The sequence below is a fragment of the Brachypodium distachyon genome, chromosome 3 (assembly GCF_000005505.3).
Source record: "Brachypodium distachyon strain Bd21 chromosome 3, Brachypodium_distachyon_v3.0, whole genome shotgun sequence".
NCBI lineage: Eukaryota > Viridiplantae > Streptophyta > Magnoliopsida > Poales > Poaceae > Brachypodium > Brachypodium distachyon.
The window spans coordinates 27641254-27712725 of record NC_016133.3 but is presented as its reverse complement, the minus strand read 5'-3'; the positions used below and the strand labels follow the sequence as shown (position 1 = coordinate 27712725).

The 71472-nt window shown below is 48.9% G+C and overlaps 3 protein-coding genes and 1 pseudogene across 6 annotated transcripts; 1 reads left to right on the top strand and 3 right to left on the bottom strand.

Annotated features, from left to right (window-relative positions):
• The first annotated feature begins 39033 nt into the window (after nt 1-39033).
• LOC100831265 (tRNA pseudouridine synthase A 1) lies at nt 39034-45640 on the top strand. Of its 4 annotated transcripts, none has more exons than XM_014901633.2 (6): nt 39034-39195; nt 39291-39411; nt 43355-43494; nt 43637-43999; nt 44113-44175; nt 44821-45143. In XM_014901633.2, the coding sequence occupies exons 1-6, from the start codon at nt 39118-39120 to the stop codon at nt 44917-44919; spliced, it is 864 nt and encodes a 287-aa protein (XP_014757119.1). In that variant the 5' UTR covers nt 39034-39117; the 3' UTR covers nt 44920-45143. The 4 variants fall into 4 exon arrangements, with proteins under 4 accessions (XP_014757119.1, XP_010234745.2, XP_024317579.1 ...); XM_010236443.3 differs by lacking the exon at nt 44821-45143 and adding an exon at nt 45203-45640 and having other exon boundaries at nt 39035-39195; XM_024461810.1 differs by lacking the exons at nt 39034-39195; nt 44821-45143 and adding exons at nt 40690-40810; nt 45203-45575 and having other exon boundaries at nt 39285-39411; nt 43355-43489.
• Nucleotides 45641-47292: 1652 nt separating this feature from the next.
• LOC100830959 lies at nt 47293-48354 on the bottom strand (annotated as a pseudogene).
• Nucleotides 48355-49189: 835 nt separating this feature from the next.
• On the bottom strand, nt 49190-50170 carry LOC100841853 (BTB/POZ and MATH domain-containing protein 2). Its single transcript, XM_014900744.1, has one exon. The coding sequence runs from the start codon at nt 50168-50170 to the stop codon at nt 49190-49192; it is 981 nt and encodes a 326-aa protein (XP_014756230.1).
• Nucleotides 50171-68190: 18020 nt separating this feature from the next.
• LOC100841545 (BTB/POZ and MATH domain-containing protein 1) lies at nt 68191-71261 on the bottom strand. Its single transcript, XM_014900502.2, has one exon. It carries the CDS (start codon nt 69259-69261, stop codon nt 68191-68193), a length of 1071 nt encoding a protein of 356 aa, XP_014755988.1. The 5' UTR covers nt 69262-71261.
• Nucleotides 71262-71472: the final 211 nt, after the last annotated feature.

The window sequence follows — 71472 nt, the reverse complement described above, 5'->3', positions numbered from 1 at the left end:
GTGCCGCCTCCGTCTCAAATCAAACCAATTTATTTTTTAAAAACCCTAGCAGCTACCGTTGAATATTCGATGAAGATTGTCGGTTCCCCTCGCCTCCGATCGCCATCTTGGCGCTACGAGGTGGGATAACCTTGATTCCTCAAAAGAGTATCCAGAAGTGTCTGACTTTTTCAATTGTTTGGTTTCTCATCGGCAGCGCGGTGGTGGAGGTTGCGATGCCGTCTCAAATAAAGGTACTCTAGTTCTTCTTCTGCCGTGGGGATGCTTCCACGGACGTTGCCGCGAAACCAGAGAGTTTTAGTCATCGTAGGTTCATTTTACCCGATTTTACAAAATTTGGGTTTGTGTACTCGCAGAACCGTTTTGTGAAACTCCAGGTTTCTAAAACTCAAATTACATATTTCTAACACCATATATCACAAAAATAATACAAAGTCTTTATTACAAACAAGTATTTCGAAAATTTCAAAGAAGTCATTTTCAATTTTACATTTCGGCCCTTGGACAATTTCTTAGCAACCAAGAAATCCTTTTGTGGGCCCAAGTGCATGGATGCCATTTGTCACTTTGTGCTTGCCATTTGGCACATTCCAGCACCACACGTGTGCGCCATGCATCCATTTTCTCCAACACCTGTCATCATGGTACAAAGTACAATGCGCTCTATAAATAGGGAGTACTTTTTTTTCTACTGTGACCTTTTCACCACCTTTCCACCAAACACTTTCCTTCACCTGGCTCCATTGCTGCTGCTTGCTGTTGTGTGCTGCTGCTTCTTCCTGTTGTGTGCTACTGCTGTGTATCGAAGGTAAAATATAATGTCACTTTAATTTGCCTTTGCATGCTCTTGAATGAAATTGCTGGCACATTACTGTGGATTAAAATGCATGTCTGGGTAGTACATTAAGTGATTAGGAGTAAAACATAATGCTTAAGAGAAAGTAATACCCTTGCCCTTCTACTGTTTAGAACTAGATCACATAATCACTTTGCTAGATTAATCACTATTTTGTTTGCTCTTGTGTGCATCTACTTGTTCACTAGAATTTAGCACTTAGATACATGGCAGTACATTGTTAGGATATATTTCACCCTAGTTTATCAGCATCTTTTTGTTCTCATGCACATGGTGTTGAGTTACTAAATCAAATCATCTGCATGTTAACAAGTATTATCTTTTTCAAAAACGAACAGAACATAGTCAGCTCAAGTAAATCAAGCAACACTCACATATTAATTTTCCTTAATTGACCACCTAATACTACAAGCAACCACGAAGAGTAGAACTTGCTGTCAAGGAGAGAGAGGGACTTAACTTGTCTGTTAGGAGAACTTAGCAGTAGGCCGCGCATGCCGGACCGCCGGTCCCAACTCCATCGAGCTGGGGAGGAGGAAGAGTAGCTCTAGCTTCACCGTCGCCGGTGACGGCGCCTTGACGCCATCGCACCTCCTTGTTGGTATTGTAGCTCAGCGTGTAGACGACCAGTAGGTGGAGAAGCACCGTGGTAGCAGGGAGACGACGGGGTGGACCTCGCCGGAGCCGAGGTAGACGGTGTCGGCCATGGCATCCCAAGAACTAGGTTTACAAATTTGGGACGAGTAGATGTCGATTGGTAGAAATTAAGTTGGGGATCTAGTAGAGGAAGGAGAGAGGAACCCAGAGCTGGCCTCGCAGTCGCCAGACATGGCCGGAGCAGGGAGATCGAGCTGGTGGCGGCGTACTGCGCTCGCTCGGGAGAGAACGGGGAAAGAGAGGCAGGGAACGAGAGAAAAAAAGGAGGAGGAGGAGAATAGATGCGGTCGGTGAAGTTTGTCCGCAGTGCTTTATTTTTTTTCTTTTTTTTTCTTTTGCCTTCCCAAATCGATGACACGCTGGGTGGATTAGTACTACTTGCTGCTGGTTTCTACTCACACACACACATACACACACATGTTTATTCCTCTCATCTGTTTGGCTTAGATATAGAATAGGAAAACTAGTATAAGTTGTTGCACGTATGCTTTTTATTTTTATTTTCCCTTATTACTTTGTTGGTTAGAAACTTTTGTTAAACATGTGTATGAATTAAATATTAGGAGTTGACTCCGGACAAGTAGGATACCCAGACGGTATTTCTGAGTTGACCGGAGCGGTACCAGGCAAGTCGCATCCCTTGAACATGTCTTCGAAAATGATTTTTGAAACTCGGCTTATTTCGAAATTCTTGCATGCCACCCAAAAATAAGATTTATAAATAAATATGTAAGTGGATCCGGTGGATCCACTAGTATGGTCAGTACTAGGTGGGCTGACCCGGACAGGGTTATGGCTTGAGTGTAATTCGGTGGGTAGGGAGCTCAGGGTTCGGAGTAACCCGGATAGGGTTGGCCGAAAGTCAAAGCTCTTCTACATAGGAAAACCATATAAGGACAAACCAACTGGCGCTTACTTCAAAAGCAGCGCAGACCGTACTGATCATAGACCTAGAATGAGACAGGCTGAGCCGAACCACGCCAAGTAGCTGCCTCTGCCCGGGTGAGAAGGTGACTGTATCGGGTAGGTGCAGACACCCTAGGGCGGGACCTACCAATCAGGGGTCTTGACCCGCGGGCCTACGTAAGGCAAGGTGGCGAAGCAGAGGTAGTGTAAGGGCTGGTTCTGGTTCTGGTTCCTTGGTCTAGTCGTGTGCATATGATTAGTGCGCCGACGAGGATTGACCAAGTGATGCTATGGGAAAAGCAGTACACCTCTTATCAGAGTTAGATGTGATATCACTCCTAGCTTCCGGGTTTGGAAGTGCGTCGTGTGGGTTTTCCTCTAACACAGGATGTAAGATCCCACACCGATTTGCCGCCAGTAGATTTTTCAAATAAAATATGGTTTTCAACAAAACACTAAAAGAAATAACTTATTTTCGAATATAATTATTTTTGGTCTGACGGCTTGATGGTCGTCAAGGTTAGCTCATGCATAATGATTTCCGGCGACTTGCGGAGTACGTATTTTCATACGTACTCAGCCTTGCTTCATATGTTGTTTTCAGAACCAATGATCATGGTGAGCCCCGACGAGGTAGAGGCCGGTACTTATGATGAGTCCGGTCCTTACTATGAATATGCTGAAGTGGAGTATGAGTATGAGGATGCCACTGGCGAAGATGATGTTGCGTAGACCACCAGGAGAGTAGTTCAAGATGGCCTAATAATGTCTAGATTAGAGGCATCTCTTGCCGTAGTGAGACTTGGAGACACTTTGAGTGTCCTTGTAATAAGACACCGTCTGCGAACGGTGAAGATTTTTATTGTACATGCTACTATTTTCCTCAAGTTGATCTTGGCGCAACTCTGTACGTGGCGATTCTTCCGTTACGCTGACGTTGTCAGAGGTAACGGGGCGTCACACGTTTATACGTATTTGTTGAGTTTTTGTCAGTGTTTCATAGTGTCTTTTTGGTTTTCTCTTTTGTAATTTTGGAATCTTTCTCTGGTGTTCTGGTGAAAATCTTGCGGTTCGACGACCTGTACTCTTAGGGGGTCATCCTGGCCAAGTAGGTTCAACGCTCACGGCTTCTCATCTTTTTGGATGAGCGACTCAAAGGGCTTTTTGAAACCTTTAAAGGTAGTTAAGTTCGCGTAGGGATACGAGTGGCTACGTTGCTACTCCAGTCTGATTGCAGTGTTTATGTTGAAGCCATGACATTGTTTTATGTTGCAAAAAATGATACCACGAACAAGATGTTTTTAAAAGGTTTCATTGTAGGTCTTAATCATACGAGTTACCTTGTAATTTTTATGATCTGTGATCATTGTACTCTGTAATGGTTATCGAGTTTGAATAAAATTATAGGTTATTCTAAAAAAAAAGTTAGCTGGCCTTACCGGTCAAAAAGGACGAACCAGACCTTGAGGCAAAATTATTTCACACAATGAACTCGTTGCGAAATTATTTCGTAGGTCTAACTCTTCTGGTGGTGCGTCCGGCGGCTTCTAATTTTCAACGAGCTTTTTGGCCACCAACAGATGGAATCCGTTTGTTCTTCCTAATAATGTCCCTTTTGGAATCTGTGAGTCGATTTTTCTTTAACGAAATGCAGGATTTACGGTGTACTATAAAATGCAAGCCCATATGATGCCGTGCAAAACGTTATTGGGTCACATTCTTGAAGACTCACGTTTCTCTTCGGCATGCATGATACCAGGCAATCCAAAAACCTCTTCTGCAGCATATGTTGGGGTCCTCACGTTATTTCTACACTTCATTGCATCAAGACTTCAAGAGGGTGCAGCTACATTGTTATTATATCCGATTCATATTAATATGGAACGAAGGGAGTGCAATTTAGACCTTTATCTTTTCCCCTTTCTTCTTGGATGTTTCATACAAATTCTAAATCTTTTATAGATTTAGTTATCCAACCTTCTCCATACATTCGAAATTTATCCAACCTTCTCCTTTTCCTTTTATTGAAAACGGTAGGAGAGGCTTCTATTGCGGTATATATTACTTATATCATAATTACAAATTTACAACCGGTGCATCCCCATGATTCTACACCTAATAATAAAGGAGCAATGCTTCCTTCGTGGTTGTCCATCCGTGGTTGGGCCGGATCTTAACACCCTCGAACGGTTGGGCTGAAAAAAAAATCCCAACTACCGCTGCTTTCTCGGTTTCTCCTCTCGAGACGGAGGCTTGCCGCTCTTTCCCTGATCGTCTCTCCAGATGGAGGCTTGCCGCTCTTTCCTTGCTCGTCTGCCCTCAACCCTCAACGCCGCCAGCCACCGCCTGCGCCCGCCATGCGCCCTCAACGCTGCCGGCCGCCGCCGTTGCCCGCCCTCAACGGCTTGCTAAACTGCTCGTAGCCACAAAGCCTTGCACGCCGCCGGCCGCCGCCGCTGCTCGCTAGAGGAAGAAGGACGCCGCTGCTGCTCGCGCCACCTCCAACGAGGAGGAAGGCACATGAGAGAGAGAGAGAGAGAAGATGCCCAGGGAGATGGGAGGGAGAGGCTCAGGCTGCCGCAGAGAGAGAGAGAGAGGTGAAGACCACGAGAGAGCTAGAACAGATAAGAGACGGAACACGACACCGATCCGTGGCGCTGTCACGCGGATCGATGATGTGGCAAACTCTTTTTTGCCAGAGGCTAGCCCTTCGACTAAGATAATTTAGTCTCAAAGACAAAAGAGATTTGTTTTTTTCAGCAACAACCATGAATCGTGATGAGAGATACTGACCAGCTGGGTAATTAGATGCAAGTTAGCACAAAGAGACGAAACTTTATTGAGCCATAGCAAGCCAATAACTTATGGTGTGTCAAATTATGTTGTTACTCCCTCTGATCCATATTACTTGTCTCAAATTTGCCCAAATATAGATGTATTTATGTTTAAAAAACGTAATATTTCGACAAGTAGTATGGATCAGAAGGAGTATCTTTTTATAAACGTGAATTTTTATGTGCATTATGTTGACAGTATGAACATAAGAGTCCGTGGCAACGCACGGACATTTTACTAGTACATTATTAAAGAGAGTCTATAAAACTATTAAGGATGGGGAGTAGAGTTTGAGGCACTCTAGAGCCAATGTCAGACTTAAATCTAATTCTCCAGCCTTGAAAAGAGGGCTGCACCCTTTCAAAAATTAAATCATTTCTTTGCTTCAAGATATTCCAAGCAGCCAAGGCAAATACTTCAAAGAACAATTTTCTACCAAACATCACCTTGACCGAGGGTATCCAACCTTCTCTCGTACAGTAGAAATTTCTCTTACATCCGAAATTTCTGAACATTGCATTATTGCTTTTTGTCACACATGGAATTTTTCACATTCATTGCAATTTTAGTTTTTCTCATTCATACATTTCAAAAATTTAAACAGAGAAAATTTCTCAAGTTCTTTTATCATACATTGCAAATTTCTTGTATGCTTTTTCTCATACATTGGATTTCTTTAAAAGAAAAGGAAAAGAAAAGAACCAAGATCTGTACCATAAACAAGATTTGTACCTTGAACGTTATGAGGACTAGATAAATGCAAGAAAGAAGAAGAACATGTTGCAATACAGGGGGGAAACCATACATGAGAAAAGTGCATGTTCTAGAACACAAATTATGAGCAATTAAACATACTGTATAACATAAATTTCTGAGTTGAAACATATAAGATCTAATTTGCACAAGATCTGAGAACAAAATTCTGTTGAAAAAACGAGATTGCGAACAAAGATATGCACAAAAAAGAACCATGAAGAACCCATCCAGATCCATTAAGCTAGAAGAACCCATCTGGATCCACGGAGGAGCTCATGCTGGATCTACCAACAAGGAATCAGTGAGGCAGCTGGTGCGGCGGCTTCCTCCGGCGTTGCTTAAGGGATGAGGGGAGACAGATAGGATGAGGTGCACAGAGGTAGCTAGAATTTCCTTTTTAAGGGAACTAAATTCGGAGTGGGGCAGAAGATTAGGTGGATACATAGGGAAGAGGGTGAGCACAAAAAATACAAAAAAGTAGATGATGACAATCCATCATGTGGTGTAGATCTACATCCTGCCATAGGATTGACGGTGGATGGTTGAGGATAATATGTGGACTCCCACATATACCGGGAAAAACAAATTCCAAGGCACTCATAACAGCCACACTCCGGCCCTTCCTTATTGTGCTGCGAACATGATTCCAAGTTCACATCCACTATTCCAGAACTGAGCCTGTCGTGAGTGCATGTGGAATGTGGAATGGGGAATGGGAAAATGGAGAGGATGAAAACTTTAGTTGGTCCGCCTTCCTTACTTTTTGAGTAAATTTCACAGAACCACAGTTCTTGGGGCAGACTTCTCAGTGAGCCACAGTTTTCGGCAATTTGCTCGCAAAACCACAGTTCTTGGGGCAAATTGTCTCACTTTACCCAAATCTGGCGGGTAGCGAAGTTTGACAGCGTTGCTGACATGTGGGGCCCGCTGTCAGGTGCCACGACGGATTGAAACCCGACCCGACCCGTTAACCCGTCCCGACCTGAATCAAAAACACCCCACTGACCCTCCCCGCCTCCCCCAAATCGAAAAAATCCCCTTTCTCTCCCCGACGAACCCTAGCTTTCATCGAGTTGCATTAATAGTAGTTAATTAAATTTCAGCGACTAGCGCGGCCCTTTTTTTATTTTAGAATTATGTAATAAAAACTTTATGTTTAATTAATTTCGTCTAGTTAAATTTCACCTACTTCATTTAAATTTCGCCGAATTTAGTTAAATTTCACCCATTTTCAATTTTTGGGGGAGTTGGTATTGGGGGCGCGGCTGGATCACGGCGGAACCCTAAAAAAATATTTCCGCCGGCACCCCCCCCCCCCAAACGGCCTAAAAATCGGCTGCGTCGGACGTCAAATGGGGGGCGCTTCTGGAGATGCTCTTAGTTCATACATGCAAATCTAAAACTATTACACAAAATATTGAAAGTAGTAGTACTACTACACTATACTAGGGATCCTAGCGATCTTACTCGGAGTCAAAGTCGATGACGATGACGGGTGGCGGCAGGGAGTCCAGCACTCCGCCGAAGAGAGGCTGCCATCTCCTCGTCCTCCGGCGGCGCTCCCTCTTGCTGCTGCCGCTGCCACGGCTGGTCCTCCCAGACCCAACCGTCGTCATCCTCCTCCTCCTCCTTGACCTGCGCTGCACTCCTCACGATGCAGGTTCTTCCTCCGCGGCGGCGGGAGCTCCTTGTTGGGCGCTTATGTGCAGCGCCAGGCCGAGCTTGGGCCACATAGCGAGCTCGGCGAGGGTGGACTCCCTCTCCGCTTTGTGGAGCATCTCCATCTCCTCCTCCGTGGTCCGCTGCAGCGGCGCCACGTCCTCCTTTGAGGCGTTGATGGCGGCTTGGAGCGCACCGTCATCGTCGTCGTCGTCGTCGTCCTACTCCTCCTTGAGAAAGGCCTCGGACTGGAACCAATTGTCCCAGTACAAGGACTCTGGCTGGTACATATCCAGTCGGCGCTCCTCCATCGTGAGGGCCTGCCGGTACCGCATGATCTCGGCCAGGCGCGCCTGGCCGGTGAGCGGCACCGGGTCTGGCACCCGCTCCGGGCTCAGACGCCACCCGTGAGGGAGGTGAACGCGGGCTAGGGGATCGGGATGCCCTACTCCCAGAAGCTCTGGGCCGAGGCGACGCCAATGTGGCGCCGACCTGCCCAGGAGCATGACATCGGCGACGCAATGGTGAAGGGCGCCGGCAGCACCCCGCGGGATGCAGGTGGGAGTGAGCCCGCGCCATGCCCTGACCAAGGCGGCGCCATCGGAGCTTGGGACCGGCCGTGAAGTGGGGAATGGGCTAAGGTTTCGGGGACTAGGGACGAGTGGACGGTGAAGTGGGGAATGGGGACGACGCGATCCCCATTTAATATGACAGCGACAGGGAGCGTTGGGCCGCTGGCAGGTGGGGATAGGGAAGGCGAAGGGGTTTGACCGCGCGGACCAACCGGACCATACGGCGCTCCGTTTCGCGTCCGTGGAGACGCAAACCCGTCACCGATTTGGGGCCGGAATGGGTCGACGCGGACCAAAATCCGGACCGCCGGGCAAATGGGTCGGGGCGACGCGTTTTTGTTCGTTTCGGACCAACCGTACCGCGCATGCCCATTTGGGGTATCCCATTCGAGATGCTCTAAGGTTTGATTGATTGACGTTCAAAAGGTAAAGCAGACTCGCTGTGGTTATACTTGTACAGACAACTCGCGTGAAAAAGATTGTGGGAGTGGAATGAAATAGGGGGTTCTCTTTCGCCAAACCTTCCGGTACCGCTAACGCGATCTACACCTACGGTATTGTTCACACACGTGTCCTCTCATGTTCTGTTAATCCTCTGACACCTAGTAATTAGCAGTCGGATGTGTCTGACCATCTCTCTCCTCACATCCCACATCTTCCCCACTCCTCTCTCTCTTTCTCTCTCTAGCGCATTCCTCCTATCCCCCCAGCTTCCCCACTCCTACCTCCCGATCTTCCCCACTCCACAGGATCCTCCTCCGCCGCCGCCAGCCCCGCGCGCCACCGTCTCGGGATCCTCCTCCGCCGCCGCCACGTGGGACGCCGTCTCGTCCTTCGCCCCCGCCCCCGCGCTGCACCGTCTCGGCCTCCTCCACCACCGTAGCTGGCCGTGGACTGGGCCACCGTTTCTCTCCTAGATTTCTTTGGCAGGCCAGTGTGCGGTTTGTGTTTTGATTTTGTTATTTCCATAGTACGTATTGATCCACTTTCATTAATTAGGTACCTATTGAACATGCAAGGTTTTGATCTTGTTATCCCCATCGCGGGCGTGGAAAGAAGCAAAATATGTTGTTTTTTATTTTGGATTCGGCGGTTTTTCTTTGAATCAAGAGTACATTTGATATATGGTTATTTGTTTCTCGGTGCTTTAGATAGCCATTGACCAGGTAATATGGTTGTGAAGGTACTTGGTACGCTTTTTATAACAGCCCGCCAGCTCCGCTCGCACCAGCCCAGCTCGCGTCCCCCACAGCCAAAACTTGAGCCCCACGACATCGACCATTATCGTCCACCCCCAGATCTCGTCTCCCCCATCTTCTTTTTCCTGAAGACATGCACACAACAACGTTGCAGAAGGATAGAGGAGGAGAAGCCACGGGGATCACAACCCCCTAGCACCCAACCCCCCCCCCCCTCCCCCTAGTTTACCAGATTCAACATGTTTCAACATGTTCAAAGAGGTAGGGGTGGGGGGGATAATCTACTAAGTACCCAGAAGTTTTCCATATAAAATCCAGCACAACAAAAGTCATAGTGCATAGGTGTAAAAACATGAACACAATCACGACAACCACAGACATGTATCACACAACGATTTTGTTCCTAATTACATGACAAACTTGGGCTAAAAAAAGCACATCTGAACAAGGACGCATCTGAACAAAGTTTTGTCCATACAAACTACATGCATCAACACACACCAAAGTAGTACTATATCTCCAGCATCAATACTTCAGGCTTCACCTCCATAAAACACCGGCTGTTACTTCCAGCATATTGACCATTAAGACACCAGGCCAGCAATGCCCCCCTCCCAATCCCTGTAAAACAACAACTTAATTACTGTCATGCCATAACAACTTACAAAAACTTCTCATTATGTGCAAATGCAGGGATAGAAAGTCATCAGGGCAGACTATTGGTGCCAAACAACATGGAGAATCAAGGTATTTGTACAGCTAAAATTGCCATCATGTACATCCTAAGTTGCCAGGTTATGGATGCTAAGTTGCCAAGTTCTACCTGCTAAGTTGCCATGTTATAAAACCTAAGTTGCCAGGTTATGCCTGCTAAATTGCCATGTTATAAAACCTGGGTTGCCAGGTCAGTACCAATTTCTAACTAACCAGGTTAGTACTGCCTAAATTGCCATGTTATACCTGCTAAGTTGATAGGATAGTTGTAATGAGTTGCCATTATACATTATCTAACATGATTAGGAATATTGCCATATAAGTAGTGATGGATAGACAGATTAGAATAGTTGAACTAAAAAGGTTAGAACAGAGGACGATGAATTGCCAGAATAGTACTGCTGAATTGCCATGTTATACCTGCTAAGTTGACAGATTAGTACTCACGAGTTACCATGTTAACAAATACATAAACTGCCAAATTAGTGCTAACAAAAACTGAATTTGTCTAAATAAACAGGAACACAACAAAGCGAAGGGAGTAACACAGGAGTGGGTGGAGATTTAGATACAAGAGGGCACAATCTGCTCGCATTTACCGAAGCTACATTGGAAGAATCAAGTGCACACACGCCGCCGGTAGGAACCAGAGATGGGAATGAAAGGATATCAGAAGTTATGTCAACGCCACAACGTCCATACAAGGAAATGGTGTTTGATAGCCTGAAAGTAGCGGAGGACCACTACAAGATGTATGCCAGAAGGTACGGGTTTGGCATCAGATATGACTACAAGAGGAAGTCTGAAGTTGATGGTGAAATCAGTAGGGTTTCCATTGTGTGCCACAAGGCGGGTGTCCAGTCCGCAAAGAAAAAGGACACACGGAATCTCGAGCCTGTTGTCAAATTGAGAAGCATAAACATTACGGAAAGAACTGGTTGTAAGGCTAGGATGATGATCAAGAGGATGCCAGATGGATGGCTGGTCACTGAGTTCACGGATGAACACAACCATCCGTTGATCAGGAAATGATCGCTGGCAAGTTTCTTGCGTTCGCATTGGGACATCCCCGAGGAAGATAATCAGTTCATAAGAATACTCCACTCGGTTAACATTGAAACAAGTAGACAAATGCAAATGATGGCAAGGCTGTATGGATATTTGGATAACTTAGGATACGCAGTGAAGGATGTTGCCAACTACCGCGCCTCAATACGAATGGAGCACAAGTACACTGATATGGAGGACACAATGGATTATTTTCGAAAGCTTCAGTAGCAAGACAAGGACTTCTACTACAAGTACAAGCTTGATGAGGAGTTCCGAGTCCAGAACATCTTTTGGGTAGATGGAGCAGCAAGAAGGGTCTACAAGCACTACAACGATTGTGTCTCTTTCGACATGACGTACATGACCAATATCTACAAGATGCTGTTTGCGCCATTCATAGGGATAAATAACCACGGACAGTCAATCCAATTTGGGTGTGGCTTTCTACGGAATGAACTGTCGGAGAGTTTCGTTTGGTTATTCAGAACATTCCTGGAGGCAATGGACGGTCTCACGCCGATAGACATTATAACTGACCAGGATTTCGCCATGAGGGCCGGAATTGATGAGGTATTCCCTAACACCAGGCACCGGAATTGTAGGTGGCATATCATGAAGAAAGCCACAAAAAAGCTAGGGTCCTACCTTGCTGGAAGAAAGGAACTTCATGTAGGACTCAATGACTCGGTCAACAGCAACATGACGCCGAAGGACTTTGGGGAGAAATGGAACGCTATGGTGCAAAAAATGGCTTGGAGGAGCATGAAGACTTCATTAGCCTATACCACAAGAGAAGCTGCCGGGTGCCCGCATACTTTATGCAAAGCTTCTACCCATTCTTGCAATCCACGGCATGAAGCGAGGGGTTCAACGCCGTGCTAAAAAAATATGTCAACCCGCAAAATTCAATATCTAATTTCGTAGAACAATATGCTGTTGTGCAGGAAAAGATCATGAGGGCTGTCTCTAAGCAAGAGGCTGGCACGGCAATAACAACAGCCCCAACATGGTCTTGGCACCCTATAGAGGTTCATCTGTCTAAGGTCTACACCCGGAATATCTACAATAAGTTCCAAGCAGAAATGCAGTGGGTCATGTCTTACAATTGCAACCAGCTGAACAACAACTCATTTACGCTTGTTTGCATCACAAGGTTTGTGCCGGACCATGGAAATAGATCACATAGTGTAACATCCCAAAATTTCAAACTTTTACATGTGCATTGCATCCATGAGCATCATGCCACAATTGCATGTCTGAATTCAAATTTTGAATCACAAAAGGCTTTAAGAGATTTTGATTACACCCCTGTAACCTTTGGATTTTCAAACCAATAAGGTTGATGTATAAAAAGGGTTTAATGCATATATAAACTATCCCATAATTTTTGGTTAATTATTTGGAGTTGAAAAAAAGTATTTTATTCAAACAGATATATAGCCCTAAAGGCATTTATAGGGCAAATGTATTTTTATATATTTTATTTTGAGGGGAATATACTCCCAAAAGTTGTATCATGGTAGGACATGATTTTACAAATTTTCTGGAATTTATTTGGACCAATTTGGAGTTCAAACTCAAAAGAGATCAAAGAAATGGGAAAAGCAGAAAAAGAAAAGGGATAAAAGAAAAAAAAATAGAAAACCGGACCGGCCCGGCCAAAATGGGCCGAACCGGCCCAGTCCGACCGCGCCCAACCGGCCCCGCCAGCCCGGCCGCCCACGCGCGCGCGGAGACGCTGACAGGTGGGGCCCACCTGTCAGGCTCGTCGTCTCCGTTTGGAAGGCGCCCGAGCCGCCCGCGCCGGACTACCCACGCCGCCGCAATCACCGGAATCCGGAGATTCCGGCCTTCCCGAAACCCACCGGCCGCGTCGCTTTAAAGCCCGAGCACCCCGCTTCTTTTTCCCCCCGTTTGCCCTCGCTATCGCGCCGCCAGGCCGCCGGAATTGCTCGCCGTTGAAGCTTCGGACGCCGTCGCATCTTCGCTCGCCGACACCGTCTCGGTGAGCCATCCTCGTCGCCGCTCGCGCCTTCGTCTTCCTCTCTCTCTCGCGCACCCCATGACACGCGCTCTTTTCGCTTTCGTGCCCTGCAGCTTGCCGACGACCGAGCCCGAAGCTCAGCCGCCGTCCGTCGCCCGCCGCCACGGCCCCGTCGTCCTAGGCAAGCCCTCCGACCGCCCCGCGCTGCGCCGACCGCGCCATCGACCTCCCCGTGCCGCGCCGCGCCTCCCCGTGTCTTCCCCGTCGCGCCCACCTCACCGGAGCGTCCACGCGCCGCCGCGCCCGTGCCCGCGCCGCCGTCTCCTCCAACTCCGGCAGCCGGCGCCGCCCGGTAAGAAACCCTAGCCCCTCGTCCGTCCGATCTAGATCGATGGCTAGGATTATATCACTTATAAGACGAACCGGTACGCACTGTGGAGCGTCCGATCTTTATAAGTTAGATCTAACGGCTCGGATTGATCCACTTAAACCGAACCGGTACGCACCAATGAGAACGCGCCACGTGGCCCTAGTTAATAAAATGAAAATCTAATTTTTAATTTCCCGGATTAATTAAATGGCATTTTGCAGATAGGCCCCTATAACTTCAAATGATCATAACTTTAAATCTGTTCGGCCAAATTTAGTGATCCACACCATTTTGGAATCCTTAGGAAGTGTAGAATCTTTTGGCACTGTCCAATTTCAAATTTGAATATTTGAATCACATTCAAATTACAGATTAGGGTTTTATGCCATTTAAATCATAACTAATTATTTAGAAGTCATTTTTGAATGAAACCAGTGCCCAAAATTTTGTTTTAATGTCCTCTGTCCAATGGGGCAGAGAAATAAATATTTTGAATTAAATTGTTTTGCAGATGCAAATAAAACCTCATTTTAGGATTTAAACCCTAGCTTTTGCTTTTGCTTAAAAACCCTAATTACATGTGTTTAATTCTCAAGGCATTGGATCAGCAGATCACCCAAATAAAATAAACCAAACTCATGTCACATGTTTTGCATTGCATCATGACATACATATTCTTTTGCTTGTATGGTGTGTTTATGTATGTGTATGTTTGCCTGATTGTATAGTTTTCTCGGAGAGCGAACCGTGTGACTGTGAAGAGTGTCTGAATACCAACTACTATCAAGGCAAGTTCACTTTGACCATCATCCTATTACTTTATTATGCACTAGTTTTTATTAGTTGCATTGTTAGGATTATTATTGTATCTATGCTATGCTATGATTCTCCTAGTAGCATAGGACACCCTTGCCATTTCCTAACCACCGATTGCCATCGTAGTAGTAAATTGCTATGCTATGATAATAAACGAGGGCGGTATTATTACAATGTGATACTATTGAATTACAATATGATTTTTCTAGTTTATGGCAAAACAAGTAATTCAATGAATCGTCCTGGGTGGGCTGCTTTGAGTTTTCGGATGTCGTGACGTTAGGTCCATTTCTATGGGGCCCGCTGAGTCGTCTCTCCGTGTGATTCGGGAGCGTCCATGGTCGTCTCCCCGTGCGATTCGGGGAGCGCCTGCGTCACAATGTGGGATGCCACCCGGGGTAACGAGAGACTGGACTAGTTTCCTATTTAGTAGCTTCCAGTACAACCACATGGTATTATGGGCTCTGCCAGGATGGATGTATGAAATATGAACCTGGATCCGAGGTGACATCGGTATGTAGCAGTGTAGGTTGGAACGCGTCCCTCAGGTGGTTTGGGGGAATATGTTCTGAAAATTCCTGTAATCGATGCCGTTGCTACTCCATCTGGAGGACAGCAAGGGATTAACACGTCGATTTCTTGTGGGTAAAGTGTACCACCTCTCGAGAGTGTCAAACTAAGTACTTAGCCGTGTCCCCGGTTACGGACAATTATGAGCAACTAGATATTGGAGCTGTAAGGAAAGTCTCACTCATTCCAATTTCCTAATAAAATGAATGGTTTGAACTGGGTAGGAGCATTGATGTTTCTACTCAATGTGCCTAGGTTAATAGGAGCACGGGTGTTTCTACCCCGTGTCCAATAGAATTCAAAACTATTTGTCTAAAAATGATAGGATTTGAATAATGATGCTTCTATGCAAAATAGCCAAACCCCACCTAGCCAAACTATGTATGTACTTGGTAGGTCCTTTATAACTCTAGTGAGCTTGCCAATACATTCAAATGTATTGACCACGTAGTGGCTGCAATTAATAATGCAGGTGAAACTGACGAAGAGTGAGGTTCGTCGATATTTCTCTGGGTCATGTGCTTACATTCCAACATGCTCTCTCCTCTGGGAGTAGATGAGGCCCTTTTTCTCTACTTTTCCGCTGCAGCTTCGTGATACTTTGTTATCATGATTTTGAACATTATTTGTTTATGCTGGCCTAGGAGGTCATGCAAGTTTGTAAGTACAATTTAAGTTCTGGATGATACGATGTAATAAAATACTTTTCACCTTTGTATCTTGGTATTACATCTTGAACTGTGTGTGCTAGTGAGTCGATCCAGGGACTAGCACAAGTAAGCACAGAGATCGAACCCTTGGTGAAGGGGGATCGCTTCACATAAAGTAACTGCAGATGTCGGCTTGGACATTGCTGTGAAGGAAAAAAGGACATGCAAGTTGTGTAGGTCGGCAGAGCATGATGCACGAAAATGCCCAGAAAGAGGAAAATAGAACCAACAGAGAAAAAAAGTGGAGAACATGTGAAAGCTTCTACAATTTCCCTTTTAATTTTAGTTGATGTAATCCTCGTATTGCTATTGAATTAGCAGGATTACTCTTACTAATCGCAATGACAAAAAACCGTGCAGTGGTCAGTTTTAACAAAATTGCAATGGCAGGTACACATAGTTGCCACTATATATCAACACAGTTGCCGCTTGAAAAACAAAAAATGCCAGGTTAAAAAAAACACAGTATTGGATTTGGGGGGGGGGGGGGTACCTTCACTTGTTGTTGTTTAGATGCCACTCTGTCGGGGGGATGACCCCGGGTAGGGTCATGGCGACACAACTCTAGCCGAGATGACGGAGGCAAAGCCGGCATAGTTATGTATGCTGGCATCGTAAAGCTAAACTAACGCTAAGCCGACATCCCGGGTGTATGCCGGCATTGCTGTTTTGTCTTATGACTTTGCAGGATAAGGACGAGCACCTTGATCTCGGCGATAGCCGAGATCTCCCAACTGTCTTATCCTGACCATGCGGTGCAAAGTAAAGCAGAGTCATCATCATCTCAAAAAAGCAGTCAGCGCCTGCGTACTGACGCCAGACGACTGCAGAGAGGAAGCACCGAAAGAGAATCTCTGAGGAAGCCGGCACAGGATAGCGGTACTTTCTGCAGGGTGACAGGCAAAAGTAAAGTTTTCTTGTCCCCTACGGTGCTACCGAGAGGGAACCAAGCCGCGTGCCCGGTGGGGCCCAAAGAAGATGACGTTAGACTCGGCCCACATGTCAGTGTGACATGGCTGGCCTATAAATAGAACCTCACCCCTCTGAAGAAAGGGGGACTGAGCACTTAGGCATCTAGGGTTTTCGCTTCTTCTTCTTCTTCTTCCTCAAGAATACAGCTCAAGGAGCGCCATTGTAGAGCTTGCCTATCTCGGCTAATACAACAAAGCAGGAGTAGGAATCTTACCTCGGCAAGAGGGCCGAACCTGGGTAAAAATCTGTGTGTGCTTGTGTGACTTATGTGTGTTTCCCTTCACGTCCTCCCTCCTTCGGTTCCTCCTTCGTCCATCGGCACCAAGTTAAGCCATCTTATGGCATCTGCCGTGACACCACCACGATAGTTGGTGCCCATCGTGGGGCCAGTAGCGGCGCTAGCTGGAGTTTTTATCCGGACAGGAAGCTTTCTCGTCACCGGAGAGCACGTGGTCTCCGGTCTGGTCCAGAGATTCGGCTCTCTGGGCTTCATCATCAACAACGCAGGCTGCTTCAACGGCGCACCGCTTCCCTGTGCAGGCCGCTTCATCAACTTCGGCATGCACGAGGTTTATGTTGCAACTGACAGCCCCTGCAGGTACCCAGAGCAGGTGGTGATGGCCGAAGATCCCCCCGCCATCTGCACGGTTCGCGGCTGGCACGCCGACTGCCCCGTGGACCGTGTAAAGGTCATGGTGACGGCTCATGGCGTTGATACGGGAAGGAACGCTACAGGAAGTGGCGCAGTCCCAACCAAGTCTGGCAGAACGGCGAAGCTCCCCTTGGAGAAGCCGGAGAACATCGCCGCTCAAGCCGGCACATCGGCTCTGCCGCCGAAGCCAACTCAGATCCAAGCCTCCATCGAACGGCTGACCGCGCCGATAGCGTCGAACGCTAACTCGGCCCAGCTGCAGGCGGAGTTGGAGTTGGAGAAACAAAAACTGCTAAAGGAAGCAATTGACGTCACCAACGCTCGACATAGCTCGACATCTTGCTTCGTGTATATAACAAAGCTCATGGTCTCAGTTCTACTGCGTTTACTAACCCTAGCAGAGTTGGGGAGGTGCGTAACCGTGGCAAGAACTTAAATGCCGAGATGACAAGAGACGGCAGGGGTGCGCCCGTAGTACCGGCAAGTTTTGCCTCGGCACTGAAGCCAAAATACAATACCCCTGTCAAGAATCTTAGGGCCGCTGAGGCTGCGGCTGAAGAGTTTCCGAATCTTACGGGAGAGGCACTTCTCCAGCAGCAGCTGCGCGTGAAAGAACTGCTCCAAACAGCTAATGAGCAGAATGAGGCATACATGAGAATGCATGGTAAACCCGGTGCATCTCAGGTCATTCACTCGGCTGCAGATGCTGGTGGTCGGGTTGACAAGCAAGTGTCCTCACCTGGTGGCAAACGGGACAAAAGCGTAAACTCTGGCCGGAATAAGCAGCTGGAGCGTTATGACCCGGCTTTGGCAGAGAAGCAGATAGTCAGAAGGGTTGATGATAGCCAAAGTGGCCTGCGTCCCGGCGACAATCGCCGAGACCAGCAAGAACGTTACTCGTTTGATCATGGACACCGACCTCGGGGTCCGGCACCCAAAACTGCTGCAGGACAGCAGGGTGTCGGGCGCAACACCCCCCTATCGAGGTGAGGATCGTCGGTATGATCGTTACGATGATGGATAGTCGGCCATGGCTGACGAGGGTTATATCAGGTGAGAGCGCGACAATCTTGGTCCGCTCGGAGGCCGAATTGGCAACAGACAGGTGTCACCCCTGGATGCCCGACATCGGCTTAATAGAATTTATCTGTCCGAGCTTCTGGAGGAGCAAGGTCCTCCAGGACCGCGTTGCTTTGCGCATCGGATCATGAGGGAGAGACCAGCCCCGGGTTTCCAGTTGCCTAGGGGTACGAGAACGTATGACGACAGTACTAAGCCGGAAGATTGGCTGGAAGATTATGTCATGGTGGTGAGCGTGGCAGGCGGCAACCGTAGATGGGCAGTACGTTATGTACTCCAGATGCTGGTAGGGTCAGCAAGGATATGGCTGAACAACTTGCCGGAGGGCAGCATCAATTGCTGGATAGACTTCGAGGAGGCTTTTGTCAGTAATTTCACTAGCACTTACAAGAGGCCAAATCGTCCTCAACAGTTGTCCATGTGAAAGCAAAGAGACAACGAAACTGACCGGGACTACCTAACAAGGTGGAACAAACTCCGCAATTCCTGTGAAATCGCAGGCCATAGCATGGTTTGCTCAAGGATGTCGGCACGGCAGCATGCTGTGGCAGAAGCTGCAAAGAGAGATGCCGACCACTCTGTCTGAAATGATCAGGATCGCCGACATGTACGCGCTTGGCGATCTGACTCAGCCATCGCTGATGCCGGCAGAACCACAAAGGGAGCAGCCAACATATAATCTTGTCTGGGCATTCCGGAGGAACGATCATCAAGATCATCGCAACAAGAGAAGAGATGACAGGCTGGACTACCGGTATGGGCCAGCCCATGTCGCCGCAATTCAGGATCAACCAGATGCCGGCTCCAGCCAGCGTCAGAAGACAGGAAATCAGCAATGGGTCAAAAAGGGAGAACAAAAGTAGCCCTGGCAGGATAAGACGAAGTATACGTTCAAGGTGATGTTGGATCAGCCTTGTCGTTTTCACACGACCAACGCCAACAAGCCGGAGAACCACACAACTCGGCAATGTAGCTGGATGCAGCGGGCCGAGAAGGGCGAGGCAAGCCGGTTACCCCCTCCTCCACCGCTCACAGGTGCAAACGCACAGATCCAAGGACCCCCGCAGGCAAACAATGCTGTTAACCAGGTGGAAGAACAAGAAATCCCGGGGTATGCCGGAAGAAATGAGTACAAGGAGCATCACCAAAGCTACATGATTTTCATCACTGAGCCGACTGACAAGCAAAGTCAGCGCAGACGAGAGATGGAAGTCAATGCAGTCATGCCGGCCGTTCCAAAGTTCATGTATTGGTCGGAGCAGGAGATCAACTGGAACCAAGCAGACCATCACAAGGTTATGCCCAACCCTGGCGGATATGCCCTTGGTAGTCGACCCGACACTCATCGGGCCCGACATTAATGTCAAGTTCACTCGGGTTCTTATTGATAATGGGAGCAGCATCAATATCCTGTACCGGGACACGATGCTTAAGCTCGGCATTACAGATAACATGTTTGAGCCCAGTCGGACCACCTTTCACGGTATTGTGCCGGGAGTGTCTTGTGCTCCGGTAGGAAAGATCCGAGTGGATGTCTTATTCGGCACCAGGGAGAACTGTCGGATCGAGAACCTAGTATTTGAGGTGGTGGACCTTAGTAGTTCGTACCATGCGCTGCTTGGCAGACCGGCACTTGCCAAGTTCATGGCTACTACTCACATTGGTTATCTGAAGATGAAGATGCCGGGACCAAATGGTACCATAACTATCACTGGCAACTACAAACGCTCCATGGAATGTGCAGCGGCCGGGTCTGCTTTGGCCGAGTCAGTGGTCATCGCTGGCGAGAAGAACAAGTTACAAGAAGCTGTTGTGATGGCTCAGGCGGCACAAATTGGCCTGCCGGCTATGACCAATCCCCATGGAAGTGTGGCCTTTCAGGCAGCCAAGGAGACAAAGAAGATACAGGTCAATAGCGAGTTCCCGGACTGCACCGTCATCATTGGTGCCGGCCTGGGGGAGAAATAGAAAGGCGAGCTCAGCAGCTTCCTTCGTGAGAATCGGGATATCTTCGCATGGTCAACTCAAGACCTGTCAGGTGTGCCGAGGGAGTTAGCTGAGCACTCATTGCATGTCAGACCAGACGCAAGACCGGTGAAGCAGCCCCTTCGATGCTTTGCCGACGACAGAAGGAGAGTCATATCAGAAGAGGTATCCCGGCTTTTAGCTGGCGGCTTTATCATGGAAGTGTTGCATCCCGATTGGCTGGCAAACCCGGTCATGGTCGAGAAGAGGAAAGACGACCTAACTGCTGCCAAGGTGTGGCATGTGTATCAACTACACTAGCCTAAACAAGGCATGTCCCAAAGATCCTTTTCCGTTACCTCGGATCGATCAGGTGATCGACTCCACTACTGGGTGTGAGTTGCTGTCTTTTGTAGATGCGTACTCTTGTTTTCACCAGATACCACTGAACCCTAATGATCAAATAAAGACATCATTTATCACCCCGTTCGGGGCTTATTGCTATCTCACTATGTCATTCGGTTTGAGAAATGCAGGTGCCACTTATCAAAGATGCATGCAGAAATGCTTGCACGATCAACTCGGTAAAAATGTGCAAGTGTATGTCGATGATGTCATCATAAAAACCAAGGAAAGTGCCACGCTCCTGGATGATATCCGGGAAACATTCGCAAATCTGAGGAGATTCGGAATGAAACTGAACCCGGCCAAATTCACATTCAGTGTGCCGGCAGGAAAATTGCTTGGGTTCCTGGTATCAAGCCGAGGTATAGAAACGAACCATGTGAAAATTGCCGCTATAGAAAGAATGAAATTGCCGAAGTGCCTCAAAGATGTGCAGAAATTCACTAGATGCCTAGCATCGCTGAGTCGTTTCGTTAGTCAGCTAAGTGAAAAGGCTATGCCCTTATACCAGATGATGAAAAAAACCGACAAATTTGTGTGGACGCCACAAGCGGACCTAACTTTTCAAGAGCTGAAGAAGATGATTGCTACAACACCAATATTAGCCTCGCCGATGGAAAAGGAGCCAATGTTTATCCATAGCAGCAACGAACCGAGTCATTAGTGTCGTGATCGTAGTGGAAAGAGATGAAAACGGCAAATCGATGCAGAGGCTGGTATGTTACTTGAGCGAGGTGTTATCGTCGTCCAAGCAGAATTATCCCCACTACCAGAAAATGGCATATGGCGTATATATGGCGGCAAAAAAGCTAAAGCATTACTTTGAGGCACATCAGATCTGAGTTATATGTGAGGCGCCCGTCTCGAAAATCATGAGTAACAAAGACGCGAGCGGCCGAGTCGCAAAATGGGCTGTCGAGTTGGCACCCTATGTGCTACAGTACGACAGACGAGATGACGTAAAATCTCAGGCTTTGGCGGATTTCTTGGTGGATTGGGCCGAGATGGAGTATGAACCACCGCCCCCGGAAACTAATTACTGGAAAATGCATTTTGACAGCTCTAAGATGAACAGTGGGCTTGGTGCCAGCATAGTTCTGACCTCGCCAAAGCGCGACCAACTTAGGTACGTCTTGCAAATTCACTTTGCAGCATCCAACAATGTTGCCGAGTATGAGGCACGTGTGCACGGACTGAAAATGGCGAAAGAGATTGGAGTCCGCCGAATTCAATGCTTTGGCGATTCCGATCTGGTCATCCAGCAAGCTTCTGGTAATTGGGACACACTGGACGCCAACATGGCGTTATCTCGGTTCCATGTTCAGAAGATCAGTGGCCACTTCGAAGGATGTGAATTTCACCATATACCTCGGGCAGAAAATGAGGCATCCGACACATTGTCGAAAGTCGGCTCAACACGACAGGCTATTCCGACTGGTGTGGTGTTAGAGCATTTACGCAAACCATCCATCAAGCCATCACCAGAGTTGGAGTCGAAATTTATCCCGGCAAGATCAGAGGCCGACGTCACCCCCATGGACATTGACAGTGGCAATGGTTCCAGTAACCCAGGGACTGTGTGCCTTAATTCGACAGAAACAATGGCGGTTGAGCCAACGGATATAGATGTACCGGATGAGCCGATCTTCATCACTCGTCCTGTGCCGGCTTGGGCGCAACCGATAATGTCTTACCTAAAGGATGGGAGTCTCCCGGAAGAGGAAGTGACGGCAAGACAAATTCAAAGAAGTGCGAAGGCATACACCATCATCAATGGCGAGCTCTACAAGAGGAGCGTCACTAACGTCCTACAGCGATGCGTCGAGCCGGAAGAAGGGCAATAAATACTTTGGGATATTCATCAGGGAGAGTGTGGCCATCATGCGTCTTCAAGAACGCTAGTGGGCAATGCTTTCCGACATGGTTTTTACTGGCCGAGTGCATTGCAGGAAGCAGAGGACCTAGTCAGGAAGTGTAACGGCTGCTAGCGATATGCTAGCAAGATTCATATGCCGGTATCCGAGCTCAAGACCATTCCAATCACTTGGCCATTTGCTGTTTGCTGTTGGATTTGGTAGGACCATTCAAAGGCATGACGCATATCTTGGTTATGGTCGACAAGTTCACCAAATGGATTGAGGTGAAGCCGATAAAAAAGTGTGACGGCAAAACCGCAGTGTCATTTCTGTAAGATATCATCTTGAGATACGGGCACACAGTATCATCACGGATAATGGAACGAACTTCGTGGAGGGCCCTTTTGCGCGATTCTGTGCGGAGAAGAAAATCCGGCTGGATGTCGCTTCCGTAGAACACCCTCAATGTAATGGACAAGTTGAAAGAGCAAACGGCATGGTTTTGGCCGGCATAAAACCTCGACTAATGGAGCCATTGGAACGTACTCCGGGATGCTGGCTGGACGAACTCCCGGCCGTACTATGGAGTTTCAGGACGACTCCCAATCGCTCTACAGGCTACACGCCATTCTTCCTCATATACGGGGCAGAAGCTATCCTACCAGTCGACATTGAACATGACTCTCCACGAGTAACCATGTATACGGAAGCCGAGGTAAAAGAGGCCCGAGAAAATGATGTCGACCTGCTCGAAGAAGCACGAGAATTGGCTCTATCTCGGTCGGCCATCTATCAACAGCACCTAACGCATTATCACAGCCGAAAGGTCAGCCCGCGAGTATTCCGGGAAGGAGATCTTGTCCTTTGACTTGTGCAGCGCACAGCCAGCATGCACAAACTATCACCTCCGTGGGAAGGACCCTTCATTGTAAGCAAAGTGCTCCACAGTGATTCCTACTATCTTATAGATGCACAAGATCCCAAGGCGAACCGGATGGACCAGTCAGGCGAGGAGACCAAGAGGCCATGGAACGTAGCTTTGCTCCGTCCATTCTATACTTAAGAGCTGAGTATTTGTATCGTTTTTTCCTTATGTTGAATGTTTTAAGACAATGAAATTATCCACCGGGTTCTTAAAAGAAACTCGGGGACTTCCATATCATTTAAGTGCTGTGATGCAATTATCTTTCGTATGCCGGCGTGGCTTAGTTGCGTAATCTTATGTTGGTCTAGTAGTGTGTCGGTGTTGAAAATCCCCTCTATAACTTCGCTGATGTCCGCAACCCGGCTTCATGGCAAGCTAGAGACAGGTATAAAATAACTGAACACATGAAAAGCGACTGAGGAAACAAGCAATGAAGCAATCTGAGATGCACGTTATTTTAACTCGGCATTTCTTTCTTAACTCGGTTATTGCCGAGCGAATTCGTCGAGTTATTTTTTTTTGAAAGGGTGGTTTTATTACTTCGCGATTCATATGTCGAACGCCGCCAAGGCAGACAAAAGAACCAAAGTCATAAAATTTCACTAAGAGAAAAAATGAACTCGGGGACTCGGTTTGGGAACTCGATAAGCAAAAGACTTAATTAAAATTAAAAACAAGATGTCTTACAAACAAGAGTATGATATCCCGGCTACATTTGCACCCGGCATTCCGGGGATCTGACAATTCTAAGGTTTTTTCTAAATAAGCTAGGAAGATACGGAAGAATTGTTGGCGCCGGAACTCGACGCATCATTTGCAGTGGAGGCCGACTCCACAGCAGCTTCTTCGTCGACAGCTTCTTCTTCGTCCCCGTCGGTCATCTCGGCTTTGGCGTCGGATGTCGGGCCCTCCACAAACGTATGCACGTCGGCATACTGAATGAAGGAATAGGCCCGCTCCTTGCGCTTCGCCACCAGCTCGGGATTCGTGAGATAGGGGGAGTCGGCATGCATCGACTGCAGCACGTCGAGGTTGATGCCATTGTACCAAGATAGTACGAACAACCGTGCCTCGTCGGCGCCGATGCGTGCGGCCGACTCCCGCCAGTTACTCAGCTGGGACTCCGCTTCCAGCAAGCGCTTCGCCAGATCCGGGATCTCCGTCGGAACTTCTTCGCCAGGCCACAACGCGCGGAAGGTCTGGAGGCCGGCATCCAACATGTCGACGCCGAATGACTTAAGTGGCTTGACCCGGCTCACAATGCTCACCGGGTAGTCCACCAAGTCGTACTCGTACGGCTCCCCCGCCGTGCTGCCGGATCCCTCTTTCGGCGGGCGTTCCTCACGGTCTCTTGGGCATGCTCGAGGGATGAGGGGAAGAACTCTGGTAGAGACAGAAGAATAATAGTGAGTCTCGGCACATTATTGCTACTACTCAAACAAGTGATTGGATGAAGAAATTTGAACCAAGACAACTTACTCGTCAGCATATTGTCAATCTTGATGAGTTCACGCCGGACGACCTTGAACAGCGCGGTCTTCTCGGCATCCTCCAACTCAGCGGCAGTAGCGCGGGTCTCGAGTTGGGCAGCTAGGTCCTTGCACTTCTTCACCTCGCTTTCCAGGCAGATCTTCTCATCGGCCTGAGAAGAGAGGGCCAAGGTGAGTTGGCTCACCTCGGTCTGGTGCACCTCGGCCTGCGCCGCAATCTGCGCCTGCAGCCGGGTTATTTTTTCCCGGTGCTGCTCGGCCAGCCGAGTTTTCTCATCTGTTTAGCAGACATATATTACAGAGGCTGACATTTTATATGGATGGAACCCGAAATAGGGATGAAGTATTACCTTGAACCTCGGCGACGCGCTTCAGCAGCTCCGCCACTTGAGCGTTGTCCCCGGCTGTGAACAAGAATAAGTGTTAGCCTTTGCAGAACATTGATACTCAGACAAAGATCTTATCCCGGTAAAGTATACTTACTCTGGCTCTCGCGCTCAGCCTTCAAAGCCTTGTGCGTCGCCGCCAGCTTGTTGTATTTGCCCAGCAGCCCCTTGAAGGCTGCGGTGCGCTTGTTCATGCAGAGCTGCAAAACAGCGGTTCACAAATAAGTTCACAACAACAGGAAATCAATGGGGAATAAGGGTTTGAAGTTTCTAAGCTTCAGGCTGACTATTATAAAACCCGGCCTGAATCTCGGGGAATACGGGTTTGAACTTTCTAAGCTTCAGGCCGACTATTATAAAACCCGGCCTGAATCTCGGGGAATACGGGTTTGAACTTTCTAAGCTTCAGGCCGACTATTATAAAACCCGGCCTGAATCTCGGGGAATAAGCGTTTGAAGTTTCTAAGCTTCAGGCCGACTATTCTAAAACCCGGCCTGAATCTCGGGGAATAAGAGTTTGAAGTTTCTAAGATTCTGGCCGACTATTCTAAAACTCGGCCTGAATCTCGGGGAATAAGAGTTTGAAGTTTCTAAGCTTCAGGCCGACTATTCTAAAACCCGTCCTGAATCTTGGGGAACAAGTGTTTGAAGTTTTAGGAGATAAACTTCGGGCCGACTAATTTTTACTCGCCCTAAACCTCGGGGACTAGGAGTATGGATACTGTACTGGAATTAAAAGTTAAAGATTTTTAAGGAATTCTTGGTACCTCGATAGCTCGGCTGGTCTCGAAAAAAGCCACCCTGGCCTGGTACATCCGGGCCAATACCGACTCCGGAGTTGCTGTCGGTGGTGGTCCCACCAAGGGGCTCTGCCGCGCCGACTGCAGGGTGCTGGATGTCACCTCGTCATGGTCGGCGTTGTTCCAGTCCATGAGAACTGGCCCAATGACCCCCAGCTGTGCCCGCTGGTCGTCCGGAGCGGAACCCCCTGCTGCCTGTCGGAAGGCTGCGGGCCGGTAGAACCTGGAGCTGCCGACCCTGCTGGAGTAGCGGGGCCTTTAGCCTTCTTGGCCCGCACGGCAGCGAGTTGGGCATCTTCCGGCTTCGATGGAGACGGAGGCGGCGTCGGAGTCGGCTGCGGTCCTTGGGGCTCCTGAGGACCCGTTGCCGGCTGTTGCAGTGTCTCCGAGGCTGGCGGCTCCGTCGACGTCTCGACTACGACCGAGGAAGGAGCAGCCTCGGTTGCAGCCTCGGTTGCCGAGACCCCGGCCGCAGGAGTCTCGGTCTGGCCGACGACCATGGCGTCGGCGCTTGGGCTGACATCCTGGGCGGGGGATGTCGGATCCGTGGCAGTCTTAGTCTCGCCCGTGGCCAGGTTTGAAGCCTCGGCATGAGAAGAGGGAGCCGCCGGGATCTGCGACGCAATGCACATCCGAGATTGCGTGGCCGTCAGAGCCTCCCTGCAGAAGTAAAAGTTAGTTGCTTGACAACAAAGAAGAAAACCGACATCAGCGATTGAGGCAAAATTGGCCTTACCCGACGATCAGGGGCTTAGGCTTGGGGCCACGTGCCACCGTCTTCTTCCGCTTCACGTTCTGCGGAAGATCCTTGTTGGTAGCGCGCCTCTCTCGGACTGGCGCCGCGGCGGCGGCTGCATCCGATGCCTCAGCGGCAGGCTCGCCCGAATCGGCTAATTTCGGGATAGAGCAAGAATGAGTACTTTGCTAACAGATATTGAAAGGATTACAAGAGAATGTCAGAGATCCTTACATTCGGTACGGCGAGGGCCGGCATAGGGGATCGGCATGAAATCCTCCGAGTTTTGGTCCTCGGTGTCAATGGACCTGCGCGGGGCCGCGAAGCGCTTGTCTGGAGAACCCCCGTCTTCCCTTTGCTGAAGGGAGAACCTCTGCACAAACAAGTCAGGTTGAGCCGAGATAAGTATGCATCAGACAAGTGCCGGCATAACTATATATCGGATCTGAACACGAGATAAGTAAGAGCTAAGGCTTACCGGAGGAGCGCGACGATCCCGAGCATTTGCCGGCATAGCCCACGTCCATCGCTTCGACATGTTCGTCTTGGCGATCGCCTTGACCAGGCGCCGAACTTTAGCGTGAGAAAGCTTGAAGGTCGACACCCTATCCGGGTCAAACTGGTCGCCGTAGAAACACATCTTGTGAATCCGGCGCTGGAGCGGGCACAGTCGTCGGTATATGAAAGTGGACAGCAGATCGTCGGCCGTCATCCTCTTGTCCTTGAGCTAGAGGATGGTGGCGTGGATCTCAGTGACCTCCGGGAGGGTATCCTTCGAGTCATAAGACCAGTTTCTCTTCTCCTTCGGGGGGCCAAGTTCGAATCCCGGCAGATTGATCTTGTCGGCCTCCGAGGAGTTTTTGATATAGAAAAATGTCTTGAGCCATTTTTTACATGACTCAAGACCCTGAATCCGGGGGAAGGCAGAACCCCGGCAAGGAATGACGGTGGCGGCACCGCAGTGGGTCATCGGCTTCGCGACGTCGGGATTGTACTTATCCGGAAGAACCTGCGGCCGGAACATGAAGTACCGGGACCACAGGTCGATGGAGGGCCAAAGGCCGAGATAGCCTTCACAACAAGTGACGAATGCCGAAAGAGTAAGAATGGCATTCGCCGGAAGCTGGTGCGGCTGGAGGCCAAAGAAATCTAAAAAATTCCTAAGGAAATCGCTGGCAGGAAGAGCGAAGCCGTGTTCAAAGTGCGAGAGAAAAACAACGCGCTCACCAGCCTCCGGAGTTGGCACGAGCTCATCGCCGGGAATTCGGCACTCAACCTCTTCCGGGATCCGTCGGGAGCGGCGGAGCCACTGGTTGTCCGCCGGAGTCACATCTGAGCCCTCCCAGCCCGCTCGCTCGGAGCTGCCCCTCTCCACCGCCTGCTGAGCAACAGAGTCGGTGACGGGGTTGTGGGAGGAAGACTCCTTGGATGGAGAGTAGATCTAGGGTTTGGAGGTTTCTGTGAGGAGGTGCTTGCGCGAGGCCCGAGCTAGCAGGCGAATGCGGCGGAGACTTAGAGGGGTGCGAGCGAACCAGCGGCGGTGAGCTTGAAGGCGAGAAACCGCGGCGGCGGGCGAGTTCGGAGCTAGCAGTGGCGGCGGAGTGACCGAGGAGCGAGAAGGCAGAGGAAGGCGAAGAGTGAGAGGAGTGCGAAGGGTTTTCTGCCCACGCCCTCCTCCTGTTCTTATACCCGTCGCGCAGTAATGGGGTGCGGGTTCCCCGTGCCCACCACCTTAGTGGCTAACGGGAAGATTGCGCACGATTTGGGGCAGTTATTCCCATCAAAGCACACACTTGGTTAATGCGCGGCGTGCCACCAAGAATCCCGCAGGATCCGGGAGGATAAGTGTCTGCGTGGGAACCGAAATTCCCCCCTTAATGGCTCTGTCGGCTTTACTGTCTAATGGGACAGCACGCTCGCCTCAAAAAGCACAATGGCTGTAACTCAAGCCTTATCCTCCCGTCAGTTTAAAGAAGTGTAGAGTCCAAGTCACAGGTGGCGTATATATCGGCAGAAGTAAGTTTTCAACTGTCGGTCATGGAGAAGAAAAAATCTCGGCTAAGGGCTGGATAAGCGCGCCAACCCGGAATGTCAGAATGAATTGATCTCGGCTAGGAGAACCTGGGGTTGTCTCGGCATCCTTCTCGGCTGAACCCAAGTAGGCGTTGGTGGTCTATCTACGGGAAACTGTCGCGGCCCGACATTCTTCTCTGCCGGACCACAATAGCTTCGGGGACTAGTGTCGGGAGGATGACCCCGGGTAGGGTCATGGCGACACAACTCTAACCGAGATGACGGAGGCAAAGCCGGCATACTTATGTATGCAGGCATCGTAAAGCTAAACTAACGCTAAGCCGGCATCCCGGGTGTATGCCGGCATGGCTGTTTTGTCTTATGACTTTGCAGGATAAGGACGAGCACCTTGATCTCGGCGATAACCGAGATCTCCCGACGGTCTTATCCTGACCACGCGGTGCAAAGTAAATTAGAGTCATCATCATCTCAGAAAAGCAGTCAGCGCCTGCGTACTGAGGCCAGACGACTGCAGAGAGGAAGCACCGAAAGAGAATCTCTGACGGAAGCCGGCACAGGATAGCGGTACTTTCTGCAGGGTGACAGGGAAAAGTAAAGTTGTCTTGTCCCCTATGGTGCTACCGGGAGGGAACCAAGCCGCGTGCCCGGTGGGGCCCTAAGAAGGTGACGTTAGACTCGGTCCACATGTCAGTGTGACATGGCTGGCCTATAAATAGAACCTCACCCCTCTGAAAAAAGGGGGACTGAGCACTTAGGCATCTAGGGTTTTCCCTTCTTCTTCTTCCTCAAGAATACAGCTCAAGGAGCGCCATTGTAGAGCTTGCCTATCTCGGCTAATACAACAAAGCAGGAGTAGGAGTCTTACCTCGGCAAGAGGGCTCCGAACCTGGGTAAATCTGTGTGTGTGTTACTTGTGCGTGTTTCCGTTCACGTCCTCCCTCCTCCGGTTCCTTCTTCTTCCATCGGCCCCAAGTTAAGCCATCCTATGGCATCTGCCGTGACACCACCACGACACACTCCCAATCTTTGCACCTGTTGAACTCAGCAGAAAGCCACTGGTGGGCCATAGTTTTCCTAACCTTGGGGATGTCAGCAGCACGCAATTGGGGCACGTTATGCCCATCCCACATCTCAATGTACTTAAGCATGAAAAACCTGCAGTCCTTGTTGTAGCAGTACATAGAAAAAAAAAGGAAAAAGCTTATTTTAGAGGGGGGGAAAATCCGTAAGCAAACAAGAAGAAAAGACACGTACCAATTGCACTGCTTGGGAACATCGATAACAACTATTTCATACTCCCTGATCTGAACCCTTGATTTATGATAGTACATACTCCACGCTTCTTTGATTTTCCCCATTAGTCTAGTTGCATGGTGTTCAAGGCAGATATTGCCAGCACCCCGAATTGAGTCCAGAGCCTCAAACCTCTGGGCTACCAAGTTAAGGCATAGCGCATACCAATGGCCCCCACCAGCATCTTTGTCGACAATCTCCAGCACGGGGAAGTAAATCTACACGGTAACAAATTTGGCAGGTTAACAACATCAGATTCACATGATTAGATAGATGACGTATGAAACCTGCCAGAATAAAACAGCTAAATTGCCAGAATAAAACAAGCTACTTGCCAAATTTCAAAAAACTAGTTGCCAGCTCCAACCTAGCCAGTGGGGGAATAAAAATAACCCTAATTGCCAGATATAAGCAGAGTAGTTGCCATCATATAACAAACTAATTGACAGAACCAAACTCTATAATTATCAGTTTCACATGATTAAAAAATGCCGCGTGGAACCTGCTGAAATAAAACAACTAAACTGCCAGAATAAAACAAGCTACTTGCCAGATTTAAACAACATAGTTGCCAGCTCCAAAACTAGCGAGTGGGGAAATAAAATAACCCTAATTGCCAGATATAAGCAGAGTAGTTGCCGTAATATAACAAGCTAATTGCCAGAACCAAACTCTATAATTGGCATCATTGCAAGAGTAAAAAGAACTAATTTCAGATTTAAGCCTAATAGTTGTCATCCCTGAACAAGTTAAATGACAGCATAACTAAAAAAGGAGTAAGCTCGCTACTTACCATGTCCTGGCAGCTGAGAGCAAACTTATTAGACCTTTCAAAAGCATTTGCAATAATCCTCATTTGCAAGTTGTTGCCCGTCATCATGTAATGTACTATCAGGTATGATAAAATAACCTTGTCCTCAACTTTATTGGTCTCCTGCAAGAAGTGGACATCAACTTCGCAAAGGTTGTTGGAGAGCTCACCTCTCCGGTTGACAGCATTAGCAAGCTCTTGAGTTTCAACAAAGATGGTTTTGTAATCAATGATTTTGACAGTCTTGATGTTGGAGGTCTTTGACTCGTGGTGCATGTCATAAGCTTGTCGTACACATCTTGTTGTTCAGCAGTGACTTGAATAGATTCATCAAATGGAGAACACACAAAGCGCGAAGGCCTCTTTACCCTGGCTTCGTGAGGATTTTCCTTTGGTGTTTTGCTTTTTTCACCTTCAGAAGCAAACTGTACCTTTGCAACAAGGCCTGTCAGTGCAGCATCAGCTGATCAATCTCAAGGGACGTCTCGTCATCAAGATCAGCTACTGGCTTAAACAAGAAATGCTTTGCCTTCTCAGATACATTCAAGATAAAATTCTCAACGATGGCCTGATGCTCTCTAGATTTTTTTTAAAAATTGCTAGCAGTAAATATTCATAGTTTGCCAGGTAAATAAAAAGAAACTATTGCCAAGTTTACTGATAAAAAAAACAAGGATGAACTTTTTAAGCTGACAGGTTAAAAATATGAACGCCACTCATGCAAAAAGGTGGCAGGTTCCTTGTATAGGATTGACGGATTAAGTGTGCACATTTGACAGCTTGCAGGGTTGCCCAAGTTAAAAATGCAGGGTTGCCAGGTTAAAAATGCCGGGTTGCCAGCTTAAAAATGCAAGGTTGCCAGGTTCACCATTCATAGTTGCCATGTTTGGTATGCAGAGTTGACAGTTTTAGTATGCACACTCGCCAGGTTCTAGGGATCATAGTTACCAGGTTCTATGGATCAGAGTTACTAGCTAGGTTCTAGTGTGAAGAATAAGAAAATGCTTTAAGTGTAAGTATTTACCTTGAGACCCTCGAGGAATAGCAAACGAAATCGGTGATACATCTTTGGTACATGGCTCTCTAGAATAAGGGCAGCCTCAGCTGCAGGTGCTGGTGGCGACATGAGGTCAAAAGAAGGTGGCATGAAATCTAACTGATGTCGCCCAATCCTTGATGACGAGCTCAATGAAGCACGGCTCGTTTCCGCCGTCTTTTTAGAACGATCAGAAGGCAAACTGCCGTACGTCCTTATTGCATCCGACAAACCAGCTACAAGATCCTTCACTTCGGGCAGGACAAACACAGATGTGTTCCATGGCAGCTTGCTGACAAGTGGTTCTGCACGAATACTTGGAGATGATATCAAATTTGGCTTTGTGGCTGAACCAGAGCTTGGACCGGGATCTGGATGCACGCTGGGTGACAGCATGATGGCTCTACACAGGTTGCCTCCAACAGCATCGTCACTGTGTGCGGATGTTGATGCCTCCAAAGTTTTACCTGAGCTAGATAGTTCTCCAACATTTGATGATGCAGCAACATCATGGCCTGCCCCGATGCTGGCCCTCGCTGCTGGAGAAAGAACAATTCCTATGCCGACGCTTGTGCCATCTCTTTCTACAATGCCATCAACATCACGGGGCGGCTGTGCCTCAGGGGTAAAGCGGGGGCATCTCCTTGTGGCAACTCTCTTCACATGACGCTGCTCGGGCCCATAACTTTTCCTGCAAAACACAAGATGAAAGATCGGTATGGTCGGCTAGAGGGGGGGGTGAAAGATACTTTTTCTTTTTCTTTTCTTGAAAGATACAAACACTTAATCCTAGGGTTTACTAAATTCTCTAAAGAGAATGCAACCCTAGTATGAAGTGCAATAGCCGTAGCACTAGCCGAAGCAAAGTATAGACAATGAAGTAAAACAAGTAAGTAAAGGGCAAGTATGATACCACACGCGGAGACGAAGATTTCACCGGAGTTCCACCTATTGAGTTCGGTGTACGTCTCCGTTTGGAGGAGTGCTCTACCACAAAGGTAGAGACGACACAAAGACTCACTCTATTCTTCAACTCACCACACCACAAAGGTGGGATGAGCTCTCAAAACACCACAAAGGCGAGGTCAGCTCCACTAATGGCTTCCTTGAAGGCGGACGCTGAACCTTTACAAACAAGGGGAAGGGCACAAATCCACAACTAAATTGGAGGCTCCTTCCCAAATCCTCAAGCACCTCCTCACAAGATTGGAGTGCTTGAAGAGACACCTTCCGGCTAGGGATCCCAAAATCCCAAGAGTAACAAAATCCATCAAGGAAAACGAGGGGAATCAACTTTTGATTTGGTGAAACCCTAGATCGAGCTCTTCTCAACCCTTCCTCAAAGTATTAGCTAGGGGGAAGCACTAGGGAGAGAGATCTCGAGATTTGAACCTTTGGAGGTGAAGAATGCTTGCAGAAATGGAGCTTAGAACCGTTGGGGATGAAGACCCCCTTTAATAGGGATCCCCGATTTCTGCCCGTGATGTGCAATTTCTGCACAGAGCGGTACTACCGCTAGCTCAAGCGGTACTACCGCCAGCGGTAGTGCAGCACCGGTACCGTACCAGTACCGCTATATGTCAGTAGTGTTTTGCTATCTCATAGCATTGGAGCGGTACCGGGGCGGTACTACCGCGACCGGTACTACCGGCCTGGATTGACTGGTACTGCCGCCCTGGACAGAAAAACTGGCAGAACCCTTTGGTTCAAAAGTAGTTTTTAGCTAATCTTCACCGGTTGGATTGAGGCTATTTGGTGGGTACAATTTGGTGGTTGTGTGTACGTGAAATTGATTCAGCCAAGCCTTTCCAAATGGACTCCCTCTTTATAGTACGGATTTTCCTACGACTCAATATAAATAAAAAGCCGTAAATCCTTCTACGCTTGTTTCCTTTGAGGGCAACGAACCGCTTTGTTTGATTCTATATAATTTCTGAAAACACTTAGCATATGGTTAGTCCACATATTATGTTGTCATTAACACCAAAACTCATTAGGGGTCGAAATGCCCTTTCACAAGAGATACACAAAATTAAAACCCCCACCACACAAATTAAAACGCAATGGGGAATAAAATTAGATGGATACTTCTGAAAAAGGAAACGAACCTCTTGGGGGCTTTCCTTGTTCGCGTGGCAGCACTTGCTTCAAGTGTCAAATACATTGCATCGGATGTTTCCTCCGCATCTGGTTTGCTTGCCAGATCCACAACCTCAGAAGTTGCTTGCCTCGCAACATCCATGACCTCAGTAGCAGGTTCAGAAGAAACATCCATGGTTTCGCTTGCTGCATTCAAAGGCACACACGTTGCTTGGGCTGTTGGCTTGGTGGGCAGTTCAGCGCCTTGATTGCATGCTGAAGGAACAGAGTTTTTCCTGTGAGAACGGCACAAAAACAGAAAAAATGAGAACAACATCTTACGTGAACCTATGCAAACATAGAAAGTAAGCATAATTGCTAGGTTGATTGAGCACAATTGCCAGGGTGAATGAGCAGAATTGCCAGGTTGAGTAAGCACAATTGCCAGGATAGAAGGTAATGAAAATGCCAGGGTAAAAGAAAAGGTGCTGCTAACCTCCAAGGCACACTTTTCCTTGGTGAACATCGACCGAAAACTGATACAATTGTTTTCTTCCGCATCTCACGTGGCAGTGCACATATATCCTTCAACAAGCCAAGCTCTTTAGCAACCATATTCTTCAGTTCATTGTGTGTCCTCAATTCTGCCTTTGAACGCTGGATAGCAGGACGGGACAGCCGGACATGCGAGAGAACATTAGCCAATGATGAAGCAATTTCGCGTATTGTTTCCCCATCTTCTTCATCAGTACGATCATCATGTTCTGGGGGGTCATCTTTCGATGGGCTCAACTCATCCCCTTGCTCTTCAGAATCTGACGGCAGGTTGATTTGTGACAGTACAACTCCAGGCGATGAAGCTGGTGCACTGGTCTCCTTGCCTTTGACAACAGGCTTTCTAGCAAGCTTAAACTTGTCAACATCATTGTCGTCGCTGGAATCAGGCTCATCTCCGTCCTCGTCACTTGAATCATCCGTGTCATCGTCGCTGTTGATGCGCCGTTTGCCATGAGTGGCATGACGTTTTAATGCGGACGGCACGAGCCCGGTTAAGCCTTGCACCAGCTCACTCAACATGTTGTTTAGGCCGATGGAAAATTTAGTCACCATCTTGGCGGCTTTAGCACGTGTCTGTTGGGAACAAATTTAAAACACAAGATAGGAAAGTTTGGCGGCGTACTCTTCCCTGAATCCAGGTTTAAGCTGCATTTTGTTGACCGTAAACAAGTAAACAGGTTAGAGAAACAATACAAAAAATGGAACAAGTAACTTTCACTTGTATGTTAAAAAAATGTACTAATAGACAACATGTGGAAGCAGGTAGAGAGAGGGGTAAAATTAACTAACCTTTAAAGCGCCAAAAATTTTTTGGATCTTGTTCATTTGCATCAAGACAAGCAACGACATCAACAGTCACCCTCTTCCACAGATTGATCCTGAATGGGCCATCTTCTAATTCCAGCTCCACATGGTCGCAATCCAACGCATCTACGTACCGCATCTATAAAAAGAACCAAATTGGCACCTAAGAACCGACCACACAATTGTATAGTAAAAAAAAATGCAGTGTAGGACCTTGACCCAACAAAATAAGGCATGTAGGACCAAAAAGAACATGGCAGTCATCACATACGAAAATGACTAACTAGTAGTACGAAACAATGGAGTTACCATGCAGTAGAGGAGGCACCCCTTCCTGAATTTGTTTTCAGAAAAATGCATGTGTAGCTGGTCGGCTACAAATTTGCATAGATTCAAATCCCCCATCCTGTTGATATAAGCATACACACAAGTCATAAGGGGGCCGCGTTAGGAAACAAATAAAGACAAAATAATGATCCAGCGAACAAAAAAGATGGAAAACAACAAGTGAAATGAAGGCCAAAAAAATTACCAGCATAGGATAACACTTGTTGCTGATCTTGGTGTGGGAGCAAGACACATGGAGACAATGTAAATCAACCAAAGCCGTTTGAACCTGTCGTCCGCTACCTCACACGCTATGATGGCTTTTGCAACATCAGAAACTTTGGGTCTGCTATTGCCTATACCAAAGAGATCTGGAACCAGTTCATCCTCCAAGGCGTGGCCTTCGTGATATGGAACATCATCGGCCATTCGGGGCTCCAAGTACTTCATGAACAGATTGTGCTGTCAATGGGAGGACACCTCGTCCAGGGAATACGAAAGAACGACTGCTGCTATCATAAGACCTAGCGACATAGTCAACCAAATAGTTGTGCAGCACTTCGCATTTTATGTCAAGGAAACTCCCCAAAAACATCCCCCTGATCACTGTCTTCTTGTCTTCGGTCAGATCATCATACAGCTTCACGATGGCAGCAGGGGAGGCGCGATTCCGCTTCAGAGCACCCTTTGCATCCTGCCAGCAAAAAACAGGAAAAAGAAGTTGAAAAGATCAGTTTCACATAATTTAAACCTACCCACATGAAGCCTACCAGAATTAAACAACTAAATTGCCAGAATAAAACAAGCTACTTGCCAGATTTAAACAGACTAGTTGCCAGCTCCAAATCAGCCAGTGGAGAAAATAAACACATACCCCTAATTGCCAGATTTAAGCAGAGTAGTTGCAAGCCTAGAACAAGCTAATTGCCATAACTAAACTCTATAATTGCGTGATTAAAAACACAATGGGAAAAAAATCGATTGAGCACGTATATGTCCTCTATGCCTACTACACCAGAATATGGATTGTGATTGCATATCGCAGAAAAAATGCGCCCAGGTAGCACAACTACATTGCCTCCTAAAATATAGGGTTATGATTAGATATCCAGAAAAAAAAGGTAAATATACCCGTCCCCCCTATAATTTCAACAGATTTTAATTGTTGCATATCTAAAAATGAAATTGTGGCACAAAATAACATCTAGGAAATGGCAAATTGCAGAAACAAGCCCCCATTACACCTATGCACCAGATCATGAACAACAAAAAAACAGCCGTTCATGATCTATAACTACCACCAGATCATAACATCTAGGAAAATGGCAGATTAGGAAATGACACAATACAACATCTAGGGAATTGCACAATATAACATTTAGGAAATTGCAGATTAGGAAATGGCAAATTAGGAAATCGAACAATATAACATCTAGGAAATGGCACATAAACACATACCAGAATAAAAAAACTAAATTGTCAGAATAAAACAAGCTACTTGCCAGATTTAAAAAGTTTAATTGCTAGCTCCAAACCATCCAGTGGGAGACATAAATACGTACCCTAATTGCCAGATTTAAGCAGAGTAGTTGCCAGCCTAGAACAAGCTAATTGCCATAACTAAACTCTATAATTGCCAGATTAAAAACACAATGGGACAAGCTAACTGTGGGACTGAAAGCAGCGGTAGTTGTCACATCGAAAAACACCAATGGCTCTGGGATTAAAACTCATAAATCAAGTTAATTGTACAAACCTTGTTCTCATCCTTCTTTGGAGAATTGTCACCTACCCGGGCCTTCTTTCTCCTCGCCATTGCTGGATAAACACACATGAAAACTGTTACACAGAAAAACAAGGAACAAAATCGATCGAACACATATATGTCCTCTATGCCTACTACACCAGAATATGGATTGTGATTGCATATCACAGAAAATGTGCCTAGGTAGCACAAAAATTCCACACACCATCCAGCAAGCATAATAAATCTTAATCTAAGTCAGGACGGTGGCATGAAAGCATAGGCACACATTTTGTCCCACATTTCATATTTTATAGCAGAAAAAAATACCTACTAAGAAAAGAGCTAGGAAAATGGCAGGTTACAAAAATGGAATTTTGCCATTAACTCCACAGATTACGACCTCATGTACCGAACCCCATCACGCGCACCATCTCCCCCCTTGCTAAAAATCTACCACACAACAGCAAACAAGCCCCCATTAGCCTCCATCAATGAGAGCCTAGATCAACAACAAAACAGCAAAGGAATCTAAAACCAGATCATGAACATGACCATGAAACATCGTCAACTACCTACCGCTACACTCGATCCCCTTATGCAACCACCACGAAACAAATCGGTACAAACAAGTCCACCCTGCATCTGACTTCCGACACTCCATCAACTAACTACCACTACACACCCCTTGATTCAGACAATGCTAAATCCGGACACCAACCCCAAACAACATAATAAGCATCATAAACCCTAGAAAATGCACACAAATTCGCCGCCCCCCCATTCGCTGTGCATGTCAACCGCGTGCCAAAAATCCCCTAATCCCCAACGGGTCCATCCCCAACACATACCCCCGCAGAACCCCCATTCACTGTGCATGTCAACGATCTATATTCCAGCGTCCTCCGCCATGCCCGGACTAACGAGCTCGAGCGCCATGACGGCCGGAAACGCGGCGGCGCGTGATACCGCGGGAGGCGAGTCGAAGGAAGACGAGATTTACTGTGCGCGAGGCGCTAAAGCCGTGGGTGCGCAGCTCGCGGCGAGGCGGAGAGGTTGAGCAACTGGTTCGGTGAGTGGTGGCGGTTCCGAAATCGCCTCCCGAATCGTGGTCGGGAGCGACAGAGACGAAGACGAAGAGAGGAAATGAAAAATGAGGGAGAGAGAGAAACGGACCGGGCAAAGGGGGATTAATTTCAGGTGGTTGCTGCGGTTTTTTCAAAATTTGAACAGTCTGTGACTTGCAAGTGGGCCCGTAGTAAATGTGTAATACCCCCTTCGAAACCGGATCTGCCCCGATAACCGCCCACGCGCTCGTAACGCGACCCCGCGCTGGCCGTTAGATCGCGCCCGCACAAATCTTACAGCGCGCCACTGTGCAAGAGCGTGGTGGGACACGTTCCCTACTTAAAAATAGACGTAAATTAGGGGCAGAGAGCGTCGGTGGTACCGTCTCCGCGTTAGTTCTCGGTGAACACCTCGCCCCGAAGTGCCACATCGAGAATTGGATATGTTAGGTTTACTGGCCTCCCGGTTCGCTCTGCCCCCTCCTCGCGTCTCCGCCTCAGCTGCCGCCGGAAACATCTCGGTAAACACCTCGTACCCCCCCCCCCCCCCCCCCCCCCCCCGGCCTCCATCCGCATCTCTCACATGGAATGGTTTCTATTCGATGGGAGGCGGCAGCTCGCGGATGGCAGCGTTTGCGCTTTGCTGCGCCCTCAGCCGGACGAGGCCGATACGGTGGCGCCGGAGAGCGCGCACAAGTGGCGGATGGTGATTGCCTACGATGGTACCAAGTTCAAAGGTTCTTGTTGTCCCTTTCTCTGCATTCGGATTCTTGCGATTGGTGGCTTTTGTGTTGGCCGTTATTACTTCTTGATGTGGTGGTGGTGGTGGTTTGGGGGACCATTAGAACGTTTCTTCCAATGAAAATACAGGTGAGATTAGTTCTCGTGACATTCGTTGTACTGAATTTCAGTAAAAAGTTCTCCAGAAAGGTATTAGGTATGGTTTGCGGTTGCTATGTGTTTAACCAGAGCACCGTTCTAAATGCCTTTTGCACCGTTATACAGAAAGGTAGACTGCCAAACGGTAAAAATGGCTAAATGCAGTACACAGAACATGATTACGAGAATCCGCCATAATGCATTTTAGCCTTATTGGAGTGAACACATGTGGAGGAAATCATAGAGCCGTTATGTTCATTTTCTCTTTTCAGGACAATTTTGTTAGTTTGTTGGTTTTGGGGTTCTACAATTTAGTTGTTTATGACCATGTCTATAACAACTGTACACAACTAGAATACCCTTGCACCATTATATGTTCATATTTGAACTTGACCTGCTGATATCATGTTTTGTGAGAATCCAAATAATTGATGGTGATTTTGAGTAGCGTATGATCTTTGGTTTCATACTTACCCTTTTATCAGGGTGACTATACCCCGGGAAAAGGAGATACATATCTTTGGGATCTTGAGACATTGACAAACATGTTATCAGTACATATGGAAAGTCAACTGCACTCATCAGCTTCTGTACCGGATGATGCTTTTGCAGGAGCGAGAATTGAGCAGTGCTCACTTCTAGTCTAACTATGATTACACTACCCCAGAACTTTGATCATATTTGGGTCCCGGTTTCAGCACACCTTGCCATGAGTTTCCTGCCCTTATTGTTGATTTCCTTTATTTGCAGCTATACTACTTTCTCATGGGCTTGCAAACAAACTGTGGACTGAAAAAATTAGAAAATTTCTCACAGTTGACTCATAAAGATTGAACAAACTAACGAAAATGTTTTACTGGTCTCGGCCGCATTGCGGCCACAATCCTCAGCTGCCCAACGATATCGTTTCTGCCGTCCGATAGAGATGAGTGGGTCCAGCTCCAAACTGCTGCCGTTGACGTACGCAATCATTAACTCCACACAAAAGTGATACAAGGCCACAGTAATCTTGTTTCTAGTGTTCAAGGCAAAAATCTTGTTTCTCCCAATGCTTTTTCTAATGTGGAAGGCCAAACATTATTTTTTTTCAATGCTTTTTCAGTGTAGACAAAGCTAACATAAGAACAAAACTACAGGGCGTTAGTTCAGCCATCAGGTACGCCGCATGGTAATTAAAAAGTTGGCAAGCACAGCCTCACGAGACAAGCTTGCGAACCAATGTTGCATGCGGCCGTAAACAAAAAGCTGCTGCTCAAGGTCAGTCAACAACAGTGGCTAATGCTTTGCATGGTTCATATGGTGTTACCCTTAGGATGTTTGTTCGTTGGAAATGCAAGGGAAATTAGGTCTTGTGATAACGATTGTACTCCCTCCGTCCCATATTAAGTGACTTTCTATTACATGTATCTATACGCTTTTTAGGCATAGATACATCCATATTTGGACAAATTTGAGGCACTTAATATGGGACGGAGGGAGTACTGATTTCAGCAAAAAAGTCTTGTAGAAGGGGATTATTTTGTATTAGGTTTAGTTTGCTGTTGGTAACTGTGATGTACTTGACTTATTTTATAAGCTGCTCCGTGTTTAAGCATAAGATCGTTCTAAATGCCTTTTCCACTGGTATTGAGAAAAGTATGCTGCGAAACGGTAGAACATGGTACATGATGAGAATAAACAGCATAATGCCAATGGAGCCTTATTGGGGTGAGCAAATATGGAGGAAATGATACATCCATTGTTCTTGTCAGGGATAAGTTTTGGGGTTCTACAGTTTTATTGTTTACGACCATAATAACCGGACACAACTAGAGTGTCCTTGCACGTGTATCTATATAGCACAAAGGAAAATATTTTGTGTTAGGACAGAAAAGGAAGGTATTACATATAGAGATGCTTTTGCAAATAAGTTTGGGATCTTGTATGCAGTGATCATGTAATACACCACCTCCATACATATATGGTGCTTGAAAACTTGAAGTTTCATTAGAGTAGGGAGAACATGTTGGTCTATGTATCGAGTACTTTAGGGGGAATTATGAACAAAATGAGAAAGATACGCCTTCTTTATAAAGATTTATGACGAACAATTGGTCGATACAATAATTTTGATAGGCAGTTAGACCCCTTGGGATCCGACTAATCTTTGCATCGGGGCAATCCCAGTCCAAGAGGAACGGCATAGTGTTTGGACAACATTTTTTTATTTTTTTTGGTATGTTGATTGCTTGAAAGAAATACAATGCTAACCTCTCTTTCAATATAGAGTAAGAGATGAGTAATAAAATCTTAAAGCAAATATTAACTATACTGCATGCGACTAACTAACTGAGAACAAAACAACCAATGACAAAGAGAAAACACCAAGTTAGCAGGATCTTTAAGAACAATTCCTTGAAAGCAGGTAGCATTTCTAGCTTTCCAGATTGACCAACAGAGAGCAGCCATACCAATAGTTACACTAGCTCAAATAGAAAGAGGAAAGCCACAAACCCAAGTATGTAATTGTTGCATAGAACTAGGACGCTGCCTAATACCAAAAGCACAGCTTATGGTAGTCCAAACAAATCTAGTAACTTGGCATTCAAGGAAAAGATGATCAATGCTTTCTACCTGACCACGAAAACACATTCCTTAGGTCCTTTCCACAGAAAACAACTTAAATTGTACTAACCAAACATAAGAGAACACTACTGCCTTAAATGCCAATCCATTGCAGCAGTGCGCATAGGTGCAGCATACAAGGCGTCACTCCTCCCTGACAAGCATCTTGTTTTTGAGCTGAAATGTCTGCTAGCACTGTTGCTCACTGCTTGAAGTTTTATGGATCTATCCAAGAAGCTTTATCCTTGTCAAGGTTGTCCAACTGGACTAGCAGCTGCGGTTCGCATGACACATCTGTGCCTTGAGGACATTGAGAGGCTTTGGAGTAATCTGCCCATCGCTATCAATTAGCACCGGTTGAGTATGTGGTGGCTGGCCATGTAAGGTTTGAGCCTGATATAGAAGCCAAATACCAATGCGAAGCTGAGAGTGAAAAAGCTCCAAACCCAGTAGATGCACACTATTATCTTGTAGGGGCTCGTAGAAGTGTCAGTTAGGCCGCCATGTAGTGCTGAAGCGGAGCTGAATCCATTGGAATACATTGAAGGCCTAGTTTTAAAAACCGGACCGGTGATCGAACCGGCGAGGCTTCCAGTTCTGGTTTTTACTGGTCGGACCGCTTGTTCACCGGTTCATTATTTTTTTTTTAAGATGTAAAATAATACATTTTACTTATGAATACTGCAATAAACAAATAAAAATGTATGTTGTAAAATTCAGATTTGGCTATATGTACAGAGGTTGTATGTTTTGTTTCTTCTACGTGCTCCAACCATTACAGAATCAAAGATTAATTTAACATATGGGAACTTTTTTAACCAAACAAATAGCCGTCCTACTACTATGGGTAGTGGCAGGTACAGAACTAGTTCCCAGACCGTGTGGAAAAAAATGCGGCGACAGTTTGGGCCTGAGGAATCTTAGCTGCTCAAACTGGGCCAACGTTACACTATCATCTCTTGATTGTATATGATCATGTGCTGCCCCTTCTCTGCAAAGCTAACTGGTATATGAGTACCTCTCATGAGTCTATTTTCTTTTGGATTAGCAACTATATGGAGGAAAATTCTGCAATTCTATATTTATATTACACCTATTGATCGTTGTAATTAACTTGCTTGACATTCAACATGTGTATGGCCAAGAGCTTCAGAATTTTGTATCTTAAATGATTTTCTAATTATTATCATGTCTTAGGTTGGCAGTATCAACCATCACCTCCAACCATACAATGCTTTTTAGAGAAAGCACTAATACACATAACCAAGCTGGACCGGAAGGAGCTTTGTTTGGTTGGTGCAGGAAGGACAGACACAGGCGTTCATGCACGGGGTCAGGTTTAGTTATCTTATTACACAACTGTAAAACAAGGTGTCAAGTTGATATATACTCATATCGTCCTACTTGTATATCCTGTACTGTTGGTTGTTGATAGGTTTAATAATGCTATAACATTAACATGTCATATGTTTTTTTCAGGTGGCACATTTTACCACGCCTTTTACATACCGTTGTCTTGATAGCTTCCATTCTGCAATCAATGGACTTCTACCTCCTGATATTCGAGTTAGGGAAATTAGTGCAGCACGTCCTGAATTCCATGCTCGCACATCCACAAAGAGCAAAATATACCATTACAAGATCTATAATGAAGCAGTTATGGACCCATTTCATAATAATTATGCTTACCATAGTGCACATAGACTTAATTCACATGCTATGAGGGAGGCTGCAAAGCATTTTGTTGGAGAACATGACTTCACATCTTTTGCCAATGCAGTACATAATGATCGCGTCCGTAGCCCCATAAAGAAGATATTGCGATTTGATGTTACTGAAATGGTAACTTATGATCGTATCACTTATTTTAATTTTCCGCAACGTTTACGTGTTCACTGTTGTGTGCTGGATTGTTGTGTTGTGTTTGACCTGACATTTTTCTGGTTGCTATACAGGATGCTATCATACAGCTCGAAGTTGAAGGCACTGGCTTTTTGTACAGACAAGTGAGGAATATGGTAATTTTGAATTCTTGTTTAAATATATGTCTGAAATTAAGTTTACCACCTGTCACATCATCCAAAAGCAATTTAATAGCTGTGAATAATAAGAGGTTAAGGCAACATGGTGCAGAGGACATATTAGTATTTTGTTGCCTTTGTCCATTCATGTGTTACGCATTATACTTATGTGGTAGTCTCTATAACAAAATGAATCTAACACAACCTCCTAACAATTTTCCTATATTCTGAGTCTGAGTGTCTGACCAAGAATAGAAGAACTTGTGCATGATCCTCAATAAGCTTCGAATCTGGGTTCATGCAATACAAAAGCTCCTGTAGCTCCTGTACCCAAGTTATGGGAACAACTATGCTTTTTTTCCTTTCCTTTTTCTTGTATGTATTCTTGAAAAATAGTATAAAGCAGACTGGTTCATACAACTTGATCATGCAGCCAACCAGCGTTCTTAGCTTTTTTGATAGAGAAGATTATTTTTGTGACACTAGCTCAACAGAACAGATATTTAGGGAATTGGCATAAAAACTTGGAAGTTTGTCCACTTCAATTATTAGAGATAGGTGGAGAAATGGCACTAGTGTATGAATTTGTATGACCTAACAATATCGAGGCAGAATTATAATAAAAGCTATACTATCTGGAAGGTACCTGGTCGGCTGGTCCCATCCCATCAAAGAAAGTGGAATGATTCAACAGCCCGGGACAACACAGCGCTAAAATTGATTCTTAAGTTTTGGCAGTAAGATATGTCTGTAGTTCTGTATGATCTAGTGTCATTTAGCTATTATAGCAGTATCAGTGCCACTGCCATGGATAGTTTTCCAACTGTTGGTCATGTCTTGTAGGTTTTAATACTACTAGAATTATAGCATGTTCGGATGTAATGATATCTTCGTCTGTATTTACTTTTTGTTTGAGAACGATACCTTCTTCTGTTAAGTATGTTCTGGGTGCTGTTTGTGCTACACACTTGGCCATTGACATATATCTCTTCAGTAACATAATAGCATGTCGTCGGCAATGCAGGCAGCGTTGCTAATTCAAGTAGGAAGGGAGGCACTGCCTCCTGAAATCGTCCCGAAAATCATCGAGGCAAAGGACCGCAAAGAACTAGCGAAGGTAGCCTTTTTAGCACCACCTCATGGATTGTATCTCATGTCAGTCAACTATGACAGAGAAATCTTGAAGCCTCCTGAGGATTCCCCTCCAATTAGCTTTGGAAGGACTCATCAGATTAGTAGATGCAAACTTCTATTTTATTGATTCTTTCTTGAAACAAAAAATATCAGTAGAGGTTTCATTTTGTAGCTTATGTCCACTAGAATTTCTGCGGTGTCAAACCGCAGTACGTTGTTTCTTTCGGAAAAAGAGAGAGGCATAGATCCCGATTGGCTGCTAATTGCTGACATGTTAGTGTGTATTCGTGAAGCTATGATAATTTGGTAGAGCTCACTTGGTTGTCGATGTTATTTGTGTAGAAAATTAGCTAATCTGTGCTAGTAGCCTAGTAGTACAATTAACCTGGACTAATCATATATGTTTGCTGCTCTTTTTTGAAATTACTGCCTCTAGTGTTGGTATTATGCAGTCAAAAAACGTCGCCACAAATAATGTGTCCACTTACAGAACACATATTCCTTTAATCTCGGTCAAATTTGGAGACAGCCATGCCTATACTTGCAAGTCGCGTTTGTTAGTTGAGTTATCACAGTGACGTAATTTCATGTTGATAGTTGGATTCAACTTTTGCTGAACCGAAGTTAACAATGTCAATAAAATGGAAAATTCTGCACCTACCACTCCAGACACGGACGATGTTGTTTTTGATTCCAGGATATCGAAGTTCCGCTTAATTTTACCACTTATAAATCTGGATACTGTTTGCATAACTCAGGCAAATGCAGTCAATTTTTTTAATCTTGAGGAATATGGTGAAGGCAAGCAGACAATTTGCACGTCCAGTGGAGATGCAAATGATGTAGCATAAAATTATCTTATACGTTTGTTTTAAAATAGAAATAGAAAGGGGCACAACATACCCAAACAGAGAAGCAATTTGACATCTCCAACGCATTGTATTGTAAGAAAAGAAATAACGAGAGATATCAGGCCAAGAGTTCAATCAGCATATTTGCATGGTAACAATCCCCTAGTAATAATGTACTCCGTAGATATGGAATGAACTACCAAAACATGCTCCCTTGTGAAAAGAAATTAACCGTGGCAGTTGCAGGATCATGGCTTATGAGCTTCTGCTCTCCGGCTAAAATTATGAACAAAAGTGCATTGCAAGATAGCACTTCAACTGGAACAAACACTAATTCATTCTAACTCAATTTAACTAGGAGCTGAGACATCGACAAAGAACTAATTTACTTTTTATTTCCGGTTTGAATAAATATCCAAAATGAACTTGCAAGACAGGTGGAGACTGAATAATCACAGCTACTCGCTCCGATCCATAATAAGTGTCTCGGAGGGAGTATTTGATAGAAAAGTTCATTCTAATTAATTGGCAAAGAAGTACAGTGCAATGAACTAAAAACCCAGAGACAAGATAAATGCACTAATATGCCAGGACAAATTACCTAGCAAGATGTAAAGAAACTGTCAAATTCACTTCAGAACCACAATGAGCAACTCAAAAATATAATTGCCAATAATAGAGGGGCAGCAGCAGAATGATACTCCCTCAGCATATTTGCATGGTAACAATCCCCTGTATGCCTAGTAGGCATACAGGGGAATGTCAATCAACTCCATGATAAGGTAGCTCCTACTCAGAGATGCAAGGAGCTAATAACCAAAGATAAAATGAGGCTACTCGTCCATCTTCGTAGGACCGATGCTTTCATATACTAAGATAGCAACCTAACCATAAAACTATAAAATTCATGAACTCTGTTGAGGGAATAAGACTCAATTTGCTAGATGTGTAAAAACCCAAGATGATGACTACTCCCTTAGATCCTAAATTCTTGACTCAAATTTGCCCAAATATGAACGTATCTATTCTTAAAAAGCGTCTAAATACATGTAATATTTCGACAACAATTTATGATCGGAGGGAGTATCTAATAACCTAAATCTAAAAACCAGGGAGCTAAGCATCATTGCTAAAGAAAGAGGAACACCAGCTTCTTAATAACAGAAGGGCAGCTCTTGCTCAGATGATCGAAGCCATCGTTGTCCACCATAGCTGTCAGATTTACTGGGGTGCGGAGAAAATGAAAGCATGCCGTCTCCAGCCCGTCACAGTGGTGCTGCTCAGCAAGCGTGAGAATGGTAGCAACCGTGCCGACATTGATGTACTTGCATAGCTTGTCTTCGCATATAGTCTTTAGCCTGTCCATGTTATACCTGTCTGCTGCAACGAGCAGATGCTGGCACATAACATCTTCCTCTTCATTTGTGGCCTCGGGCAATGAATCAGTATATGTAAAGCAGAGCAATGCCTTGAAGACCTGAGCCTCTATGTCGTCTACAAGTATGACACACGCCGTGTCTCCCTCCTTCATTACTCCAAAGAGCTCAGCTCAGAAGACTGTCGATCTAGCAGCGAGCACGCAGCGATGTGCTGCGAACGTCTCACAACCAACCTCGAAAACCACATCGGCGCCCTTCTCGGTCTTCAGGAGATCACCAAGGTGCTGGTGCTGGGAAGATGGGGCCACAGAAACAAAGGTTGGAGGAGTGTTCTCGGGCAAATCCTCTGGACGGTAATCGTTGATGACAACGATATCGCACCTGACAGCAAAAGAATCGTCCTTGAGATGCTCTGACTTCTCAAAGTCTGCCCTTTTGATCAATTTCGAAACCCCCCAGCCCTTCTTACTAGTGAAGTTATTTACTTCTGATGATGCAAGAGACGGAGCCTGATCCTGCACCTCGTCTACGAAACAAAATTCGTGCTGTGCCTTCACTGCCGTGGTGACGGTGTCATCAAGAACAAGGAAGATGGATATGTATTCTGCGTGCTCCGAGTTGAAGCCGTTGGGATGATAATCGATGTGCCATCGATGTCCGCCAAGGGAGAAAGCCCTGGACTTGATCTTATCTCCGCTGGGGATACCCTTGGTGCGGGAGTAACCGTCGATCTTGAGAAGGTGGTAGCCGCTCGACGTGACGGCGATGATGGCTGAGGCGGATCGCGACGGCTTGCAAGCAGCGGCCGACATGGTGATCCAACTCCGGGAATCGAGGAGTCGTAGCTATCCTCCAGTCCTCCGCCGTCTGTCGGTTGAGTGCTACTGCTGCACTTGAAGGGTTTAGCACTGAAGGGGAACCGAACAGATGGCTTTCGTCTCATGGGCTCCTTTGTTGCTGGGCTGGCCCGCCTATCTAAAGTGCGTCTACACTTTGGCACGAGTGGCGCCGGCCTCTCAGAATCGCTAGAAAAAAAATATTAATTGTCGAAATATTACATGTACCTAGACGTTTTGTAGACATAGATACGTCCATATTTGGGCAAATTTGAGACAATTAATATGGATCAGAGAGAGTAAGAAACTACGATCGCACGCCTGTGTCGACGCTGGTGCGCCGCGCAGCTGCAAAAGAACGGCCAGGATTACGCGTGTGCCCCTCGTTCTCTTTGCTTAATTCACCGAGTCCCTCGTCTATTTCAACTTCACCTGTAACAAGAAAGGAAAAAACGGGTGACCAACGATGAGTTAGGGCCGGCGTCCATCTCCTCCTGCTGATCCCCGGCAGTGAGCCCACTTCCTCCCGCCCATCCCAACGGTGAGTTCACCTACTCCCGCCGATCCCCGGCAGCGGATGAGAAAAAACCCAAGATGATGACTATCTGATAACCTACGTCTAAAAACCAGGGAGCTAAGCATCATTGCTAAAGAAAGAGGAACACCGGTCACAAAGATTAGAAACGATTAACTACCATTGCTAGGACAACGAGCATCACTAATTAACGTGCCAGCATGGTAACCAGCTTCTTAATAACAGAAGGGCAGCTCTTGCTCAGATGATCGAAGCCATCGTTGTCCACCATAGCTGTCAGATTTGCTTTGCTGGGGTGCGGAGAAAATGAAAGCATGCCGTCTCCAGCCCATCACAGTGGTGCTGCTCAGCAAGCGCGAGAATGGTAGCAACCGTGCCGACATTGATGTACTTGCATAGCTTGTCTTCGCATATAGTCTTTAGCCTGTCCATGTTATACATGTCTGCTGCAACGAGCAGATGCTGGCACATAACATCTTCCTCTTCATTTCTGGCCTCCGACAATGAATCAGTATATGCAAAGCAGAGCAATGCCTTGAAGACCTGAGCCTCTATGTCGTCTACACGTATGACACATGCCGTGTCACCCTCCTTCGTTACTCCAAAGAGCTCAGCTCCGAAGACTGTCGATCTAGCAGCGAGCATGCAACGGTGTGCTGCGAATGTCTCACGACCAACCTCGAAAACCACATCGGCGCCCTTCTCGGTCTTCAGGAGATCACCAAGGTGCTGGTGCAGGGAAGATGGGGCCACAGAAACAAAGGTTGGAGGAGTGTTCTCGGGCAAATCCTCTGCACGGTAATCGTTGATGACAATGACATCGCACCTGACAATGAAAGAATCGTCCTTGAGATGCTTTGACTTCTCAAAGTCTGCCCTTTTGATCAATTTCGAAGTTCCCCAGCCCTGCTTACTAGCGAATTCACTTACTGCTGATGATGCAAGAGACAGAGCCTGATCCTTCACCTCGTCGATGAAACAAAATTCGTGCTGCGCCTTTACTGCGGTGGTGACACTGTCATCAAGAAAAAGGAACGGTGATATGCAGCCTGTGTGATCTGAGTTAAAGCCGTTGGGGTAGTAACCAATGTACCATTGATGCCCGCCCAGGGAGAAAGGGCGGGACTGGAGCTTCTGCCCATGGGGCACGCCCTTGGTGCGGGAGTAACCGTTGATCTTGAGAAGGTGGTAGCCGCTCGCCGTGGCGGCGACGATGGTTGACGCAGATCGCGACGGCTTACAGGCAGCGGCCGACATGGTGACCCTACTCCGGGAATCGGGGAGTTGTAGCTATCCTTGAGTCTCCGCCGTCTGTCGGGCAGATTGGTCGCTAATTTCTTGAAAGTGCTTCTGCTCTCGTAGGGTTTATGGATGAATTGGGGGAAGGGAAGACGATGGCTCATCTCATGGGCTCTTTACTTGCTGGGCTGGCCTTGCGTATCTAAAGTGGGTCTAAATTTTGGCACGGGGGGTGTGCCGGCGGCCTGTCTCAGATTTAATAGAAACCATACATTGGTCAAGATGACAATGGGACCGTTTATCCTACTTTTGATAGGTTTTTCTCTATTAGCCTGATAAAAAAAAGATACGGATACGGTACATAATTAGTCCCAATGAGGATCATCACATCACGAATGATCTCCCCAATGGGTACAGCGGGGCGGGGGATGTTTCGTAGTCCCAGATCTGAACCCCGCAGGGACTTGGTTAACATACACCGTGTGGTCCAAATTTAGTAAAATCACGTCTAATCAGGTGACCTGCTATACAATTAATCCAGCTAATCAGGTGACTTGTCATCCAATTTTCACACTATATATTTATCCTCAGTCAAACATCCACTACTACCGTCGTCGTCGTCGTGGCAATGATAGTTGCTTGTTAATTTAAAGTTGCTTACTTCGGTATGGAGAACCCGTGGATTGTTGAAGTATAAGTGAATTCTCTAACCCTTTCCATCAGATCGGTCTTTTGGTTACATTGGCTAGTTAATGAAATTCTTCATGCTATCAAAGCCAAGACGTCTCTGCCACCGCCGCTGCCGCCGACGATGACGGCCGCAGCCTCCATTACCTTCTTGAAGGTGTCGTTGTGGCTTGATTGCGGCTACCTCCTCCTTTTGCACCGGGGGAGACCATTGGCCTGCTGACGGACCCGACAATGGAGGTGTTGTAGTGTCGTTCTCCTCTCTTGAGAGCGTTGTCTTGGTGGCCTTGGAGCCCTTCAGCGAGCATGGTTGTCGTAGGTGATGATGCTGGTTCCATGCCTGGGACGATGGGCCTCGGGTCGCGATGTACCCCATCATCGACGCATCTTGGACAACCCCCTTCCTCAGTTCCGGCCTGGCTACCCCACTTGCCGATCTTCTCTCTTGGCGCTATGGTGGGCTTGTCCGGGACGGTCTTGATGTTGCAGTCATTCTTCGAGAGGCTTGGCGGCGGGCGTGAAGCGGTTGTTGAGGTCCTGTGTGCAACTTCATCGTCTCCGAGGCTTGTTGTTGTGCAGATTTCTGGCAGTGGTTACAGCTAGGTTCTGGTCCAAACTAGCTATGGTCGGTGGTGTGGTTTTTCTTTTGCCACTTGTTGCGTTGTTCTTGCCGTTTCGTTGTAATAGCCTTCTGGCTCTTCTTCTTTAATCGGTGATGCACCCGGTGGGTTGCATTCTTGAAAAAAAAAGCCCAGACATCTCGAGTTCCGGACCCGGCTGACTGCAATTAAATTGCAATCCACTTTTGGTCCACATTTAGACCTGATAGAGCACGGTCAACATTTTGGTGTGAGGGAGCCACATGTGGGAAGAGTGTTAAAATATAAGTGAATTGTCCGGTCCTTTCCATCAGATTTTGGTCTTTTGATTGTGTTGACTATTGCATGAAACTCTTCAGGGGTCTGTTGCACTGATGGGTGGGAAGAAATAGTTTTATTTACTGTATGGAAATGGAGAAAAATAACAATCTCCGAGTAACAATCTGCGAGCGGATGCAGACCGATTGCCACCCCTAATGGTGGCTAGGATTGCAGATTGGTACCAGTCTACATTTTTTACTGATAACCATTAGATTGCACTAAGTGACCGATTGCCAGCAAATAACCCCGTAACTGACGAAGATGGCCCACTGTCAGGACAGACTGGCTTGCCATTGTATCGCCAGAATGGCGAGTGCGTGCCGCACCTTCCTCCGCTCTCCTTACGCTCCACTGTGAAAAGAAAGCTACACGGCGCCACTCCTGCTCTCCACCTAAAATTATCACTTCAACTGGAACAAACACTCATTCATTCTAACTCAACTTAACTTGGAGCTGAGACATCGACAAGAAATTAATTTCTTTTGCATATTGCTGGTGTGCATTTCAAGGCATCTAGGTCATTCCTGACCAGAGTGCAGGAAGCAACAGACATATCTTAATTCTTAACTCAAGATCATAAATACTCTTTCGGTCCCATTTATTTTGGGACCGAGAGAGTACTACAAATTACTAGTAGTAAAAAAACAAACTCAAGAGTGATTTGACTTGCCACCCATATAATCGGCATCGAGTCACCACTAAGTAATTCATTGCAAACAATAGGAATAGCGCGAAAGCCTGCGGCTACATTGTAGGAATTGAGTAGGCCTTAGTTGGTTTGAATCAAGATCCAAAGTTTATTCAGAACCACGGATTGTTTACACTGAAAAGCATTCAATGAAAACAAAATGCAATAACCAGAGAACTTGAAAGACAGGTGGCGATTGAATCAACACAGCTATTGCATAGAAAAATTCAAAGAAGTACACGTAAGTACTGAACTAACAAAACAGAGACAAAATTAGCATACATTTCCCTGCCACTAGGATAAATGTAGTCATATGCCAGGACAAATTACCTAACTAGAAGATGCAAAAAAACTGTCAAATACAATCCCGAACCACAGTGAGCAACTGAAAATGTAGTCGCCCGTAATAGAGGGCAACAGCAGCATGATATGTACTCCTTCCGTCACAAGTGACTCAATTTTTCCTAAATATTAACGTATCTATAACTAAAAAGCGTCTATATATATATATGTAATAGAAAGTCACTTTGTTATAATATAATAAATACCTTACATGGGCCGGGCCGCGATCCTACGTGGCGACGACAAGTCAACGAATCCCGGAGACCGGTCAAATCGCCAACAAGGCATAGCCATGCCAACTAGGCGCCGATCAAAGGAGTCGAAGGGTCAAGCCCTCCAAGCCATGGTCAAAGGAGCTAGAGTAAGGGCAAGAAAACTCTACGAGCAAATTTACCACCTTACTCTCACTTTTCCTCTTCCTCAAGTGTAGCTATGGTCTTTTGTCATGGACTCCTAGGCTATAAATACCCCCCCTTCATGAGGGCATGTATCATTCACTCTCCATTGGAATAAGATCAAAGGGGAGAGGGTTAGAGCATCTCAAGGAGCCTGTTCTCGAGTGATTGGGTCGAGCCTAGTCTCGACTCGACCTCGGGGACGCGACTTGAGAAGCCTAGTTTCGAGGTTTCGGGCCATCAAGTACGACCTCGACTCGAAGTAGAGGGATCGGGTTAGAGTCTCGAGGGTATCCTAACCTCGCTACTTGGGAAGACGAGTTCGGCCCAGGTCCGAGGTAGCCCCTAGAGATCTCTCGCTATAGGCGACTTGGGAAGACGAGTTCGGCCCAAGCGCTTGGCTAACAACCCCCTCGAAGTCTCTCCTAACATAGGACTAAGTCGTACCCGCAGGGGCGACCAAACCTATTCAAAAAATATCGACGTGTCAACTGATCCCAAGTGTACGGCGACCTTCGCTATAAGGCCGGCGTACACCACCTACACCTTATTCTCGCATTTGTGCCATCGTGCATTGGCGCCCCGTACTCCTGTTGTTTTCTAGACAACAACAGTGGCGCCGACCGTGGTGAACCCTCGCCGCAATTGAAGATTTAATGGCACCGACGAAGCCTACTTCGTCGGGTGTCCAATTTTTCGCGAAATCTACACGGTTACAAACGAAGAAAGCAAGCGTCTCGGGGGCTCCCGAGGAAGGAGAAATTCTCACCAATCCGGACGCCGCCGCAAGCATGGGCACCACGACGGAGGTCGTGGCCGCACCCCCGCTCCCGGCCGTCCCCGAAGGAGCCGAAGCACTCGGAACCATCGTGGACGGTCCGTCGACCCTCACCGACGAGGTGGCAAGGATCGGCGAGCTACCTGTGGTTACCGCCCCCGCAAGGGACAAGGAACTTAGTATGCCTCGTTCGATGGGCTTCGCGCCACCTCTCCTGCGACCGGTGGTCACCTTGCCCTCGGAACCTACAAGAGGAAACAATGTGGCCTCAGGAGGATCCGCACCGGAAAACCAAGGAGCCTCGGCTTACGATCCCTCCAACCCAGGACTACCTCCATTAGCGCTCGCCGCAATCGCCAATGGAGCTCCTTGGTGCCATCCGTATTAGGGGCTTCCGCCGCATGGCGCTCTCCAAGTTGCACACGCTCTGAACCAACCTCGCTTTGCGAGCACCCAGCAAGCGCCCCTTGCTCCCCCCGCCGGGACCGAACAAGGTGGCAACCAAGCTCCGCCTCAAGGCGCGCCCCGCGGAGATCGATATCCCAACGTACACGGAAACGAGCAGGTGGCGGAGTCCGGAGCCCTCACCGGCGGTGAAAGAAATCCTCGCCGGCGCTCCGACACCCCAAGAAGACGCTGAGATCCCTCTCCGAGTGACCCCTCTAGCGACGAAAGCGACCCCAACGAAGGAGAATCGCGTCTCGGAAAAATCGGAAGGGCTGACCATCTTGTAACCCGCTCACGCGGGAAATCCAAGACGCAGCTTTCCCGCCAAGGTTCAAGCCACCGACGATACGGCCATACGACGGAGAATCCAACCCTCTTCAATTCCTGGACGTCTACTCCACCGCCATACGAGCGGCAGGTGGAGGCCCCACCGAGATGTGCAACCTTTTTCCGCTCGCGCTCACCGGGATGGCGCAAACTTGGTTTTATAACCTGCGGAAGAATTCCGTGCATTCATGGGAGCGCCTCTAGGAGGTCTTCAACGCCAACTTCCAGGGAAATTTCAAGGAACCCATGCAAGCTCACGAGCTTTACGCAGTGAAACAAAGGCCGGGAGAGTCCCTCCGAAGCTTCTTCCATCGCTTTGCGAAGGTCCGAAGCCAAATCGCCAACCCGCCATCGACGACCGTGATCGATGCTTGCATGCAAGGCCTTCTCCAGGAAGAAGTAAACCGCACTCTAAGTCGCAATCCTCCAAAGACGACCGAAGAGCTCTACCGAGTCTTGCAAGAATACGCTCGGGGTGAAGATGGAGACATCGCCAAGAAGGACGCGTCGCGCGGCGCGCCCGAAGGAACTCCCTCGTCAGATCAGCCCCAGGCGTCCGCACCACCCTCCAAGAGGAAGAGGAGGCAGGGGAAGAAGGCGCCCGGCGACCAAGCTCGAAAGATCTTCGCCGTCGAAGGGCAAAACTCGTCCCAAAAGACTTGGCATCCCAAGAAGCCTCCTCACCCCGTCGAGGGAGGCGCTGGAAGATGCCTCATCCTTAACTGGCGAGCCACAGCACCGAAGAGTGCAATACCCTCATTGCAGCTCGTGAAGAGTTCCAAGCACGAATGCAGGCCCGACGCAAGGACGAGAAGGCGCCCGAGGCCCCGCCAACGTCATCCTCGCCAACGTTGAGCCCAAGGAAGAGAACCTCCCGTTTCAAGAACCCGCTCACCATGTCGGGGTGATACTCGGGGGCTCCGCCACAGGCCGAGGGTCAAAGAGACAGCGCAAGGAGTATGTGTGCGAAGTCAACGTCGTCGGAACCTTCACTCTGATACCACCACCCAAGGGGGCGAGTGTACCCATTTCCTTCACCGAAGAACACGCTAAGGGGATACGCTTCCCACACGATGACGCCCTCTTCGCGAGGGCTATAGTCTCAAATTGCGAGCTCAAGAAAATACTCCTGGACGGCGAAAGCTCTGCCGACATCTTGTACCTGAGCACGCTAAAGAAGCTGATGGAGCCGCAAGGAGGATACAACAACGGTTCCTTGCAACCGTCGCTTTACCCCCTAACCGGCTTCGTCCCCGGCAAGTCCATCCAGCCGCTCGGCCAAATTGAGCTCCTCACGACCTTCGGGGATGCCACTAATCATCGGACCGAGCTCGTGCGCTTCGACGTGGTGGACATGGAGGCCTCCTTCAATGCCATCCTTGGTAGGACGACCCTGAACCGCCTCTGCGCTGCCGTCCACCACAACTTCCTATGCATGAAGATCCCGGGCCCAAAAGGCGTGATCATGGTCCGTGGTGAGCAATCCTCCGATAGGAAGACGCTATATCTCCACGAGACTAAGTGCACCGAGAATGGAGAGGCGTCCAGAAGTATCCACATGCTCTTGGAGCGGGGGAGTCCAAGCCTGATCACCCGGAACGCTACATCCCTAAGCCTCTTCCCGAGGGAGAGCTTAAGAAGATACGCGTCTCTGACAACGACGCCACGAGCATCGTGAAGATCGGAGCCGACCTCTCGATCGAACTCGAGAAAAAGCTCATCAACCTGCTCCGGGAGAACTCCGACCTCTTCGCTTGGTCCCCCTCCGACATGGGAGGAGTCTCGCGTGATGTCATGGAGCATCGACTCGCCGTAAGGCCCGACAAGGCGCCCGTGAAGCAGAAACTCCGAAAACTCTCCACGGAGCGAAGCGAGGTCATCAAGCAAGAAATTGCAAAGCTCTCCGAGGCCGGACTCATCTGAGAAGTTTGGCACCCCGAGTGGTTAGCCAATCGGTCTTGGTGAAGAAAGCCAACGGCAAATGGCGAATGTGTGTCGACTTCACCAACCTGAACAAGGCATGCCCCAAGGACGACTACCCTCTCCCGCGAATCGACCAGCTAGTCGACTCCACGGCGGGATGCAAGAGGTTAAGCTTCTTGGACGCCTATTCAGGGTATCACCAAGTTCACATGGCGAAGGAAGACGAGGAGAAGAACAGCTTCATCACTCCCGTTGGCACCTTCTGCTATCGCAGAATGCCTTTTGGGTTGAGGAACGCCGGTGCGACTTTCCAACGCCTCGTCAGCCTTATCCTCAAAGAGCAATTGGGAAGAAACGCCGAAGTCTATGTTGATGACGCCGTCATCAAAAGTCAAGCAGTGAGTACCCATCCCGAAAACCTATAGGAAACCTTCAACAACCTCCGCAAATATGGCGTGAAGCTCAATCCCGAGAAGTGCGCATTCGGAGTTCGAGGAGGAAAGCTCTTGGGTTTCCTCGTCTCCCAACGGGGGATCGAGGCCAATTCGGAAAAAATCCGGGCCATCCTAGAGATGGAGCCTCCTCGCTCCGTCAAAGATGTGCAGCGCCTAGCAGAGAGGATGGCGGTATTAGGACGATTCATCGCCCGGTCAGCCGAGAAGGGTCTTCCTTTTTTCAAAGTCCTAAAGGGCCTTAACAAGTTTGAGTGGACCGACGAAGCTCAAAGGGCGTTTGAGCAACTCAAGGCCTATTTGTCGACTCCTCCACTCCTCACAAGCCCAAAGCAGGGAGAGCTTTTGCTCCTGGACCTCGCCGCGACTCCAGTCGCCGTGAGTGCAGCCCTCGTGAAGGAAGAAGATGGGTCGCAACGCCCGGTGTATTACGTGAGCGAAGCTTTGGAAGGAGCAAAGGGTCGATACACGCAGATCGAGAAGATTGCGTACGCCCTCCTCATGGGTCTCGAAAGCTCCGTCATTACTTCATGGGCCACACCATCATGGTGCCGACGACGTCCCCCCTCAAAGAAATCTTCGGCAACAAGGAAGCCACCGGGAGAATCGCCAAATGGGCAACGGAACTAGCTCCCTTCTCACTGGAGCTTACCGCGAGAACGGCTATAAAATCCCAGGTCCTCGCCGACTTCGTGGCCGAATGGCATGCACCGCAAGCCCCGCCCGAAGAGACGTTGCCCAAGGCCGAGCCCCCCGAACCACACTGGATAATGAGGTTTGACGGCTCCAAGCGCCTCAACGGTGCCGAGGCTGGAGTCAGACTCGTCAGCCCTGAAGGGAAGATCCTGGAGTACGCCGCCCACCTCGACTTCAACGCAACCAACAACATGGCGGAGTACGAAGCACTCCTACTCGGACTTTGGTTGGCTAAGGCCATGGGTGTTCGACGCCTTCTCATCCAAGGTGACTCCTAGCTGGTGATAAACCAAATGGACAAGTCATATCAATGCCTTGATGAGAGGATGAAGAAGTATATTGAAAAAGTTCGCAAGATGGAATGGTACTTTCTAGGCATGGTGGCGCGACGCATCCCACGAGGAGAAAACCACCTCGCCGACAGATTGGCCCGAACGGCCGGTTCCAAGGAACCTTTGCCACCCGGCGCATTCTTCGAGGTGATCCGCGCCCCTTCCATAGGAGAAGAAGCCGATGACTCTGACGAAACTTCGAAGGCCAGCATGGTCATCGACAATCCACCCTCTTGGATGACGCCAATTATCCGCGCCCTGAAAGGAGAGGTGGACGAGGAGGCAGAAGGCCCGAGCGCCAAAACTTTGCTTGCAAAAGCAAAATGTACGTCCTCCTCGACGGCATCCTTTACAAGAAGGGTGCAGCCGCGCTACTCAAGTGCATAACCCCCGACAAGAGGGCTGAGCTCATCCAGGAGATCCACTCCGAAGTGTACGGCCATCATCTTGTGCCAAGAGCCACCGCGGCGAAGGCTTTAGGACAGGGATTTTATTGCTCCACCATGGTGCAAGACGCAATCACGATATTGCGAAGATGTGAAGCTTGCCAAAAAATGGCTAAGTCCATCCACGCGCCAGTGACGACCCTGAAGAATATTCCAATAACTTGGCCATTTACACGCTGGGGAATGGACCTTCTCGGGCCTTTCCCCGCATGCATCGGGGGCTGCAAGTACCTCGTGGTGACGATTGATTACTTCTCCGAATGGATAGAAGCTATGCCACTCGGCAAGATCACATCACAGGCCATCCAGAATTTTTTCTGGGAAAACATCATATGTCGATATGGTGTCCCACGAGAACTAACCATGGACAACGGCAAACAGTTCGACTGTGCGGAATTCATTAAATTCTGCGAATGCCTCGAGATCAAGCTGCACTTCGCATCCGTGGCCTACCCAAGAGCAACGGCGCATGCGAGAGAGCCAGTGGACTAATCCTCCAAGGACTCCGCCGAAGGGTAGAACACACGGCCAGCAAGGCAAGAGGACATGGGGGGACGAACTCGCCAGCGTGGTTTGGGGCCTACGCACCTCCGTCAGCCGTTCCACGGGCCGAACACCATTCTCTTTGGTGTATGGCGCCGAAGCAGTTCTTCCCGCCGAGGTAGAGCTCCGCTCACCTCGGGTCGAAAGACTCCAAAAAGCTACTCCACTCAATTTCATCGAAAATGAAGAGCATCACAAGACGGCCGTCGATCTTGTGTAAGAAGCTCGTGACAAAGCCCTCATGAGGCATGGCGTCTACGAGCAGAGCGCCGCACGCTTCTACAACACAAGGGTGCGGGAACGAGCTTTCTCCCAAGGAGACCTCGTGCTGAAAAAGAACATCGACCCAAAACTCCAGCGCAAACTTGACCCTAAATGGGAAGAACCATACCGCATCGCCGCGGTGTTGGGCAACGGTGCATACCACCTCGATACCATGGAAGGGAAAAACCTCGTCCATGCTTGGAACGGCGACAAACTCCGGCATTTCTACGCCTAAGGAGGAATCTCAAGGACGACCCTCGCCACTCCCGAAGGAAGACTATCAGCGCCCAACCGACCACTTTCCTACGAAACTTTGAGGGATCGTAAGCGCCAACGAGGCCACGTCTATTTAAGACTTGTAAGTGCCCATCGGGCCATACCTTAAGACAAGCAAGCGGGGGATTAATAAAAACAAGTCCTTGATAAAGAGTGACACGAGACACTTGTACGACCCACCGTCGTAAAGGGAACCCCGTCGAACAGCAATGTCATGAAGGGACGATCCCCAAAACCTAGTTGCTGCCCTAGTGCCGCTCGCCGAGGGACGCCAAAGGGCCTACGTTGGCTCATGCATCACCCAAAAATGTCTCCGGACATAAGTCGCCACCAGCGACCCGTTCCTTGGTGGATCCTAGCATGCCTCGAGGCTATCCGCCAAGTAGAACCAAGTCCCCCGAGGGCCGGAAGCTCCTTAAAACGCATTTAAGGAGAACCGTAAATAAGCGAGTTATGCATGAGCTTACTTACCTCGGAGAACCGTGCTACCCGCGTGCGAGACGTCGCACACGGGCCTGCATGATAGTAACCGAGTTAAGGCTCCATAATAATCGTGGGAAAGCATAGCTTCCTGAAGTCCGAAGAGGAGATATTGCGCATGAATTTCCCCGAACGGTAGGTCGAAGTGTCCGGATCACTACCGGCATATCGATAGCGACCCCCACCAAGGTACTAGGATCCATGGCTCGTAACCATGGCCTAAGGCGCCGAAGCCAAGTCTTATCCCAACGGCGACAGCAATTGATTACGCAAAAGTGTGATCATAGCGAACGATCGCGAGTTGTATAAACTAAGGAAATAAAGTACTTCGCTAAGAAGGAAATAGAGTACTCCAAAGAACACATGTTGAGCCAAGTTAACATTTTCGATAATGTTGACCACATGGCAAAAACATAAGAAAATACATGCCGAGCTAAGTTGACATTCCCGACAATGTTGACTACATAGCAAAGCATAAAGCACATCAAAAAGGCTGCCTTACAACCTCTATGTCTAAGCCTAGAACATGCAAGTCATGAGGCTATGTCATAAGTGGATATGCAACATCGCATAAGTAAGCAGCTGGGGTACCTTGTCACCTCGAAGGGCAACAAGACTCAAGCCCCACCATCGCTCTCCTGAAGAGCAGGCTCAAGGCAACGCACGAAGCGTCGAGCCAGAGCGCGAAGAGGAGCTCCCTGGTCTGCCAGAAACTTCTTCGCCCCGTGAGTCATCCCACCCTCAAGACCGCTCGTCCCGGCACCGCCGTCCAGGACAGCAGCGACCGCCGACAAAACAAGTCGAGCACCCGTACTCAGAAGGCACCTCTTCACGGCGGGCTCAAGAAGCTCCACCTGTGAAGTGAGCACCCTACTCGCCTCATCCATCGTACGACACGGGGGAAGATCCGGCTAAGGGGAGCCCTTCAAACAGAGTACCATCTCTCGAATCTCCGAAGCCTGGGCAAGCAGGAGCGAGACCATCTCCGGGCGGCTATCCGAAGGGGCGCGTGCACGAGGAGCGAACACCGGTCCGAACCCGGCATCCTCCGACTCCGCCTTGAGAGAAGCGACCTCCGCTCGGGCGTGCTCCACGTTGAGGCTGGCCACCACCAAGTCCTCCTCGGCACGACAGGTCTTCGCGATCACATCCTCCTGGCCCTCCTCGGCAAGGCGAGCCCTTGCCTGCATGGCTGCAAGCTCCGCCGACACCCGAAAAAGCTCAGCCTCAACGGCCTCCCGTCGCGCCCTCTCCGAAGCCAGCTCACTCAAGGCAAGGGTAGCCTTCGAGGTCTCAGCATCCAAGGCCGCCGAAAGCACCCCAACCTGAGCCTTGAGGGCGGGAAGAGTGCCCACGGCCACGACCAAGCCTCTCACCTGGCAAAACAAGAAGAATCATGAGCGTGGGCTGGCAAAATGGACCTAGCAAGAAGAGAGACGAGGAGAGCAGACTCACAAGCTCCAACGCCTCGAGCGGATCTCTCGCCCCTCCCTAGGTCCTCGGAAGCGCCTCTCCCTCCTCCAGAAACGGGGGCTCGGCCCCGGAAGCATCAGGCGCCGCAGGCTCCGTACCTGAAACAAGACAAGAAAACCCCGTGAGAACATTCCCGAAAGGGAATTAAAACGCTCAACAAGCGTTGCACTCACCGGTGACGGGAAGCTCCTCCTCCACAGGCCCACGAGTCAAGGAGAACACCGGAACGCCCGCTCCGCTGGCCTCTGAGGAAGTATCCACCACAAGCTGAAGCCCGGTCCTCTGGGTGAAAACTGCACACTCGTGAGGCCACGAAGGCAGGATCTTCTCAATATCGATCTTCTCGGCTAGGTGCATGTTCATGGACTCTCTCAAGGGAGACCTCGACTCAGCCACGTCGGCTAGGTCAGGAGAAGGAGCCTTCCTCTTGCGCGAACTCGAAGGACAAGGGATCTTGGGCATTGGGGCCACCGGCACACCCAACCCAAGCATGACCTGAGGCTTCACCTTCCCACAAGTATCCCTGAGGTGAGAACCAACGGCGATCATCGATGGAGTCGCACGACGAGAGTACCGCTCGCCGGCCTTGATGAGCTTCCCGAACTTGGGATCCGGGCGCATCGGTACCAAGTCGTCGAAGCACGCCGCCACGACGTTGTGGCATCCTCCCTCGCTGATGGTATCGACGTAAGCCCAATGCTCCACCGAGTTGTACGGCCCGACCATCTGGGAAGCCCACTCAGCCACCCTCTCTCGAGAGAAAGCCGCTGAAAAACAAGCACAAGCACTAGCCAGGGTTAGTGTCAAGCAAACAAGAATACTTAAGGCAACGACTCAAGCATCACGAAACTCACGCTTAGCTGCGTGGCGTGGGTGACGAAAGGCCACAGGGATCCACAGCTCTACCTGTGGTCGCGCCCTCATCATGAAGCGGCCCGCCATCACCATCTCCTCGAGAAGGTCGTGGAAGCTACACTCCGAACGAGCCGACTTGATCCCACCAAGCTCCCACTCCTCGACCAAGGACGTGCCCATGGGATGGACGACATCCCGAAACCCCCAGGCCCAGAGTGTCGAGGGAGCCTGCCGGAGTGACGCAAGCTCGTCTCTGAAACGTCGAGGAAGAACCACTGCGAGTCCCACCCGTCGAACAGGCGCACCGTGCTCTTCGCCGGCATCAGGGGGAACTCGTCAAGGAAGCCAGGACAAAGCCTCACGGGGACCGACCCAAAGGCACTCCAAGTACTCTCATCAGGGGTGCGACACTCCTCCACGTGGACGGTGAACAGCAACAAGAACAACCTCATGGTCGGGGGCTCCCTCAAGGCGGTTTCGCAAAGCCACCTGAACACATTCAGGCGCAGGATCACCGAAGGAAGCAACTGCGCCAACTCGATACCATAGGTATCCAGGAACTACAGTAAGAACGGGCGCACAGGCAAGCACAGCCCGGTGTGGAACCAGCTGGTGAACACGACGATGCGCCCTCGACGCCTCTGCGGCTCCAGTCAAAGCTCACCCTCAACTGGAAGTGAGGCGAGGCCCTTGCGGAAGTAGCCCGCCTCCACGAGGTCCGACAGGTCCTTCTCGGTTGTCACCGACGCCGGAAGGATGTCGAGGACCCGTCCCAGCATGGCCGGACACGGCTCGGGCCGAGGTCCTGTCTCCGGGCGGGTGACCTTCTTCAACCTCCGCGGCTTGCCTCCCGACATCCGCGCCTCGCCCCCGCTCCCGTGGGAAGCCTCCCTCTCGACGCTCCCGCCCGCACCGTCGGGAAGCTCCGCGTCGGATCCCGCCATCTCACCTACAAGAAGGCACCAAAAGATTAGTATACGTCGCAAAAAATTCCTAAGGAAGCGGCTAGGAAAAATCTATGTCACAAGACCATACAGGACTGCCATCCAAAAAAAAAAATGGGGAAGAAGCCCCCTCGGAAACGGCCTAAGGCCCGAGTACGCTACCGCAGCCCGGCCCAACAAAAAAAAAGGGAAAGCGGAGGGGGAAAGCCTAGCTCCTCTCGCCGGCCTCCCACGCATCGGCCCAGTGGCGTAAACAAGAAGGGCCGGCCCAAGACTGGCACCCAGCCGCTGGCCCGCATCGCGGCAAGGAAGCGGGAGCCCAGCCTCCCTGGGCGGCTCAGGCGCTCCCCAAGGCCCATGGCCTCCTTTCGGCCCGCCCAGCCGAAGAACAGGGGCCCAGCTCGCAACACACAAAAAAAAGAGAGAAGAAAGGAGAGGGAACGCATGAAGCAACGTGCGCAGGGTGTTTGACCGAACGCCCGGCACCCTTCGCAACGTGCCATGGCTCCACCCCACCGCAGCCGGCGCCAAAGCAGGACCGGCTCCTCCCTTCGGCACCCCTGCGGCTCGCCCTGACACAGTACGCTGCGCAGCGCGTGCCCACGACGCACCCCAGCCTCCTCCGGTCCGCACGGACGCGTCTGCCCGCATTGCCCGACCGGGGCAGAGGCCTCACCCGCGCCACCATTCGCGCCGCCGCGCGCGCCGCGTCGCCCACACGTGCCACAACCCCCCGTGCGCCCCCACGACGTGCCCTGCGTGTTCCCTGGCCACAACGGGTGCGCCCCTGCGCCGCGCCAACCGCGCCAACAAGGTGCTCGACGAAATGACAATGGCCAGCGCCGCCCTGTTCAACACCACCGGAAGCACCCCCGCTCAAGCGAGCATGCCGAAAAGGATCCGCCGGGCAAAGCTCACCTCGGCAGGGGCAAAGGAGAGGCCACGCGCCTCCTCGTCTCGGCTCAAATTGCAAGCACCGCGAGCACCTCTCAAAGCTGGCAAGCCTCCGAAAACTCAAGCCCCACGACGACTCGACAATCCTCAAGCAGGCACGAATGGTGGGTGAGCACAGGGGACTAGCTACACACCCCAACGGAGCTCCTAATTGCCATCGGTCTCGCCCCGTCCTTCGGATGCCGCCAAGCTTGTCTTCGGCATCGGAAGGGGAGGAAACGAGAGTGGGCATGCCTTCCCAAGCCCCCCACTGCTCCATTTTATAGGCCAACGGCCTTCCTCGACATCCAGGCCTAGCCATCCATGGGTCGACACGTCGCCGGCCGGGGACAGTTTCTTTCCAATGTCAAGACAAAAACGAAAGGGAAAAAGGTAAAAAGCAAAGGAGGGGGCTGCGGGTGGCCGTTGGGCCGCCCCGGGCTGGACCGCGCCGTCCTGGCCTTGTCCCCGCGGTCGTCGGCGTCATCTCTGGCCGCCCTGCCTCCCTACGAAAGAGGAAGGACGGACCCCAACCTTTCTGGTTCGTACGAAGGAAGAAGACGACTCGCCGACCGTCCGATCTAGGGTGTGCAAGCGCCAACGGCCGTTCGATCGGCCACTTAAGGCCCCAGACCGGTACGCGGGCTCGGCCAGGCCAGGTGGGCCTCGGCCCACTCCACGCCAGTAAAAAAAAGGAAGAAAGAAAGAGCCTCCCAGGCCCAGCCGCACGCGGCCTGCGCGCCTGGAAGCCCTAGAGGCCGAGTACGGCCCCGGAAACGCGCCTGAACACGAGGAGGTGAAGAATTCTTTCCAGAAACACCCCTCAAGATGTGGAAAATTGCAAGCCGCCCCCTGGCGGTCTAACATTCGCACGAGGGCCCTTGGAAAGTCTCAAGAACCTCCCTGCAGCCTAATTATCTTGCGAAAAGGAGCCCCCGGCCTCGAAATTTTGCAAGGAAGACTCCAGAAGCGTCTGTTTCTTCAAAGATAGACCCTACGACCAGCAAAACCACGCAAAGGAACCCACCTAGGCTTGGTTTCTCACCGAAAAGCCAGCCTAGCCGGTGGTTCGCCGCACCGGAGACTCCAAGGCCAAACTTTCCCGCAGGAAAAATCCCTAGGAGCCCTTGGGATGCGTCAAAATTCACAAAGGCACCATTTTTGTGCGACCAGGCCCACCTAGGTTTATCTTCCTCCTCGAGGAAGGTTACCTAGCCGGTGGCTAGCTCCGAGGAGAAGGACACTCAACGCGTCAAGGAACTTCGGCACGCCATCATCATTGGAGTTGACCCGAATGCATTCCCAACACCTCCGGCTCAAGGGGGCTACTGTTGTAATATAATAAAATCCTTACATGGGCCGGGCCGCGATCCTACGTGGCGACAACCAAGTCAACGAATCCCGGAGACCAGTCAAATCGCCAACAAGGCATAGCCATGCCAACTAGGCGCCGGTCAAAGGAGTCAAAGGGTCAAACCCTCCAAGCCATGGTCAAAGGAGCTAGAGTAAGGACCAAGAAAGCTCTAGGAGCAAATTTACCACCTTACCCTCACTTTCCCTCTCCCTCAAGGGTAGCCATGGTCTTTTGTCATGGACCCCTAGGCTATAAATACCCCCCATGGGGGCATGTATCATTAACTCTCCATTGGAATAAGATCAAAGGGGAGAGGGCTAGAGCATCTCAAGGAGCCCGCTCTCGAGTGCTTGGGTCGAGCCTAGTCTCGACTCGACCTTGGGGACGCGACTTGAGAAACCTAGTTTCGAGGTTCCGGGCCGTCTAGTATGAGCTCGACTCGAAGTAGAGAGATCGGGTTAGAGTCTCGAGGGTATCCTAACCTCGCTAATTGGGAAGACGAGTTCGGCCCAGGTCCGAGGCGGCCCCTAGAGATCTCTCGCTATAAGCGACTTGGGAAGACGAGTTCGGCCCAAGCGCTTGGCTAACGACCCCCTCGAAGCCTCTCCTAACATAGGACTAAGTCGTACCCGCAGGGTCGACCGAACCTATTCAAAAAATATCGACGTGTCAACTGGTCCCAAGTGTATGGCGACCTTCGCTATAAGGCCGGCGTACACCCCTTACACGTTATTCTCGCATTTGTGCCATCGTGCATTGGCGCCCCGTACTCCTGTTGTTTTCTAGAACAACAACAGTGGCGCCGCGCCGCAATTGAAGATTTAATGGCACCGACGAAGCCTACTTCGTCGGGTGTCCAACTTGCCGCGAAATTTACACGGTTACAAACGAAGAAAGCAAGCGCCTCGGGGGCTCCCGAGAAAGGAGAAATTCTCACCAATCCGGACGCCGCCGCAAGCATGGGCACCACGACGGAGGTCGTGGCCGCACCCCCGCTCCCGGCCGTCCCCGAAGGAGCCGAAGCACTCGGAACCGTCGTGGGCGGTCCGTCAACCCTCACCGACGTGGAGGCAAGGATCGACGAGCTACCTGTGGTTACCGCCCCCGCAAGGGACAAGGAACTTGGTATGCCTCGTTCGATGGGCTTCGCGCCACCTCCCCCGCGACCGGTGGTCACCTTGCCCTCGAAACCTACAAGAGGAAACAATGTGGCCTCAGGAGGATCCACGCCGGAAAACCAAGGAGCCCCGGCTTACGATCCCTCCAATCCAAGACTACCTCCATTAGCGCTCGCCGCAATCGCCAATGGAGCTCCTTGGTACCATCCGTATTGAGGGCTTCCACCGCATGGCGGTCTCGTTTGCATCCCTACTTAATATGGTAGTTCCTAATCAGAGATGCAACAAACTAACTAATAAACATAGTTAATATGGGACGGAGGGAGTAGTAAATAGAAGATTTGAAAAATGGACTTGAAGCGGGACTTTCGCGGATCCCGTTTGCATCCCTACTTAATATGGGACGGAGGGAGTAGTAAACAGGCATACAGGTGGATGTCAATCAACTCCATGATATGGTAGTTCCTAAGCAGAGATGCAACAAACTAACTAATAAACAGAGTTAAAATGAGGCTACTCCATCTTCATAGGATAGATGCTTTCATATAATAAGATAGCTACCTAACCATAAAGTATAGAATTCATGAACTCCTTTGAGGGAATCAAACTCAAACTGATACATGTGTCTAAAAACGAGAGAGCTAAGGATAATTGGTAAAAAAAGGAGAACCACCTGCCACAAAGATTAGAAACGATTAACTACCAGCACAATGAGCACCACTGAACTAACGTGCCAGCATGGTAATCAGCTTCTTAATAACAGAAGGGCAGCTCCTGCTTTGATGATCGAAGCCATCTCTGTCCAGCATAGCCATCCGACTTTCATGATTCCCCAGATCCTATTATTTGGTCACCACATTCTCCTGCAGATCCTCTCAAGAATTAAGATATCTCCATTTTGTTCAGTTGTAACGGATAAATTTTGGTTTTGATGCAGGGAACTGAAAAAAGAAGAACAGGTCCTAATGGGGATGTCAAACTGCATGACAACAAATTTTCTTGGATTAACATGCAGAGATGTAATAGATATATGCCATGAACAACATGAATGATATATCCTGAGGAAATAGTAATGCCTTGCTCCTCAAAGCTTTTAAAGCAAGCAAGAGGGCAATAACTAGATAATGCAGGACCAATAGAGATTTAATCATCAAATCAAACTGATAACAATGTCGTTCCAAATTTATCGGTAAGGTCGCACATGCAACGAAGCAACAAAAGAGACACGAATTGCAACTCCTTACGACTAAGAGAACAAACTGGTGTCGGAAGTCTAGAAACCAGGGATACCATTGCTGAAACAAGAACTACCTGACGACAAACAGTGAATTGCCGTTGCTAGCACAATGAGCATCAAAGAAGAGTCTAAGTTGCCGAACACATGGCAATCAAATCCTTGACAACAGAGGGGCAGGTTATCGCGAGATGCTCGAAGCCGTCACTGGCCATGGCTGTCCTCAAATTTGTTGGAGAGCTGAGAAAATCGAACCATGCACTCTTGAGCCCATGGCAGTGGTGCGGTTCAGCCAGTGCCAAGATGTTCACCACCGTGCCCACATCGATGTACTTGCACAACTTTTCTTCGCAAATCAACTTCAACCTCTCCATGTTATACTTGTCCGCTGTAACAAGCAGGTGATGGTACATGGCTTCTTCATCATCTTCTTCCTTCATCTCTGGCAAGGAGCCAGTGTACACGAAACAGAGCAAAGCCTTGAACACCTGCGCCTCCATGTCATCTATGCGGACCAAGTCATTGATGTCGCCCTCCTTCATTGAGCCAAAGAGCTCCGCACTGAAGACTAGCGATCGGGCTGCGAGCATGCACCGGTGTGCGGCGAATGTCTCACCGCCAACCTCGAACAGGACATCGGCGCCCTTTTCTGAGACGAGGAGACTGCCGAGGTGCTTGTTCAGGTCGGACGGGGGCACGGAGACGAACTTCGGAGCGGCTTTCTTGGCACGCCCCTGAATGCAGACCTTGTTGAGCACCACGATGTCGCACCTGATTGTGAATGAATCGTCCTTGAGATGCTCGGATCTGTCCAAGGCTTCCCATTTCATGAACTCTCCATACCCCCAAGATGGAGTACTCTGGCTAAACAAGTACCGCAGCCTCAGCCCTGACTTGGTCCTCTTGCGGAAGAAGAGGCCTCGCTTCTTCGGCCAGAAACCAAACTCAAATTGCGCTTTCACTCCGTCGATCATATTCTCGTCAAGGACGAGGAAGACGAACACATAACCCGCGCTCTCCTGGCGGTCGCCGTTGGGGTAGTAGTCGATCCTCCAGTGATGGCCTCCGACCGTGAAAGGGCAGGAGCTGAGGCGGTGTCCGTTGGGTAGGCCCTTGAGGCTTGAGTAGCCGGCGATCTTCAGGTGGTGGAACCCGCTCGCCGTGTCAGCGACAATGGCGGAGGCGGAGGCAACGGCCGACATGGCGAGCCTGGCGGGGTGCTCCGGTGCGGCGTGATCGCTGCTGGTCTTGTAGGTTTCTGGCGAAGAGCTGCAGACTGGAGTGGGGAACTGGGGATTGAGGAGGAGATTGGCGAGACAAGCTGGGGAAAGCCGGAAAGGAGACGAAAGCCGAGCAAGTTTTCCGTTCTGGGAAAGGTTAGAGACAACTAGCTTCGTACACGCGCTTCGCTGCGCGGGAGCAAAACAGCGATTCACAATACATTGCCTGGTCTGGGGAGTTTAGTTTTTTATTGCGTTGCATGCACAAACCCTTTTTCAACGCCCTTCTCACAGAAACCCTTTTGCGTGTCAATCAAATAATTCAGTTCCTTCAGACTTCAAGGGCCTAGCAGATACTACGACTAATAGAATTAGAACGACACTTCGCTCTATCAAGTACCGGAATTAGTATATTTCAGAGAAATCTGGCATATCTCACTATCAATATTTCGCCTAAATGATCCAGATGTGGAAATAGGTTAACTAATAATTGGGCCGACAATGCTAGCACCAACACCCTACAAACTCTCTCAGCTTTCACTACTAATCTTTCTATTGCAAGCTGGACAACCATTGCATCATTCTGTTATTAAAAGATGTTGCATCGTCCACTGTATTTTGCTCCAAAGCTCAAAAGGTTAACGTAGCTGCGGCACTGCAATGCTTATCAAAGGGTCTATCCCTAATCTCATCTTTAGAGTCATCTTGAATAGAGCACACAGCATGATCAGTACCTCCAATATATCCGAAGTAGCTGGTTTTGAGAAGAAGCTTGACTGAGAGTACCAGCATGCGCCAAGGTCGAGTCCACCGCAAGCAAGTACAGAGACGACATCAACGAAGCACCCTTGCAGCTGCAAAATCGGCAAGCAATAGCAGCAACACCAAATGGCAGATTGTAGATTTGTAGGCTTCCGCATCGGCCGGGAGATGCCCAGGGCTACGCCAGCGGTCATGAGCATGCTCCAGGAGAGGACTGTCCAGGTAGGCAATCCATCGAGCAGGTGACGGGCGCCTGCTACCCGCTGCGCGGCGAGATCCCCCTGGTGCCCGGTCGATGGGCAGACGAGGAAGTTGCTGCAGGTTGCCTTCCATGCATAACGCGTGGGACCCTCGCGTTGACATCAAGCATGTCACCGGGGATTACTCCACCGCACCGGCACCAAGGACCGGCGATGTCGGAGATCCCGCTGCTGCGAGGTAGCTCGGCATACAACGAAGCAGAGACTTGGCTTCTCCCTCTGCCGCCATTGAAGCAACCCGCCAGAGGAGATCCCTCCATCTACCTCGCAGAAAGGCCACCACCAAACGCAGCGACGATCCAATTGAATTATTGGAACGACCACCAAATGCATCTAGTGGTACCTGATGAAGTACTACAGCAAGAGGCAGAAGCCCAAAAGCCATCGGCTGACTCACGTTCACTGAAAAATTTCTCGCCACCTTCTTAAACCTGTTTTTTTCTTAATTGTATGCTGAGCTAAAATAAAAATAAAACACCAATGAATCGTGGACCCGGGCGGTCCTCGGTCTTATGATTCTTATCCGATGAGCTCTGTTCCCTGCACCCTTTTTCCCTCTGCTCCCTCCCGTTCTTCCTCCTGCGCCGCCGCGTTTCTCCATTGGCTCCCGCCAGCTCGCTCGGCTGCTCTAGCCAGCGCTCGTCCTCTTCGCCGAGCCGTCTCTCCCCCTCTGAGCAACCACCTGGAGGCCCTGCGCGCCCCGCGCCCGTCTTCCTTGCGGCCGGCGAAGGCGCCGCCCGTGACGAACCGTCTCCCCGCGACCTCCTGCATCTCGCGCGGGAGCACCGAGCCGCCAGCACAAGACCGCATGTTTACATGTTTCGGATCTTCAAACTGATAATACAAAACAACCATATGAATCCACATTTTTCATACATGGATTCATATCCTTCCAACAAAATGTATTGAGAGTACGACGTCTGAAAGAAATTCAAAACAAAATATATGGAAAAAGTCAAAACAAAATGCATGAACTTCAACTTTAAAAATTCAGAACAAATATTTGTTAACAATACACCGTCTGTAAGGAAGTCAAAAGAAACAAACTGCATGTACTTCCAACTTTGTTCTCCAAAAATAAATAAACTTGAGCTTGAACGCTTTCTTCCTCGCCGTCTCATTCTGTTTTCTGAATTCCTCCTTTTGCCTTTGTTTCTCTGCATGGACACAT

Bases quoted from the DNA above. Each gene is read 5' to 3' on its own strand.
- LOC100831265 (XM_010236443.3), top strand. From the start codon at position 39,118: ATGTTAGGTTTACTGGCCTCCCGGTTCGCTCTGCCCCCTCCTCGCGTC. The intron at 39,412-43,354 runs GTTCTTGTTGTC...ATCATGTCTTAG, and splicing joins CGATGGTACCAAGTTCAAAG to GTTGGCAGTATCAACCATCA. The intron at 44,000-44,112 runs GTAACTTATGAT...GTTGCTATACAG, and splicing joins GATTTGATGTTACTGAAATG to GATGCTATCATACAGCTCGA.
- LOC100841853 (XM_014900744.1), bottom strand. From the start codon at position 50,170: ATGTCGGCCGCTGCCTGTAAGCCGTCGCGATCTGCGTCAACCATCGTC.
- LOC100841545 (XM_014900502.2), bottom strand. From the start codon at position 69,261: ATGTCGGCCGTTGCCTCCGCCTCCGCCATTGTCGCTGACACGGCGAGC.